Source organism: Aquarana catesbeiana, linkage group LG13 (genome assembly GCF_042186555.1).
Source record: "Aquarana catesbeiana isolate 2022-GZ linkage group LG13, ASM4218655v1, whole genome shotgun sequence".
Classification (NCBI taxonomy): Eukaryota; Metazoa; Chordata; class Amphibia; order Anura; family Ranidae; genus Aquarana; species Aquarana catesbeiana.
Genome location: NC_133336.1, coordinates 188,717,501 through 188,789,589, shown reverse-complemented (window position 1 = coordinate 188,789,589; position 72,089 = coordinate 188,717,501). Strand labels below are relative to the sequence as shown.

General features: G+C 46.3%; 1 protein-coding gene across 2 annotated transcripts; it reads left to right on the top strand.

Moving 5' to 3' along the window:
- Nucleotides 1-28,005: 28,005 nt before the first annotated feature.
- On the top strand, nucleotides 28,006-66,656 carry ANP32E (acidic nuclear phosphoprotein 32 family member E). 2 transcript variants are annotated; one of them, XM_073610583.1, is made up of 8 exons: nucleotides 28,006-28,136; nucleotides 28,238-28,379; nucleotides 42,750-42,899; nucleotides 45,408-45,530; nucleotides 55,887-56,052; nucleotides 56,721-56,869; nucleotides 60,230-60,293; nucleotides 62,650-66,656. In XM_073610583.1, the coding sequence occupies exons 2-8, from the start codon at nucleotides 28,326-28,328 to the stop codon at nucleotides 62,721-62,723; spliced, it is 780 nt and encodes a 259-aa protein (XP_073466684.1). In that variant the 5' UTR covers nucleotides 28,006-28,136; nucleotides 28,238-28,325; the 3' UTR covers nucleotides 62,724-66,656. The 2 variants fall into 2 exon arrangements, with proteins under 2 accessions (XP_073466684.1, XP_073466682.1); XM_073610581.1 differs by having other exon boundaries at nucleotides 28,072-28,379.
- Nucleotides 66,657-72,089: the final 5,433 nt, after the last annotated feature.

Sequence of the window (72,089 nt, the reverse complement as noted above, 5' to 3'; positions counted from 1 at the left end):
AACTGATCCACCATACTACACTAACCAACCACATACTACACTAACTGACCACCATACTACACTAACTGACCACATACTACACTAACTGACCACATACTACACTAACTGACCACCATACTACACTAACTGACCGCCATACTACACTAACTGACCGCCATACTACACTAACTGAACACCATACTACACTATCCGACCACATACTACACTAACTGACCACCATACTACACTAACTGACACCATACTACACTAACTGACTACCATACTACACTAACTGACCGCCATACTACACTAACTGACCACCATACTACACTGACTGACCGCCATACTACACTGACTGACCGCCATACTACACTAACTGACCACCATACTACACTAACTACCCACCATACTACACTAACTGACCACATACTACACTAAATGACCCACCATACTACACTAACTGACCGCCATACTACACTAACTGATGCCATACAACACTAACTGACGCCATACTACACTAACTGACCGCCATACTACACTAACTGACCGCCATACTACACTAACTGACCCACCATACTACACTAACTGACCCACCATACTACACTAACTGACCGCCATACTACACTAACTGACTAACCATACTACACTAACTGACCGCCATACTACACTAATTGACCCACCATACTACACTAACTGACCACCATACTATACTAACTGACCCACCATACTACTCTAACTGACCCACCATACTACACTAACTGACCACCATACTACACTAACTGATCACCATACTACACTAACTGACCCGCCATACTACACTAACTGACCGTCATACTACACTAACTGACCCTCCATACTACACTAACTGACCACCATACTACACTAACTGACCACATACTACACTAACTGACCACATACTACAGTAACTGACCCACCATACTACACTAACTACCCACCATACTACACTAACTGACCACCATACTACACTAGCTGACCACCATACTACACTAACTGTCCACATACTACACTAACTGACTTTCTCTCTCTCTCTCTCCCCTCCTCCCCGGGGCCAGTAACACGACTCTCAAGAGGGAGTCTCACTTACCTTTGTGTCTGGCTGGCCTGCATCAGTCCGGAGGAGGAGGAGGAGGAGAAGACAGCGGCGGCTCGGCGGCTCACATTGCTTCTCTCCCCCGCGTTGTAGCTGCCATATTCAGTGTCCGGCGCAGTGCACTGTGATTGGGCGTTATGGGGGTCATGTGCGGAGGTGGGACTTCAGGAGTGATCGAGGACAGGCCAGCTCTACACCTCACATGACCCCCATACGCCCAATCACAGGGCACCGGACACTGAACATGGCGGCCGGAGCCCGGGGACACAGGAATTTAATATTAGGAGGAGGCAGCCAGTGACACATACTGGCGCCCCTCTAAATGTCGCGCCCGGGGCCACGGCACCCCCTGCACCCCCCACGCTACGCCACTGCCTACAGGTAAGCCTTATTATAGGCTTACCTGTGGGTAAAAATCACCAAGTGGGCAATACAATTGTTTTAAGAGGAGCTCACTATATGCGGAAGCAGTGTGCGCATGGGCGCCATTTTGTGTAGTCCTCGATGTGTCTGACAAGCCAGTATTCAACCCAACCAGCACCTGAAAACATTGTAGCCAGTTGGTTGGGATAACAGATTGGACCATTTGAGTTTTGTCAAATGTATTTGTTTCTTGATCTACTAGATACAGTAAATCTTTTTTTAGTTGCATATTGGAAATGACAGAACACTTCTATTTTTGCAGGCCATAAAGCCACATTTATTAAGTATATACATTTTACAGGGAATATTAAAAAATAATTGAATAACCCCATAAAACATTATTTAAGCTATTTAGTTAGGATGCATTTTGAACAGGAGGGACCACAGTCAGCTTTTTTTCACAAAATAAACTTAAGAGTGTATTTTTCTCGGGGGGAAAAAAAAGCTAAATATTTTACTGATTCACTATACACTGTAAATTAGTTCAATAAAAAATGAATTATCTACATTTTCAACAGAAGAGACAGAAGGCAGATTAAAAATCAAAGCATCCACATTGGACAGTTCACAGTTTATTGTTGAGATACCAGGCAAGTTTTAAATCCAAAATAATTATTAGACTACACTGTTCAGAGAGACAAAAGTAAAAAATACAAAACAGATTACAGCGCACACATACAAAAATGACATTTCTTTCTCGAACATCACGGGACACAGAGCCACAGTAATTACTGATGGGTTATATAGGTATCACTGGTGATTGGACACTGGCACACCCTATCAGGAAGTTCAACCCCCTATATAATCCCTCCCCCTTGCAGGGATACCTCAGTTTTTACGCCAGTGTCTTAGGTGATGGACGTGTAAAGATGTCCTGTGCTGAACTCCAAAGGGAATATCCTAAGATCCTATACTGGGGCAAGCCAGGCGAACCGGATCCATTCAAAGTGTCTTTTCATGGCCGAATTGAATGGTACCCGGGCCTCGTGTCCGAAGAAACGAGGTTTTACCCGTAATGCTTCTCTTTTTAGAGAGCTGGACCCCGCAGATCAGAAAATGGCTTTAAACTTCCTAATTTCTGGCGAGGTGCTTTACGGTCCCAGAACTGTTGGATCCCCCTACTGATGGGGGCCCCAGTCTCTGACGGTTTTTTCAAACGGAGCCCACCGTGAGAGGTGAAGATTGGGTCTGTGTAAACAGCACCCTGCGGCTGGATAAGGTAAGAGGAGATTCCACAGAATTTTTGAGTTCTAGTGGCTTTTCTCCTTTAAGGTAAATGCAAGCTATGCCTATTGTGACCACCGGGGGCTGCCAAGAGCACAAACCTACACATGCTGAATGTCTGTCTCAGGTGTTGTAATCGCTGTGTATGTCCCAGCGTATCAAGCAGGCTGCAAGCAGGTAAGGTGGATGGGGGGATTTCTCATGTTTGAATGTTCCCCCCCAGGCTAGAGAGGGGCCACAGGGGTCTAGAAAGTGGTTATACCACCCGGGCTCTGTGGCCTAATGGCCACCATCTCTGAAGATAGCCGTTCAGGCAAATCTTGTTTCCAGTCTCCCTCCTTCCCCCCCCCCCCCATCCCCAGCCTTTTCTCCAGAGCATGACAGGAGAGTCGGCAGTGCGGGAAGCGCTCGTTTTTTTCAAAACTCGAGGGGGGGGGGGCGGTAGAGGAGGGGGCGGGATGTCAGCACAGAGTGTTTAGACTCCCACTCAGGCCAGCTGCAGGCTATTAAAGGCACTCTGTACAGGTGCACTCAGCCTTCTGAGAGACACAGAGCTGACGGTCGCATGTAAGGTGGGACACAGGCATTCTCCTAGGCAGCATTTACTGAAGTAACACCAGACTGAGCATTTGGTAGCAAGGCTTTTAGCCAGACTACATCGCTCAGCGGACAGTGTTCATTTGTATACCTCACACCTTGTTGCTTTGCACTATGGGTAGAAGAGGTTCAAGCACCCCAGGAACCAGAGACACTAGGGGATCTCGTTCAGGTTCTGAGGGCCCCCTGTCGGCAGCATCCTTCCCCCCTAAAGATGGGCCAGGGACGGCTAGCCAGGGAGAGCCATCGGGGTCAGGGGCTACACCTGCTTCTGGCACTTCAGCCCCTGTATATATTACACAAGAGGTTTTTTCCTCAACCATTAATGGCCGTGATTACGTCTTCACTCAGTGGAAGAAAACGCACTAGGCTTTCCTCTGTTCCCCAAGACCCTCAGACAGAGGAGCTCTGGGATAAAGGAGATGAATCCCTTTCAGAGGATCGGGATGGGATGGATGATTCCTCTTCGGAGGATTCAGGTGGAGAGGGACCCTCTGCGACTTCCCAAGAGGAGAAAGTCTTAGTGCAGATCCTCACTGGATTGGTCCGCTCCACATTTAAGTTGCCCATACCTGAAACTGCTAAAGAATCCTCTTCTGCTTTGGGGTCACTGAAACCTTTCCAAGCAGCACATGCTTTTCCTGTTCATACTTTACTTGAAAAGCTTATTTATTCTGAGTGGGATCACCCAGACAAACGTTTTTTTCCGCCGAGAAAGTTTTCAACACTTTATCCGATGGAAGAAAAGTTTATTAAAATGTGGGGAATTCCGGCTATTGATGCCGCCATTTCCTCAATAAATAATAGCCTGACTTGTCCTGTAGACAATGCTCAGATGCTCAGGGATCCTGTAGATAAAAGGATGGAATCCCTATTGAAGGATGTTTTCTCCTTAGCAGGATCAGTGGCCCAACCTGCAATAGCAGCGATTGGAGTCTGTCAATACTTAAGAGACCATGTTAAGCAGGTCATCAAAGTATTACCTGAACAGCAGGCCCAGGGGTTTGCTAACCTTCCAGCGGCCTTATGCTTTGTGGTTGACGCCATTAGAGATTCTATCGTGCAAACCTCCCGTCTTTCACTGGGGTTGGTGCATATACGTAGAATCCTATGGTTGAAAAATTGGTCAGCCGAAGCACCATGTAAGAAGCTACTGGCTGGGTTTCCATTTCGTGGTGCAAGGTTGTTTGGAGAGGACTTGGATAACTATATCAAGAGAATCTCTTGTGGGAAAAGCACTCTCTTACCTGTCAAGAAGAAGAGTAAGCGTCCCTCTTTCAAACGGACTCTTTCCCCAGCGCCGGGGGCTTCAGCCTCCAGGCAGTCTCGACGGCCGCCTCCATCGGGGTCCAGAGACAAGAGTCAACCCCAGGGACAAAAGAAGTCCTGGGGAAAGAAGCCTACTAGGCAAAACACTAAGACCTCTGCATGAGGGGGCGCCCCCGCTCACTCGAGTGGGGGGAAGACTGCGACAATTCTCAGAGCTCTGGCAGGAGGACTTCCAGGACAGATGGGTAGTCTCCACGGTAACCTTAGGGTACAAGCTGGAGTTTCAGGAATTCCCTTCTCCTCGGTTCCTCAGATCAAATGTTCCCAGAGACCCAGAGAAGAAGCAGTCGCTCCTTCTAGCGTTAGAGCGACTTTTGTCGCAGGAGGTCATTATGATAGTTCCCGCAAAGGACCAGGGATTGGGCTTCTATTCCAACCTTTTTACGGTCCAAAAGCCAAATGGGGATGTCAGGCCCATTTTGGACTTAAGGGATCTGAACCGATTCCTAAGGATTCAATCCTTCCGCATGGAATCAATTCGAACAGTAGTTCCCACCCTGCAGGGAGGAGAATTTCTGGCATCAATAGACATCAGAGATGCATATCTGCATGTGCCCATTTTTCCTGCTCATCAGAAGTTTCTGCGCTTCGAGGTAGGAGGGCGCCATTTCCAGTTTATGGCTCTGCCCTTTGGGATAGCCACTGCACCTCGAGTGTTCACAAAGATCTTGGCTCCTCCTCTGGCCAGATTAAGGGCTCAGGGTATAGCTGTCATAGCATACCTAGACGACCTGCTCTTGATAGACCGGTCGGTAGCCTCTTTGAATGGAAACTTGAGGACCACGGTCAGGTATCTAGAACACCTGGGTTGGATCCTCAACTTAGAAAAGTCTTTCCTAAAACCAGTAAGAAGACTGGAATATTTAGGTCTGATCATACATACAAGCCAGGAGAAAATATTTCTACCCCAGGCAAAGATCACTGCTTTGAGAGAGCTGATTCTGACAGTAAGGACCAAGAAGGGTCCCTCAGTCCGCCTTTGTATGAGGCTACTAGGGAAGATGGTGTCTTCATTCGAAGCAGTTCCCTATGCTCAGTTTCACTCAAGAATGCTGCAACACAGTATTCTGTCGACCTGGAACAAGAAGGTTCAGGCATTAGACTTTCCGATGCACCTGTCGCATGCGGTGCGTCAGAGCCTCAATTGGTGGCTCATACCCGAAAACCTGCAGAAGGGGAAATCCTTTCTACCGGTTACCTGGACGGTGGTAACAACAGATGCCAGTCTGTCAGGTTGGGGAGCAGTTCTGGAACAGGCTGCGGTCCAAGGAGTATGGTCCAAGACAGAGAGGACCTTACCCATCAACATTCTGGAGATCCGGGCGATACATCTAGCTCTAAAAGCCTGGACTATCAGGCTACAGGGTTGTCCGGTCAGGATCCAGTCCGACAATGCCACAGCAGTGGCTTATGTCAATCATCAGGGAGGCACCCGGAGCCGAGCTGCTCAAAAAGAGGTGAACCAGATCTTAGTCTGGGCAGAGATGCATGTGCCATGCATATCGGCAGTTTTCATCCCGGGAATAGAGAATTGGCAGGCGGACTATCTAAGTCGCCAGCAGTTACTTCCAGGGGAATGGTCTCTGCATCCCGACGTCTTTTGGGCCATATGCCAAAGATGGGGGTTCCAGATGTAGATCTCTTTGCATCCCGATTCAACAAAAAGATAGACAGATTTGTGGCAAGGACAAAAGATCCCCTTGCATGCGGGACGGATGCGTTGGTGATTCCGTGGCATCGGTTCTCACTGATTTACGCATTCCCGCCTATTCTGCTACTACCACGACTCCTTCGCAGGATCAGGCAGGAAAGGAAGTCGGTACTTCTGGTGGCCCCCGCTTGGCCCAGAAGGACTTGGTATGCAGAAATAGTAAGGATGACGGTAGGTTCCCCGTGGACACTACCGGAACGCCCAGACCTGTTATTTCAAGGTCCAGTGTTCCATCCTGCCTTACAAACGATAAATTTGACGGTTTGGCTATTGAGACCCACGTTCTGAAGAGTCGTGGGCTCTCAGGTCCTGTCATATCTACCTTGATTAATGCAAGGAAGCCAGCTTCCAGGATGATTTATCATAGAGTCTGGAAAGCTTATATAACCTGGTGTGAATCCAGAGGTTGGCATCCCAGGAAATATGTCATAGGTAGAATCCTTGATTTTCTACAGATGGGATTAGAGATGAAGCTGGCCTTGAGTACTATCAAGGGCCAGGTCTCTGCTTTATCAGTATTATTTCAGCGGCCACTTGCTTCGCATTCTTTGGTCCGAAACTTTATGCAGGGGGTGATGCGTCTTAATCCTCCGGTTAAAGCGCCCCTAAACCCCTGGGACTTGAATTTGGTCCTGGCTGTGTTACAGAAACGGCCTTTTGAACCAATAAGTCAGATTCCTTTGGTCTTGTTGACAAGGAAATTAATTTTTCTGGTGGCCATCTCTTCTGCTAGAAGAGTATCAGAATTAGCAGCTCTTTCCTGTAAGGAGCCTTATTTGATTATACACAAGGATAGAGTGGTACTACGCCCTCATCCTAGTTTTTTACCGAAGGTGGTTTCTGATTTTCATTTAAACCAAGACATTGTTCTACCTTCCTTTTTTCCAGATCCCTGTTCTCCGGAAGAGAGATCTCTACATTCGTTGGATGTAGTAAGAGCAGTTAAGGCCTATCTAGGGGCAACTACTCAGATCCGCAAGACGGATGTTTTGTTTGTGCTGCCAGAGGGTCCCAATAGAGGACAGGCAGCGTCAAAAGCTACCATTTCTAAATGGATTCGACAGTTGATCATTCAAGCTTACGGTTTGAAACAGAAGATTCCTCCGTTTCAGATCAGGGCACATTCCACAAGGGCTATTGGTGCTTCTTGGGCAGTGCATCACCGGGCCTCTATGGCTCAAATCTGCAAGGCCGCAACCTGGTCTTCAGTTCATACATTCACCAGATTCTATCAGGTGGATGTGAGAAGGCATGAGGATATCGCCTTTGGGCGTAGTGTGCTGCAGGCAGCAGTACAGGGTCCTCAGGTCTGATTGCACCCTACTTGGTCGTGGTTCCCCCCCCCCTCAGGTAGCATTGCTCTGGGACATCCCATCAGTAATTACTGTGGCTCTGTGTCCCGTGATGTTCCAGAAAGAAAATAGGATTTTTTAAAACAGCTTACCTGTAAAATCCTTTTCTTTCGAAGGACATCACGGGACACAGAGGTCCCGCCCCTCTTCTAATACACTATATTGCTTGGCTACAAAACTGAGGTATCCCTGCAAGGGGGAGGGATTATATAGGGGGTTGAACTTCCTGATAGGGTGTGCCAGTGTCCAATCACCAGTGATACCTATATAACCCATCAGTAATTACTGTGGCTCTGTGTCCCGTGATGTCCTTCGAAAGAAAAGGATTTTACAGGTAAGCTGTTTTAAAAAATCCTATTTTATCCTCCAAGGCTAGTTAAAAACACCTGAACATATTCAAAAATACAGGGGGTTTGGTCACACTATATGGTCATATAGTGCTAAGCATTTAGGGGGCGCCAGTATGTGTCACTGACTGCCTCCTCCTAATTTTAAATTCCTGTGTCCCCCGCGCTCCGGTTGCCATGTTCAGTGTCCAGCGCCCTGTGATTGGGCATATGGGGGTCATGTGAGGCGTAGGGTTGGCCTGTCCGTGATCGCTCCTGAAGTCCCGCCTCTGCACATGACCCCCATAGCCCTATCACAGTGCGCTGCACCGGACACTGAACATGGCAGCTACAGCGCGGGGGAGAGAAGCAATGTGAGCCGCTGCTGTCTTCTCCTCCTATCCTCCGGACTGATGCAGGCCAGTCAGACACGAAGGTTAGTGAGACCCCCTCGTGACAGTCGTGTTACTGGCCCCGGGGGGGGATAGAGAGAGAGAGAGAAGGTCAGTTAGTGTAGTATGGTGGTCAGTTAGTGTAGTATGGTGATCAGTTAGTGTAGTATGGCGGTCAGTTAGTGTAGTATGGCAGTCAGTTAGTGTAGTATGGTGGTTAGTGTAGTGTAGTATGGCGGTCAGTGTAGTGTAGTATGGCGGTCAGTTAGTGTAGTATGGTGGTCAGTGTAGTATGGTGGTCAGTGTAGTGTAGTATGGTGGTCAGTGTAGTGTAGTATATTGGTCAGTGTAGTGTAGTATGGTGGTCAGTGTAGTGTAGTATGGTGATCAGTTAGTGTAGTATGGCGGTCAGTTAGTGTAGTATGGCAGTCAGTTAGTGTAGTATGGTGGTTAGTGTAGTGTAGTATGGCGGTCAGTGTAGTGTAGTATGGCGGTCAGTTAGTGTAGTATGGTGGTCAGTGTAGTATGGTGGTCAGTGTAGTGTAGTATGGTGGTCAGTGTAGTGTAGTATATTGGTCAGTGTAGTGTAGTATGGTGGTCAGTGTAGTGTAGTATGGTGGTCAGTGTAGTGTAGTATGGTGGTCAGTATAGTGTAGTATGGTGGTCAGTGTAGTGGACAGTGTAGTATAGTGGTCAGTGTAGTGTAGTGGATAGTATAGTGGTCAGTGTAGTGGTCAGTATAGTGTAGTGGACAGTATAGTGTAGTGTACAGTATAGTATAGTGGTCAGTGTAGTGTGTAATGGTCAGTAAAGGAATCAGGTTGGTCAGTGTTGAAATCAAGTAGGTTAGTGTAGTGGTCAATATAGGAATCAGGTAGGTCAGTACTATTGTATTTGAAGGGACTCGAGGAGTGCTAAAAGTCCGCAGATTAGGGGGCGCAAATTACTTGCCTTGCCCCGGGTGCTGACAACCCACGCTACGCCACTGGTGCTAAGCCCACTTACTGCAACAAAGTACCCCAAATTAGTGGGTGAGACACAAGTTCTTTCATTCTATTACTAATGTACGACCCACTAATTCAGGGTACTTTGTTGCAGTAAGTTGGCTTAGCACTATATGACCATATAGTGTGACCAAACCCCTGTATTTTTGAATATGTTCAGGTGTTTTTAACTAGCCTTGCAGGATAAATTTCATTTTTGTATGTGTGCGCTGTAATCTGTTTTGTACTGTTTTTGGTCTTATAGCAGCAACATCTTGAATGTAAAGCATTTTAGGGTGTGCCCCCCAAGTATGTTTTCGTATATTGTATGGACCCTGACCAGGTCTCTTGGCCTGGAGCACCCCTCCCCCTCTTCATTACCTCTTATTAGTGGCCACCAGTGCATAGGAGGAATACCTTTAATTCTCCCACATAGAGGAGTTTATCTCACATGGTTGAGACACAAGTTCTTCCATTCTATTACTAGGGTAGGACCTACTAATTTGGGGTACTTTGTTGCAGTAAGTGGGCTTAGCACTATATGACCATATAGTGTGACCAACCCCCTGTATTTTTGAATATGTTCAGGTGTTTTTAACTAGCCTTACAGGATAAATGTCATTTTTGTATGTGTGCGCTGTAATCTGTTTTGTACTGTTTTTGGTCTTACAGCAGCACCAACTTGGATGTAAACCAGTTTAGGGTGTGCCCCAGAAGTATGTTTTTGTAAAAAGTAAAAAATAGTCTGTATTTCTGAAGCACAGGAATAAGCTAAACATGGCAAAAAAAAAAAATTAGCCTGCATTAGGCATTATAAATTTTACAATTGAAGAGCAGCTGCATAAACATTACTGTAGGTATGATGTGACCTTGACATTGCTTGAGCAGCATAATGCACCTGCATGAAAAAAAATCCCAAAATGTCCACACTGACAGTGCTGAAGAACCAGGCTATTGCTGGCAGGCCTACAGCAGGAGCATGAGATGGTATTGGTGGCAAGAGATGTTAATAAATAGGAGGCTAGCAGTGGTGGCAGGAGATGGTAATGGTGGCAGGAGATAGTAATGGTGACAGGCACACAGCTGTGGCAGGAGATGGTATTGGTGGCAGGCCTACAGCTGCGGCAGGGGATGGTATTGGTGGTAAGAGATGCTATTGGTGGCAGGCCAGCAGCTGTGACTTTGCTGTGATAAGGAAAACCTCTGATGTAAAGAGGGACTCTGGTGTGATGAGGGGCTTCTGATGTGATGGGAAGACCAATAATGTGATGAGAAGAGGATGTGAAGAGGAACCTCTGAGTTGATGGTGGCACCTATGATATGATGGGGCGCCTCTGATGTGATGGGAGAACCCTTCATGTGAATTGAGCTCTGATGTGATAGGGGACCTCTTATGTGAAGAGGGACCTCTAATGTAATGGAGGACCTCTGATGTGATGAAAGACTTTGATGTGATGGGGGCCTCTGGTGTGATGTGGGGCTTCTTATGTGATGTGGCACCTCTGATGTAGTAGAAGGCCTCTTAAGTAAAGGGGGGCTTCTGATGCAAAGAGGGACCTCTGATTTGATGGGGGACCTATGATGTATTGGGGCGCCTCTGTGTGATGGGAGAACCTTTGATGTGAATGGAACTCTGATGTGATGGTGAACCTCTGATGTGAAGGAGGAACTTCTAATGTAAAAAAGGGACTCTTGATGTTATGGGGGAGCCTCTGATGTGGAAGGGAGGCTCTGATGTGATAGGGACCTCTGATGCCACGTGGGACCTCTGATAGGATGGAGAACCTCTGATGTGATGGGGGGAATTCTGATTTGATGGGGGACCTCTGATGTGATGGTGGGTTCTGATATTTTGGGAAAACCGCTAATTTGTAGGGAGCTTTGATGTGATGGGGGCACATCTCATGTGATGGGGGGACACTTCTGATGTGATGGAGGACCTATGATGTGAAGGGAGACTCTGATGTGATAGGGAGACCTCTGATGTGAAAGTAGACTTCTTACTCCTTGAGGATGCACAGACATTACTTCATTCTGATGTTGGTTCTGAGGTTGAGGAAGGGAGGAAGGTAGGAACATGAGACTACAGAGAGGGGAGAACACGGATAAACAACAAATTGGCAGTCATGCTCCCCCAGCCGCAGCACATTGCCAAGTTGGCTCCAGTGATGATGAGGATGGTGGGGATGCTGATGATGGGCTCACTGATGTGACTTGGGAGACAGATAGAGCAAAGGGGGAAAGTGAGGGGGAGAAACGGCAGCTATCTTGGAAGAGTAGAGAGCAGTCACCCTATTCCATCAGATTGTGGATTTGTTATCTCGCAGCCCACCTCCCACAGCTCAGCTGTGTGGGCCTTTTTTAGCACATGTGCAGTCGACTTGCAACCTTTGCTGAAAGCAAATCAAGCGTGTCAAAAACAGCAGCCATTTGGGTACCACATGCTTGACAAGACATTTAACCTCCCACCATTCAGCCTGTTGGCAAGATCACCTGAATGCCACACACAAGTGACACAATTCTCCTCCTCACTCCTCACCTCTTATGTCTACACCCGCTATATCTCATGACCTCTCAGCAGCCTCCACTGACAGAAATGATGGTATAGCAAAGGGTGTCACAGGTCCTTTTAACACATATTCCAGCAGCACACCACCAGCTGTAGACTACAGCAGGCAAATTTATCTGCTCCAGCTGCTGCATCGAAGAAGAAAAAAAAACATTCCCTGCCACCCACATGCCCAGCGTCTAAATTCCAGCCTGTCCAAATTGCTGGCTTTACAACTCCTGCCTTTCCATCTGGTGGATTTTGCCCTCTTCTGTGAATTTGCAGAATGTGCTGTACCACAATGGCAGGTTCCCAGTCGCTATTTCTTTGCACGTAAAGCCATTTCAGCTCTGTACCATCACATGGAAGGCAATTTTTTGGCATCGTTGGCAAGGCAGTAAACAGCAGCAAGGTCCACATTACTGCTGACATGTGGTGCAGCAAGCATGGTCCGGGACAGTACATTTCATTCACAGCACACTGGGTAACTGCTTGCAACTAGGAAGAATGCAGGGCAGGGTTTAGTGCTGGACCTTGTTTTGCCACCACATCTCCATATAGCTGGTGGTGATGATGCAAGATCTGTCAGCTCCACCCCCTCCTCCATGCCCTCTTCTACTGAATTGTCCTAAGAACCACCAGTACCCCACTAAGCGTTCAAGGGGCCATTCAACGAGTCAGGCTAAAAGATGCCATGCAGTGCTTCAGCTGGTCTGCTTAGGGGACAGTAGCCACACCAGAGCAGGCATTCTTTCAGCTCTGCAGGTGCAGGCCCAGAGATGGTTCATGCCATGGAAGCTTGAGCCAGGAATGGTGGTGTACGATAATGGCACCAACCTTCTGTCCGTCCTTTGACAGGGAAAGTTGACACATGTGCCATGCCTGGCACATGTCCTCAATTTGGTGGTGCAGCGTTTCTTAAACAGATACCCAGGTTTGCAAGATCTTCTAAGGCAGGCCAGAAGAGTCTGTAGCCATTTCAGGCGGTCATACACAGCCAGTGTTCGGTTGAGTACCTGTGTGAGTATGGCACAAGGAGAGGCTGAGGGCAGCTCGGCTTTTTTTCTTCACACCAATGGCTGCTGATAAAGGATGCATGCACTCTACTGTCAACATTTGAGGAGGCAACGAGGATGGTGACACAATCCCTTTTGTGTTCCTGCTGGAGCATACTCTGTGCGGCATTTAGGACAGGGCACTCGAGGCAGAGCAGCGGGAGGAAGAGGAGGACTTCCTTTCCACTCAAGGCCCACTTTATGCAGACACTATTTTTGTAACGCCACAGAACGGGAAGAGGGAGGAGGAGGATTCTGGCAGTTTTGGAGGCATCGAAGCAGAGGAAGACATATATCAAACCTTAGGAGATGGTTCTCAGTCCCCAGAAATCTTGAGAGTATTACGTGGCTGGGAGGAGGCAGTTCCAGATACTGTAATCCTCAGTGACCCCAAGGACTCTGCTTCTCATGCCTCCTCAAACTTGTGTTACATGTGCTTCCTTATTCATCAAAGCCTGCGAAAAGGACCCGAAAATTTGAGGCATCAATAAGAAGAATCATTATTGGTTGGCAACACTCCTTGACCACCTTTACAAGGGGAAAGTCTCAGAACTCATCCAGCCCTCGCAGAGGGAGCACAGGATGAAATGTCTTAAGGACACCTTGAAGAGGAGTTTATGTCATGCCTTTCCAGACTCTGGTAGGTTACAGTCTTATGGAAAAGCTAGTTTTGAGGATTCTGTTGGTCAAAGGAGGAGCGGTGGAGAAGGGGGCCACCTCAGTGATGAATTTCAAAATTTTCTTTGTCCTCAGCGCCCAGGGCTGTCAGCTTCAAGATCCCTTTAGCAGCATCTGCATCATATGGTGGAAGATTATCTATGGGTGAATACAGACATGGAGGGCTTTCCAGTAGAAGATCCACTGGGTTTCTGGGTCATGAGAATAGACCACAGGCTAGAACTAGCCCAGTATGCAGTTGAGCTGCTGGGCTGCCCTGCATCCAACGTGCTTTCCGAATAGGCATTTAGTGCTGCCGGAGATTTTGTGACAGAGAAAAGAGCGCGTCTGTCCACAGACTCCGTTGACCAGCTGACATTTGTCAGAATGAATCAGTCCTGGATTAGAAGCAGCTATCAAGCCCCAATGTCACTAATTAAGTGTTGTTGGGATGTCAAATCTCTGCAAGACTGTCTAGGCTGCCTAGCTTTGTGGGTATTAATTTTTTCTTGAAGTAATTTTTTAGCTTAGGTTTCATGGGCACGATTAACACCCAAGGACTAATTTTCCCGCACCTGTTTGACAGATGCATCAAATTTAGATTTTTACACTCTAGTAGGTTACGGGGTGAAGGCACCACCAACACCCAGAGACCAATTTTTCCACAACTATTTGAACAGGGCATCAAAATTACATTTTTTACAGCAAAGCCAATTCTTGCTTTCATCAAGAGTATCTCTAGAAGTTTATGGGGTGAAGGCACCACCAACACCCAAAGACCAATTTTTCCACAACTGTGTGACTGGGGCGTCAAATTTCAATTTTTTACAGCAAGGCCAATTCTTGCTTTCATCAAGAGTACCACTAGAAGGTTACGATGTGAAAGCACCACCAACACCCAAAGACCTGTTACTTCTATCCAAAGTCTGTGAAAGAGACACCAGACTAAAAAAAATTGTTAATCTTGGGCTTAGTGTACTATAATTTGGCTTCTTCACATAAGGCTTGCTCACTGTGGTGCAAAACATTGTTATTTTCATCAAAGGTCTGCCAAAGAGACACCAGAATTTATCCAAAAAATCTCTAATCTTGTTCAGAGTGCACCAGAGTGGACCTCTGATGTGATGGAGGAGCTCTGATGTGATGGGGGGACCCCTGATGTGATGGGGGGAGCTCTGATGTGATAAAGGAGCTCTGTTGTGATAGGGGACCTCTCATGTGAAGGATGACCTCTGATGTGATGGGAGAACCTCCGATGTGACGGGGAGCTCTGATGTGATGGGGACCTCTGATGTGATGGAGGACCTCTGATGTGATGGGGGACCTCTAATGTGATGGGGGGTCTCTGAAGTGATGGGGGACCTCTGATGTGAGGTGGGGCCTCTGATTTGAAGGAGGACCTCTGATGTTATGTGGAATCTCTGATGTGATGGGGGGCACTGATGTGAAGAGGGACCTCTGATATGATAGAGGACCTTTGATGTGAAGGGGGACCTCTGATGTGATGGGGGACCTCTGATGTGATGGAGAAGCTCTGATGTGAAGTGGGACCTCTGATGTGATGGAGAACCTCTGATGTGATGGGGGACCTTTGATTTGAAGGGGGACCTCTGAGGAGAGGGAGAAGTTCTGATGTGATTGGGAACCTCTGATGTGATGGGGGGCACTGATGTGAAGACGGACCTATGATGTGATAGAGGAGCTCTGATGTAAAGGGGGTCCTCTGATGTGATGGGGGGCACTGATGTGAAGACGGACCTCTGATGTAATAGAGGAGCTCTGATGTAAAGGGGGTCCCCTGATGTGATGGGGGGAACTGATGTGAAGATGGACCTCTGATGTGATAGAAGAGCTCTGAGGTAAAGAGGGACCTCTGATGTGATGGGGGACCTCTGATGTGATGGAGAAGCTCTAATGTGAAGGGGAACCTCTGATGTGATGGAGGAGCTCCGATGTGATGGAGAACCTCTAAAGTGATGGAGGAGCTCTGATGTGGAGGGGGACCACAGATGTGATGTAGAACCTCTGATGTGATGGAGGAGCTATAATGCGAAGAGGGACCTCTGATGTGATAGAGGAGCTCTGATGTAAAGGGGGGCCTCTGATGTGATGGGGGACCTCTGATGTGATTGAGGAGCTCTTATGTGATGGGGGACCTCTGATGTTATGGAGGAGCTCTGATGTGATGGGGGGACCTCTGATGTGATGGGGGGACCTCTGATGTGATGGAGGAGCTCTGATGTGATGGGGGGACCTCTGATGTGATGGGGGGACCTCTGATGTGATGGAGGAGCTCTGGTGTGATGGGGGGACCTCTGATGTGATGGGGGGACCTCTGATGTGATGGAGGAGCTCTGATGTGCTGGGGGGACCTCTCATGTGATGGAGGAGTTCTGATGTGATGGGGGGTCCTCTGATGTGATGGGGGTCACTGATGTGAAGACGGACCTCTGATGTAATAGAGGAGCTCTGATATAAAGGGGGTCCTCTGATGTGATGGGGGGAACTGATGTGAAGATGGACCTCTGATGTGATAGAAGAGCTCTGAGGTAAAGAGGGACCTCTGATGTGATGGGGGACTGATGTGATGGAGAAGCTCTAATGTGAAGGGGAACCTCTGATGTGATAGAGAACCTCTGATGTGATGGAGGAGCTCTGATGTGATGGAAAACCTCTAAAGTGATGGAGGAGCTCTGATGTGAAGGGGGACCACAGATGTGATGTAGAACCTCTGATGTGATTTAGGAGCTATGATGCGAAGAGGGGCCTCTGATGTGATAGAGGAGCTCTGATGTGAAGGGGGGCCTCTGATTTGATGGGGGACCTCTGATGTGATTGAGCTCTTATGTGATGGAGGACCTCTGATGTGATGGAGGAGCTCTGATGTGATGGGGGGACCTCTGATGTGATAGAGGAGCTCTGATGTGATGGGGGGACCTCTGATGTAAAGGAGGAGCTCTGATGTGATGGGGGGACCTCTCATGTGATGGAGGAGCTCTGATGTGATGGGGGGACCTCTGATGTGATGGATGGGATTTTACCCTGGACTATGTAGTGCTGGTAGATTTGCGATCTACCATCTGTTAGGTAAATTCAGTAACTTGATCGTTAGGAAGGTTAGATTTGCCTCTGTTTCAGCTTGGCTGACGTTGCGTGTGTTTCCATACTGAGCCGTGGGTGTCACTGTTACCGCTGGCTAGTGTTGGAAGGGCAACGTGTCTAAGCGTATGGATGCTCTTCTGTCCCGGAGACAACTCGGTGGAGGTGGTCCTCCCAGTTGCATTCTAGGTGAGGGTATTTATGGGACAGACGCCATATTTTGGGGTTCGATTTTACAGCCACCTGATGGCCCTCCTGGCCGACAGGTATGCGTTAGAGAGCGATCTCGTGGTCCTCCGTTCTGGAGGCCCACGTTGCTGCTGTGCAGGGGTGGGCCCAGAAGCTTGTCTGGGGCCTACCACAGCAGCCGAGGAATGGTCCTGAGCTGTCTATCCAAAGGGAGGAAACTGGACAACCGAGAAGATCCCAGGGGAGGATCCATCATGGAAGAATCATGCAACGTGCTGGTCTGGAGAGGGGCCTGGTGACTCGTTTGGAGGACGTATCCTAAAGTAATTATACAGCATAGTGTTGCCGGGTTGGCTTAAAGGTTCAAGCACTGTGACTGACATTCACCACAAGAAAACCAATTCATCCTGTGGCAGAGGATTGTACGGGTTTATCCCAAATAAGTCTGTGTCAGAGACTTTTGTTTGTGCTACGTACTGGCTGCTAGGCTAGTGAGAGAGGCCTATCCAGGCGTGCAAGGAGTGTGTTCCACCAAGGGAGTGAATTCTTTTGAAATATTCAACCCCAAGGACATTTGTCAAGAATCTTACTAAAAAGGTATTTGAGTTTTCCTCTGCGGTTCTCCTTCTGCCTCTTTCCTGCTACTTCCTTCGTTGATGGTTTAATAAAGCATTGAAAACATACTCAAGTGTTGGTGCGTGTGTCATCCAGAGGTAAACTCAACGGAACCCTAGACCCGGTGCCAGTGAAACAGAGGGAAGGAGAGTGAAGGTAACAAGCCAAACCAGCAGCTCCACCGAGAGTTATTGCTACATGTGGGGGCTCGTCCGGGATTTGTTGACCGTCAATTCTTGCAACCCAGAGAAGTGTTTCATCGGAAGTTTATGGTGAGAACTGGACTTTGAAAAAAAATCTTACAGGAAGAGAAGGGGTTAAACTGCAGGACTTTATTTCTGAGTGTGTAGACAGCGGGCGCCAGTGAAGGCCCGGGAACTACGTGATCAGATGAACAAGTGGGAGGAGCCTACCCTGCTTGATACCGCGTGGGACGCGTGTATGTGTTTGGCGCCAGAGGAAGAGAGAGGCCTCGTGATCGTGCTGAGAGGATCAGAGTGTGGCCATGTCTTTTCCGGCGATGCAGCCAATTATGGGACCGAGAATGTTCCCTGCAAGCACCGTGTTGAATACTGTGTTGACCGGAGCCCTGCTTACGGATACTGGAGTTCGGTTAAAGCCGCAGGGGAGGTTTGTTCTGTACACCTCAGGAGATATTGAGGGACTGGGCATGATCTGCCACCGATGTGAAGGACTGGCCGTGCATCTTCATCGATTTGGCCGATGTCCGCAATGTGGAGAGTACTTGTTTGTGGTGGAGCAACTTACCACGTTGCCCCGTGCTTATCGAATGGATTGGGCAACAGGTATCACCACAGTAGAAGCTGCTACTACTACTACAGAGAGAGAACGGCAGGCCGTCACTTTGCCTGTTGTTACTGACAATGTTCCGGAGAGAGACACTGCTGCTGTTGTCTCATCAGGGGACATTACTGTGATTTCTGTGTCCACTACACCTGCTCCTGTTGTACCTTCTCAAAGGACGGTGGGATATGTGAAGGCTTCCCGCGGCCGTGGTCCAGGCCTACCACAGAGGTTACCTGGACAGGAGCTACCAAAGTTCACGTCAGGAACGGGTAAGTGTCAGGTACTCACCAAGGCCGAGTTGCTGAGAGAGGCTCCCCCTGCAGCTGGGCGCACGATACCCTCTGGAAGTGGCACAGCGGGTATTGGGCACGAAGAAGCACGGGTCGCCAGCAGGTATTAGAGGAGCTGGGCGATTCTTCAGGCAGGGAAGAGATCTGTGCTGGGTAGCTGAGCCGGGTACTGAGGGTCAACCACAAGGCAGACGTCTGGAAGTAGGCCGAGGGTCAAACACCGGTATGCAAGTAGGCAAAAGTCCAACACTGGATAAGGTTGAGACAAAGTCCAAGAACAGGCCGGGGGTCAAACACAGGTGGCCAGGCAGGCAGATAATCCACAGTAGGGTGAGGCAGAAGCAAGTCCAGGAACAGGCCGAGGGTCAAACACAGGTAATCAGGCAGGCAGATAATCCACAGTGGGGTAAGGCAGAAGCAAGTCCAGGAGCAGGCCGAGGGTCAAACACAGGTAATCAGGCAGGCAGATAATCCACAGTAGGGTAAGGCCGAAGCAAGTCCAGGAGCAGGCCGAGGGTCAAACACAGGTAGTCAGGCAGGTAGCGAAGTCCAGAAGGCAGCCGAGGGTCAAGCACAAGAGAGGTTCAAGCAGAGACGGGGTTGGTCCAGGTCACAACGGGTAGGCACAGGTACACGGATTCAGGAGCAGGTTACAGGAGCTGAAAAGACAAACCAGCAACAAAACACAGGCCATGGCCGTCTTTATATAGGCCCGCCAGGGGAACGTCCCGATGTGCGTGCACGCGTTCGTAACGATGCGCTGCGTTGTGCACCCACGTGAGCGGATCCGATCGGAACACGCGCTCGTACCCGCCGACTGTGAAATGGTACATGCCGATGTGCAATTCTACCACGCAGGCGCATGGGGAAATGCCTATATTGACAGGCCCTGATTCTGGCATTTCCCTGACAGTGCCCCCCCCCCAAGGGGCAACCTCCGGGTGCCCAACCTAGCTCGGATCCCAGGATGTCTTCTGTGAAACTCTCGCACAAGACGAGGGGCATGAATATTGCTGGCGGGCTCCCAGGAATTGTCCTCCGGGGGGTACCCTTTCCATTTAACTAGATACTGTTCCTGCCCCCCCCTCCATTTGTGATCTACTATTGCCTCCACTTCGAATTCTTCCTCCCCTTCAATCCGGATTGGTGGAGGAGGTAGTTCTTCCCGTCCTGGAAAAGAGTTAGGAGTGACCGGTTTTAGCAAGGAGGCATGGAACACCGGATGTATCCGATAAGAACCAGGTAAGGTCAGTTCAAAAGCCACGGGGTTTACAACTCTCTTAATTTCAAAAGGACCAATGAATTTTGGCCCTAATTTGCGTGATGGGCAAGGCAATTTGAGGTTGATGGCTGATAGCCAAACTTTATCTCCAACCTTGAAACTTGGGTTACTTCTTCTTCCCCTGTTATAGAATTTTTCATAACTTTCTTGAGCTTTCTTCATCGTTTCCTGAATTTGCAGAAAATTTGTTTGAATGGCACGTATACGGTCTTGTACTGCGGGAGTAGTGATTTCGGGAATAGAATCCGGGAGAAAGGAAGGGTGAAAACCATAGTTTGCCCAGAAAGGTGTTTGGTTGATGGAGGAATGTACCGAATTGTTGTAGGCGAACTCTGCGCACGGTAAGAGGGAAGACCAGTTGTCCTGGGACCAGGAGCAGAAACATCGAAGGTATTGCTCTAAGGATTGATTTGTTCTTTCTGTCTGGCCATTACTTTGTGGGTGATAGGCGGAAGAAAGGGATGTCTTGATTTCTAAAGACTTGCACATATCCTTCCAGAATCTTGACGTGAACTGAATCCCCCTATCTGATACAATGTTGTGGGGGACGCCATGGAGTCTCACTACTTCTTTTATAAAAACCTCTGCGGTTGTGGAAGCAGAGGGGGTACCTACTAATGGCAGGAAGTGGGCCATCTTTGAAAGGCGGTCAACAACCACTAAGATGGTAGTAAACTTCTCGGAAGGAGGCAGATCGACAATAAAGTCCATAGAGACCTCTGTCCAGGGACGTTCTGGTATAGATAAAGATTTTAAAAGTCCCCACGACTTGGCATTAGATCCCTTATTGCGTTGGCAAGTGATGCAAGATTGTATATATCTTCTGCAGTCTTGTCTCCACCCCGGCCACCAGAACGAGCGATTAATTAGTTCGGAGGTTTTTTGTATACCAAAATGTCCTGCCAACTTGTGATCGTGGAAGGTTTGAAGAATCTGAAGTCTTACTGGTAGTGGCACAAATACCTTGTCCTGGGCCCAAAGTAGACCATCCTTCTTTTCTAGGGCGGATACTTCAGGTTCTGTACATTGACTGGAAGCCTGTATGATAATTGACCTAAGGTTGGGCTGAACCAGGCTGAGAAAGTGGTGAGGAGCTAGGATGGTTCCGGGTTCTTCCGGTCCACTGGTTTCTGGGAACATACGGGAAAGTGCGTCCGCCTTCCCGTTCTTGGAGCCAGGTCGAAAGGTAATATGGAAGTTAAACCTGGAGAAGACTAAGGCCCAACGGGCCTGACGAGGTCGGAGGCGTTTAGCTGTTCGAAGATATTCTAGGTTACGGTGGTCAGTGAAGATCATGATGGGTTGGGAAGCCCCTTCCAGCAGATATCTCCACTCTTCTAAGGCAAACTTTATAGCAAGTAATTCCCGATCCCCGACATCATAATTCTTCTCAGGAGGGGTGAGCTTGCGAGAGGCAAAGGCCACCGGATGGAGCAAGGCTTTTTGGCCACTTCTCTGAGACAGGATTGCCCCTATTGCTGACTCCGAAGCATCCACTTCAAGCACATAGGGTAGGACTGGGTTGGGATGTTGGAGGATGGGAGCCGATGTAAACAGTCTCTTTAGTTCATCGAAGGCTTCTTGAGCATCTGGGGACCATTGGAACCTAGTCTGCTGGCGAGTTAGTTGAGTAATAGGGGAGATGATAGAGGAGAAACCTTTAATAAATCTGCGATAGAAATTGGCGAAGCCAACGAATCGCTGAATTCCCTTTTTATCTATGGGAGCTGGCCATTCCTGGATGGCCCTAACTTTCTGCGGATCCATTGCGACCCCTCCTACTGAAATAATGAATCCAAGGAACTGGATGGTGGTTTTCTCGAAGTCACATTTTTCCCCCTTTAAGTATAGGCCATGTCTTCTGAGGACCGAGAGTACTTTCTTCACATGGGTACGATGTGCTTCTAAAGTGGTGGAAAAGATCAGGATGTCATCGAGATAAACAATTACAAAGTTATCTAGATACTCACGGAAGATGTCATTGACTAGATGTTGAAATGTAGCCGGGGCATTGCAGAGACCAAAAGGCATCACCAAATATTCGAAATGCCCGAATCTGGACCGGAAAGCTGTCTTCCATTCATCTCCTTCTCGTATCCGAACCAAATTGTACGCCCCCCGGAGATCTAATTTAGTAAAGATCTGGGCGGTTCGGAGACGCTGGAACAGTTCAGGAATAAGAGGGAGCGGGTACCTGTTCTTGATGGTAACTTTGTTAAGCTCCCTATAGTCCACACAAGGCCTCAAGGATCCATCCTTTTTCTCCACAAAAAAGATTCCCGCTCCAGCTGGAGAAGAAGAAGCCCGGATGAATCCCTTTTCAAGATTTTCATCGATGTAGGAGCGAAGAGCTTCTAGCTCGATCTCTGATAGAGGGAAAATGCGGCCGAAGGGGATCTCGGAACCGGGTAGGAGGTCGATGGGGCAATCATAGGGTCGGTGTGGAGGTAGACTGTCAGCTTTCTTCTTATCAAAGATGTCCAGGAATTCATGGTATGCTGCTGGGACATGTTGGAGATTATCCGGTACTGGTTGTAACGTCAGACATGGAACCGTTCTGTCGTATTTTGGTGAAAAGCAGTGTTGAGAGCAGTATATGGAAGAGAAGAGGACTTCTTTCTTGCTCCAGTTTATCTGAGGATCATGGGCCTGCAACCATGGAAACCCCAAAATGATGGGAAACATCGGTGAACTTATAATGTCAAAGCAAAGAAATTCGGAGTGATCTGAGTCTATATGAGTGAGGATAGGCTTCGTTTCCTGTGTGACAGGGCCAGAACAAGGTAGGGATCCATCTGCCAGATGGATTTGTAGCTGTTGCTCCTTAACTCGGAGAGGGATGTGCAGATTTTGGGCCAAAGATGCATCCAAGAAGCAACTGCAGGCTCCTGAGTCAACGATGGCTGGCAACCGGACCTTCTCTTCCGCCACCTGTAATGAGATCATGAGGACAAGATGAGACTGGCTTGAATTAGCGACTTGAAAGTTGGTGGCAGACCGAGTGCGGTACTTACTGGGTCTCACAGGGCAGTTGTTTAGGAAGTGACCGGCTCCTCCACAATAAAGACAAAGGTTGGCCTGGCGCCGGCGGAGCTTTTCATCAGGAGAGAGTGGGGGTCGAACTAGACCCAGTTGCATGGGCTCACCATGAGAGGATGATGAAGAAGTTGTAGGGGGTGCAGGAACAGGTGGTACCCGTGGCATCATCCAAGTGGGCCTTGGAGACTGGAAACGCTCACTGCGACGTTCCCGGAGGCGTCTGTCCAGTTTAATAGCGAGCTGGATCAGGTCTTCTAGAGAGGCCGGGGTGTCCACTCGAGCCAGTTCATCCTTTAGGATCTCAGAGAGTCCCTGGCGATACTGATATTTTAATGCAGCCTCGTTCCAGCTGGTGTCCCCTGACCATTTTCGAAATTCCACAGTGTAATCTTCCACTGGTCTCTTTCCCTGGGTCAGGGTATGCAGGACGGACTCAGCCGTGGCAGTACGCTGAGGATCGTCGTATAGCTGGGCCATGGAAACAAAAAATGCATCTGCAGAGTCAAGGAGGGGACTCTTCTGCTCAAGGAGGTTGTGAGCCCAGGATTGCGGTTCGTCAGAAAGCAAAGAGATAATGAACCCCACTTTCACAGTCTCAGAATAAAAAGTCCTGGGTTGAAGGGCAAAGTATAGTAGACAAGCGTTTCTAAATGCCCTGTACTTCTTCCGGTTACCGGAGAATCGTTCCGGAATGGGAACCCTGGGTTCAGGTAAGGCCATTACTGCTGCAGAAGCCGGGTTGGCTTGATCCCGAGAGGGAGATGTTCCACTAGCAGATGCTGATGCGGCGTCCGAGGGGTTAGGAAATGTGGTTAGATGTTGCAGACGACCCTCAATCTGAAAGTAGCCGTCTTGGAGTCTCTGGACAGCCTGGGTGAGGGCTGTGACTTGCTGGCAGAGTGCCTCAAGGGGAGAGCCAGCTCTGTCGGCCTCGCTCATGGCTGGTTTGTACTGTCAGGTACTCACCAAGGCCGAGTTGCTGAGAGAGGCTCCCCCTGCAGCTGGGCGCACGATACCCTCTGGAAGTGGCACAGCGGGTATTGGGCACGAAGAAGCATGGGTCGCCAGCAGGTATTAGAGGAGCTGGGCGATTCTTCAGGCAGGGAAGAGATCTGTGCTGGGTAGCTGAGCCGGGTACTGAGGGTCAACCACAAGGCAGACGTCTGGAAGTAGGCCGAGGGTCAAACACCGGTATGCAAGTAGGCAAAAGTCCAACACTGGATAAGGTTGAGACAAAGTCCAAGAACAGGCCGGGGGTCAAACACAGGTGGCCAGGCAGGCAGATAATCCACAGTAGGGTGAGGCAGAAGCAAGTCCAGGAACAGGCCGAGGGTCAAACACAGGTAATCAGGCAGGCAGATAATCCACAGTGGGGTAAGGCAGAAGCAAGTCCAGGAGCAGGCCGAGGGTCAAACACAGGTAATCAGGCAGGCAGATAATCCACAGTAGGGTAAGGCCGAAGCAAGTCCAGGAGCAGGCCGAGGGTCAAACACAGGTAGTCAGGCAGGTAGCGAAGTCCAGAAGGCAGCCGAGGGTCAAGCACAAGAGAGGTTCAAGCAGAGTCGGGGTTGGTCCGGGTCACAACAGGTAGGCACAGGTACACGGATTCAGGAGCAGGTTACAGGAGCTGAAAAGACAAACCAGCAACAAAACACAGGCCATGGCCGTCTTTATATAGGCCCGCCAGGGGAACGTCCCGATGTGCGTGCACGCGTTCGTAACGATGCGCTGCGTTGTGCACCCACGTGAGCGGATCCGATCGGAACACGCGCTCGTACCCGCCGACTGTGAAATGGTACGTGCCGATGTGCAATTCTACCACGCAGGCGCATGGGGAAATGCCTATATTGACAGGCCCTGATTCTGGCATTTCCCTGACAGTAAGCCACTGATGGGGAATGTATCTGGGACTGTAAATAAATATCTGCCAGCGGAAGAGTTGGGAGATTCGGAAATAGAATCCATGTCGGATCTTTCCGGTGATGATGACTTATTTGAGACAATGTCACAAGGTGAAGATGTCGCCTCTGCTATGACTTTCCCTGAATGGACAGCCCTGAGTTCTGGGAAGACGTCACCCTGTGTGGAGCCGCACAGTACTGCTACCGAGACTTTATTGAAAGTTGCTAGTTCACTACAGACAGCGGCTGGGTCTATGGTGAGCAAATCATTGGATTCCTGTGTGCTGCCTGGTATGGGGAAGGACAGATCTTTGCCCAAACTTGCACATTTGCAGAGAATGTTAAACAAGCGTGTAGCTGCAGAGTATGGTTTGGAGTTCCCTTATGTGCCTCAGGATATAATGCAAGTGATTAAACTTAATCGGGAACTTTGGTACAGTGAAGCTGTTTGGGACTATTTGTCTGTGCCTAAGCCTTTCCGAAAGACTGGATGTTCTGTTAAAATGGGTGAACGTTTTAGTGGGTGTTTTATGCACTGGAACTTCGGTCGGCACATCTATGCTGACAAAGTGGTCATCTGCAGGCCCGGAAAAGATGACCTTGTCTATTTCATTACCACAGTGGATAAAACAGGAAAAACACTGACATTGCCAGATCCCTGGTTTTATTGGTGACTCTGGACAAAAGAACTTTGGGTTAGTTAGTATCAGTGTGTAGAGATCTTCGTGATCAAAATATAGTGTTCATCTTGACGTCTTCAAATTCAAAGACTCTTCGCTAGCTGGACTTTTCCATTTAAAGAGAGTATACAGGGATGGACTCCTTAAGATTTTTCTTTTTTTTAATAATAGATGATGGGAAGAGAGGCTAATTTCCTCTAAAAATGAGGCTTTGCTCCTGATATTGTACAGTATGTGTGTGCGTTTAATAAGTTTTCCTTTTCAGGAATTATTGGATCTCCTATCAAGCTGGGAGGCTTTTCAGCTAGATAGATAGTGAGGTTATGTACAGTCATAGGATGGTTTTGTTTGCGGATGTGAACATAATGTTTTATAGATGTAAGTTTTATAATATTTTTTCCACTGTCTTTCTTTCTCTCTTTGCCTATTCAAGTTATTAAAAGCTCAAATACCTACTCCCAGGCTTGGGAGTTACTGTCATTGTGTTTTGGACAGACGGGGACAACGTCTACTGTAGTGGGGGGGAGTATGTAGCGCTGGTAGATTTGCGATCTACCATCTGTTAGGTAAATTTAGTAACTTGTTCATTAGGAAGGTTAGATTTGCCTCTGTTTCAGCTTGGCTGACGTTGCGTGTGTTTCCATACTGAGCCGTGGGTGTCGCTGTTACCGCTGGCTAGTGTTGGAAGGGCAACATGTCTAAGCGTATGGATGCTCTTCTGTCCCGGAGACAACTCGGTGGAGGTGGTCCTCCGAGTTGCATTCTGGGTGAGGGTATTTATGGGACAGACGCCATATTTTGGGGTTCGTTTTTACAGCCACCTGCTGGCCCTCCTGGCTGACAGGTATGCGTTAGAGAGCTATCTCGTGGTCCTCTGTTCCGGAGGCCCACGTTGCTGCGGCGCAGGGGTGGGCCCAGAAGCTTGTCTGGGGCCTACCACAGCGGCCGAGGAATGGTCCTGAGCTGTCAATCCAAAGGGAGGAAGCTGGACAACTGAGAAGATACCAGGGGAGGACCCGTCATGGAAGGATCATGCAATGTGCTGGTCTAGAGAGGGGCCTGGTGACTCGGTTGGAGGACGTATCCCAAAGTAATTATACAGCATAGTGTTGCCAGGTTGGCTTAAAGGTTCAAGCACTGTGACTGACATTCACCACAAGAAAAACAATACATCCTGTGGCAGAGGATTGTACGGGTTTATCCCAAATAAGTCTGTGTCAGAGACTTTTGTTTGTGCTACGTACTGGCTGCTAGGCTAGTGAGAGAGGCCTATCCAGGCGTGCAAGGAGTGTGTTCCACCAAGGGAGTGCATTCTTTTGAAATATTCAACCCCAAGGACATTTGTCAAGAATCTTACTAAAAAGGTATTTGAGTTTTCCTCTGCGGTTCTCCTTCTGCCTCTTTCCTGCTACTTTCTTCGTTGATGGTTTAATAAAGCATTGAAAACGTACTCAAGTGTTGGTGCGTGTGTCGTCCAGAGGTAAACTCAACGGAACCCTAGACCCGGTGTCGGTGAAACAGAGGGAAGGAGAGTGAAGGTAACAAGCCCGCTTAAACCAGCAGCTCCACCTAGTCCTAGAGTTATTGCTACATAATGTGGATCGTGACTAAAGAAAGGTTGAGAAACTCTGCTCTACAACAAAAGGTTGGGTGCAGCATTTAAAAGTACGTATTTTGAATCTTCTGAGGGCGCGTTCTACCAATCCTGCCAGAGGACGGGCCTAGGCCTTCTACATCAGCCTTGTGTTGTGTAGGTAGTTGTGTTTCCTGACTCCATCCATCTCTATGTGTTCCAGGAAGTATACATTTCTGTGTACGTTCCGAAGACAACGTGCATAGTGCTTGTGGTGCAATTGCTCATGGTAACCAAAGCACGGCCAGCAAATGTATGTTTTCTTGCCTGGCCAAAGACGCAGTGAATAAAAATGCATTCAACCCTGGAAAAGGTTTGGGAGCTTCTTTTGGTGTGTTTGTTGTGCATAGGGAAGCGAATGGACGGCCTCGTGTGCAAAAACACACAAAAAAAGTGCGAAAAAACACCCATTTGTGTGGTGCACGGATGAGAACTGCACCTTATTGTAACACTTTTGGATTTTATTGCATATTTTATGATTTTTTTTTATTAACTTCCACCATTTTCTTTGATCACCACGATCTTGAATTTCACCTCAGCCACAACAAAAGCCCTCCTACCCCCTTCCCGCCTCTTTCTATGGTTCCCTGACCTAAAATAGGGCGCGAAAGCGCCGAAAGAAAAAAAAAAAAAAAAAAAAACAAAGCCGTGACGCCCGACTGAGACGACGACGACGGACGCTCCCTCCCCTCCCTCATCCCTGACGGACAGCTACCGCGGCCAATGGCAATTAACTGCGCTCGCTCCCACAGCCAATGACCGCCACGGAACCTAGAACCTCCCGCCGAGGGTCCGACTGACGCTCCTTCGGGCCAATGGCTGCGCGGGCGGCGCAATCGAGCGCCAATGCAACGAGAGAAGGGGCGTCGCCGTTTCTGAGGGGATGTGTGTGCCGTGTAATGGAGTCTCAGTCGGTGAGCGGCCATTGAGAGAGAAGGGAGCTGTGTGGTGAGGGCGGTCAGTCGGCGGGGATTGTTCGGTACGGATCGTTCTTATCGTTTTTTATACACTTTAGCCGCTGTCTTCGGTCCGGTGAAGCCCGCTTTGCGCCCGTCGGGTGTGCAGCTGTCCGGTGTGACCCCTCGGAAGGTTGGCCCGGGAAGATGGAGATGAAGAAGCGCATCGCCCTGGAGCTGAGGAACAGATCCCCGGCTGAGGTGAGACAATTACCGCCCCCCATACTTACACATTACCCCCCCCGACTATCTCCACCACCGGGGGGGGGACACAACACTAAGGGGCCCCGCATAGAACCTCCGGGGAGAAGAGTTCATCTCCGAGCACGAGGGCGAAACTTTCCATGTGTGGAGGAGGAGGAGGAGGGGGCCTCTTCATATCACCTGGGGGGGGGGCCTCATATCACCCCCAACATCACCCCCAACATCACATGGGGGGCCCTCATATCACCCCCAACATCACATGGGGGCCTCTTCATATCACCTGGGGGGGGGCCTCATATCACCCCCAACATCACCTGGGGGGGCCCTCACCTTCCCCCCCCCACATCACATGGGGGGGCCCTCACCTTCCCCCCCCCCACATCACATGGGGGGGCCCTCACCTTCCCCCCCCACATCACATGGGCCCTCACCTTCCCCCCCCACATCACATGGGGGGGCCCTCACCTTCCCCCCCCCACATCACCTGGGGGGGCCCTCACCTTCCCCCCCCCCACATCACATGGGGGGGCCCTCACCTTCCCCCCCCCCACATCACATGGGGGGGCCCTCACCTTCCCCCCCCACATCACATGGGGGGCCCTCACCTTCCCCCCCCACATCACATGGGGGGGCCCTCACCTTCCCCCCCCCCACATCACCTGGGGGGGCCCTCACCTTCCCCCCCCCACATCACCTGGGGGGGCCCTCACCTTCCCCCCCCCACATCACATGGGGGGCCCTCACCTTCCCCCCCCACATCACATGGGGGGGCCCTCACCTTCCCCCCCCCACATCACATGGGGGGGCCCTCACCTTCCCCCCCCACATCACATGGGGGGGCCCTCACCTTCCCCCCCCCACATCACATGGGGGGGCCCTCACCTTCCCCCCCCACATCACATGGGGGGGGCCCTCACCTTCCCCCCCCACATCACATGGGGGGGGGCCCTCACCTTCCCCCCCCACATCACATGGGGGGGGGCCCTCACCTTCCCCCCCCACATCACATGGGGGGGGGCCCTCACCTTCCCCCCCCACATCACATGGGGGGGGCCCTCACCTTCCCCCCCCACATCACATGGGGGGGCCCTCACCTTCCCCCCCCCCACATCACATGGGGGGGCCCTCACCTTCCCCCCCCCCACATCACATGGGGGGGCCCTCACCTTCCCCCCCCCCACATCACATGGGGGGGCCCTCACCTTCCCCCCCCCCACATCACATGGGGGGGCCCTCACCTTCCCCCCCCCCACATCACATGGGGGGGCCCTCACCTTCCCCCCCCCCACATCACATGGGGGGGGCCCTCACCTTCCCCCCCCCACATCACATGGGGGGGCCCTCACCTTCCCCCCCCCCCACATCACATGGGGGGGCCCTCACCTTCCCCCCCCCCCACATCACATGGGGGGGCCCTCACCTTCCCCCCCCCCCCACATCACATGGGGGGGCCCTCACCTTCCCCCCCCCCACATCACATGGGGGGGCCCTCACCTTCCCCCCCCCCCCCACATCACATGGGGGGGCCCTCACCTTCCCCCCCCCCCCACATCACATGGGGGGGGCCCTCACCTTCCCCCCCCCCCACATCACATGGGGGGGCCCTCACCTTCCCCCCCCCCCCACATCACATGGGGGGGCCCTCACCTTCCCCCCCCACATCACATGGGGGGGCCCTCACCTTCCCCCCCCCACATCACATGGGGGGGCCCTCACCTTCCCCCCCCCACATCACATGGGGGGGCCCTCACCTTCCCCCCCCCCACATCACATGGGGGGGGGCCCTCACCTTCCCCCCCCCCCCACATCACATGGGGGGGCCCTCACCTTCCCCCCCCCCATCACATGGGGGGGCCCTCACCTTCCCCCCCCCACATCACATGGGGGGGCCCTCACCTTCCCCCCCCCACATCACATGGGGGGGCCCTCACCTCCCCCCCCACATCACATGGGGGGGCCCTCACCTCCCCCCCCCCACATCACATGGGGAGGGCCCTCACCTCCCCCCCATCACATGGCGTCCGTCACGGGGGGGGGGGGCCTCTCGTCCGTCACGGGGGGGGGGCCCCTCTCGTCCGTCACGGGGGGGGGGGGCCCCTCTCGTCCGTCACGGGGGGGGGGCCCCTCTCGTCCGTCACGGGGGGGGGGGCCCCTCTCGTCCGTCACGGGGGGGGGGCCCCTCTCGTCCGTCACGGGGGGGGCGGCCCCTCTCGTCCGTCACGGGGGGGGGGCCCCTCTCGTCCGTCACGTGTGGGGGGAGGCCCCTCTCGTCTGTTGTGGGGGACCCACATCACACCCCCATATATATTAAACAAAACTAAAGTGATTTTTTTTTTTCCTAAAGTTTAGGATGTAGTGGGAAATGGTTAAAACACCTGACCATTTCTTTTGTTTTGCTGTGTCCAGCTGGAGAGTTTTTTTTTTTCACTTCCTATCTTGGCAAAACATGGAAGTGAGATCAGTGGCGGCTGGTGCTCAATTTTTTGGGGGGGTGAAAACTGAAAAATTCTGAAACCTACTAAATGCAGCCTCTGTGCCCACTGACCCCACACACACACCCCCACACACACCCCCACACACACCCCCACTCTCTCTCGTGTGGCTCGCGGCTCCCCCCCCCCCCCCCGCGCTGTGGTGACGACCTCCGCTCCAGCGTGTGTCTCCTCCGCTCCTCTTCCTAAGCACCAGGCATCCAATAGGGTGGCCTGGTGCTTTGGCCAATCAGGAAACAAGTCTGATGCCCTGTCTTCTGATTGGCGGGGAGAAAGGTTAGTGTGAAAATAATGAAAATTAATTCGCTGTCAGGGTGCACTTTCTGCGCCCCAATCCCACCCTATTTTGAAGCCTATTTCTCTAATCAGGTGCTTCAAAAAGTACCACCCCCTCCATGGGGAATCCATGTGTCCGGTGTCCTGAAAGGGGCCAGGCGAATGGATGGGGGGCGGTGCCCACAATGTACGGGCCGCCACTTTGAGAGATAATCGGTAACAAGTTAGGAGAATTGCACTGAGAGCGATGCCATGAAAACAATTGACCTCCATTGGAAGATCTCCCCTCTATTGTGCTGACCTCTGTAAATCTCTGGATTCTCTCTCCTCCCCTTTCAGTACCAGAGAGAGGGAATGGTCACCAAGAAGAGAAGGAATGTCCCTTGGCACTGGACAATAAAACTTGACTGGGACTCCAACCCTACTACGCTCTATCAAAAATGAAGTTTTTATAGAAGTTTTTGTTTGAATCCACAGCTACTTTAGACTTTCCCTTGTATCCTGCTAGTGTGTGTAGTGTTTCCCTTTCATATTTATTTTCTAAATGTGTTTTGGTCCGAAGGGTAGCATTGTGATGTTCGGTGTGTCTCTCTCTATTGCATATAGGACCCCGGCCTTCATTAATAGTGAGCACAGCATCCTGCTGGTTCTGGCCATTGGCTGTGAATATGTGCTTCTCTAATGGGTTATTCATCCTTATCTGTTTACATAGCCGGCCTCTAATACAGTAGTCTGTGAGTCATCCTTTTATTAAAGTGATAGTATAGCAAATCAGAGGAGGTGGCTAGACACACACAACTCATTTTCCGTCTGACATTCGCTCTTTGGGTGGCCCTATCGGCACCCTCCTGCCTGACATTCCTCCATTGACATATCTAAGGAGGCTTAACAATTGTTGGATGAACACGACATCCAATCGGATTCATGCGCTGATCAGTTACTTTGATAGCTATAAGCCGGAGTTTTGTCCATCTGTGCTGTTTAGTGTGGATGGAGGAATCCGATTCCTCTCTAGAGCTGTGTATGGCCAGCTTGTTCTTTCCAGGATATGCTGATTATAGTTGGTTTCGGTTTGCGATAACGGCAGATTACACATTTGGCCGTGATCACGTGATGTTGCCATTGCAGGGCTGATTGTATGTATAGCACATTCCTGCAGTACCCATAAAATCTGCCCTCTGCTAGTCACACCTTACATAGTAGGTGAGGTTGAAAAAAAGACACAAGTCCAACCTTAGTAAGAGGAATTCTGATTTGTTGCTTTTCTTTGGACCTGACACTGTTTATAAAAAGGCTGCTGTAGGTCTGTTTTTACCACACACAGTTGGGCCTGAAAGTGGAAATTGACCCATAAGAGCTTGATAGAGAATATTCTTTAGCAAGGAACATGCATTCCATATTATGCTACCAAAATTAGTGTGTGCTGTAAATTGCCTCCATAATTGCTCCTGTTTCTCCTTGCTGGAGGCTGCCATTTTGCTAAAGCTCAGAGCAGCAGTAAATCTTTAGGCTATCCATCCGCAGATCAGCCTCTACATTTTAGGCACAGTGTCAATAATGGAGAACAACTGAGCATGTGCAGAGTGAGACAGCATATTGCCTGAGGTTAAACAGTATAGGCAACTTCGACCCTCCAGCTGTGGTGAAACGAGAAGTCCCATGAGACATTGCAAGACCCTGACAATCACTGGTATGACTCCTAGAAGCAGAGGCATGATGGAATTTGTAGTTTTACCACAGCTAGTGCCCAGGTTGCCTACCCCTGGTATAGGCACTTATTTCTAATGATTACATACATAGCTATACTTGCATAAGGGGCCAACCTGAAGTGATCTATCAGGACTTAATTTTCTGAGTAAAGTTCCACTTTAAATTTGGCGGCTGAGCCACGGAGTGTCATTTCTATAATCTCCTCTATTACAATAACTGATGTGCACAGTGTATGTTGTCTTGTTAAAATAAGCCGTTCTATACCTCCATTTTATAGTCCTGCTGGGCGCTCACGTGACCGGCCGCCTCTCTCCTCTACCAGTCTGACAGCTACAGCGCGAGGGGCCAAGAAAACCCAGCTGACATCAGCGAGGAGGAGAGACAGCCGGTGAGCGGCACTCGGAAATACAGTATAGAACGGCTTATTTTTAGAAAACCACGTACACTTTTACGTAAACCACGGCACATCGGTTAATGTAATAGAGGGGATTGTAGAAATGATGGCGGCAGTCGGTGCTGACAGGCAGGGAGAGGACGGAGGAGAGCTGCGTAAGACGGAGACATGTAAACTGACCAGTGTCAGGGCTCAGCAGGCATGATAAACCGTGGTCCCTTTACAGAGGAGAGCGCAGAACCAGGCAGGATCAGCCAGGTATTTCAGGTGATACAAAGGGCCAAATTACACAGTACAAGCACTGTTCATTTTTTTTTTTTTTTTTTGGGGGGGGGGGGGGGGGTTACAAATGCTTTAATGTGGGATGGGGTAAAAACCCTGTACAATTTTTACCTCTGATAGCGGAAAACAAACACTCCTGCGCACAAGTGAATTACCAGATGGACTAGATTTCTTAATGGATAATGCCTCCGGCCTTGCTGCCCCCAGGGATAGGTGTATCCTAGCAGTTGAAAAAAGCAGAAAACAAGGGAGCACCAATCTTGTGCATTATCCTTAGATATATCTTATTAAAAAATGCTGGTCTCCGAGGAAGGTAATTCTTTGAAACGCGTCAGCCGGCAGTGGCCCCTGTATTCTCCTCTGTTACCGTTTGGAGTCTGTTGCCACTTTGACCAATTGCTATAATTTGGAGACTATTATATATTACCAATTTTTACTTCCTGTCTGGTGCTCTGTTGGAGAGGTTTAGTCCTCCTAGTCTTGCTTACTATGTTTTTTACCAGACAGGGAATTGTAGGGAACTCTGACAGCAACTCAGACAAATCAAGTTGGAGCCCCTGATAGACTGTCTTCTTGTTGTAGTCACCTTCACTTTGTGTTTGGAACTGTTGTCAGCAGGACAGGTAGTAAGGGGAAATCTCTGGGCTTGTAAATCCAAGAAAGTACATTGCCCCAACACTCCATACACTCCCTTCATATGTTGGAGTCCTTCACTTCTCCACACACAATTCAGTATGATGCAATGGAAAAGCGGCACACTGATGATGTCATCTTAGGCAAAACTTTTATGAGCCGACCACTCCTGACATGTTTTACCCTATGGGCGTGAAACATATCAGAGGGGTGGTCCTGGGGGCTGGACCTTGTGCTAATGCTCATCAGCTGATTAAAGCTTTGCCTGTGACGATATCCTTGTGCAACATTTCTGTCGTAGCTCCTGAACCTCTTTGGGTCATTTTTAGGCCTACCCATAATCCTTGCACACAATGGTCAGTTGTTTAAAGCTGAGTTCCACCCAAAAATGGAACTTCTGCTTTTCAGAATCCAAACCCTCACCTGGTGTCACACTTGGCCCCTTTCAGGGGGGAGTAGATACCTGTATAATCCAGGTATTTTGCTCCCACTTCCAGGCATAGGTAGAGATAGCCGCAGTATCCGTGGATATCTATGCTATGTCCGGAGCCTCCTCCGTCCCCCCCAGCGCGACTTGCACAGTAGGGAACCAGGCTGTGATGCCGCAAGGCTTCACTTCCTGATTCCCTTAACGAAGATGGCGGCGCCTCCACTCGAGAGCCATGGGACAGATTAGCTTCAGGTGAGGACATCGCGCGCCCTGGACAGGCGAGTGTCCATATTTTAAAAGTCAGCAGCTGCTGTATTTGTAGCTTTTGAAAAAAAACGAAAAAAATTGGCAGAACTCCACTTTAAACTTCTCATGTCTAGCAAAAGGTATATTGTTTTTTGATGCGAGCTGCAATCCAACTAGATATTTGGCTGTCCTTGGATCATCTGTTAGAATGTCTTGGGCCCCTTTCACACTGGGGCGGTGGGGGCGTCGGCGGTACAACAGCACTATTTTTAGCGCTGCTGTACCGTCGTTCTTGCAGCTGTATTCAGCCGCTAGCGGTGCGGTTTTAACCACCGCTGGCGGCCGAAAAAGGGTTAAAATCACTCGTACAGCGCGGCTATAGCCGCGGTATTGCCGCGGTATAGCCGCGCTGTCCCATTGATTTCAATGGGCAGGAGCGGTGAATACACCGCTCCTTCACCGCTCCAAAGAAGCGGTTTGCAGGACTTTTTTCACCGTCCTGCCAGCGCACCGCTTCAGTGTGAAAGCCCTCGGGCTTTCACACTGAACAAACAGCGGAGGCTGTTTAGGGGCGGTTTGCAGGCGTTATTTTTAGCGCAATAACACCTGCAAACCACCCCAGTGTGAAAGGGGCCTTAGATAAGTTTAGACCTTTTGTTATTTAGTCTTTGGGTACTTTTGTAATACGCCGATAACTAATGTTGCAAGTATCTGAAAATAGAAGCGCACACCGGGGGAAAATGCCTGGTTCAGAGTAACAGGCTTCCACGTGGCCTCCACCCGAGCCACGTCCCTCTAACACGTCCCTCTAACACATTTAGGCCTCTTGCACACGATACTCCTCCTGTTTTGAGCATCTACTTTTTCAGACTTTTATTTTTTTTTATGTATTTTCACGCATGGGCGGAAGCTTGTTCCCAGAATGTCAATGGACAAATCTGTGTGTGTGAATTCGTGCATTACTGACCAAAAATGCAGATTTTTCTTTCATTTATTTATTTTTTTTTTTTTCTTCAATATCTTTGATAATGGGGAGATTTACTAAAACTGGTTACTATGCACAGCTGCACTGTACCTGCCAATCAGCTTCCAGGTTTTAGCGCAAGGTGTTGCTTTTGCTTTTCTTTTTCAATGTTTTTGTGAACATTGAAGTTTTATTTTTACCGCTTGTATTAGAATGTTAAGGTCAGCATGACAGGCCTATGTATTTAACTGGCTGCCAGCAACCTCCTGTTTTTCTGAGGGGGTGGCCATGCTTTTGCACACTTGTTGAATAGTTGGAGGCTGTTACTAGACCAGAATAAACAGGCGTTTTATTCAGCTTGCCAGGGTTATAAAGATTTAGATTCCAGTTGAGCAGCTGATGCAAACACAAGTGTGCTGGAGGTGTAAATTGTGCGATGAAAACTCTTTTATGGAGAGGGAAGGCTGCTAGCTGCAGTCACTAGTTGAACTGGCACAGATAGATAAGGCGATTGAGCTCTTATCCATCAACTGAACTGGCTGCTAACATAATACACGCCCTGAAGGTGGGGTCACATGTGTAAGGTCACACAGTTCCTCCAATCGCTTCCCCTTTTTTTCTTTTTTTTTTTGCGCCAAACTACTTCACTTTTTAATCTACGAGCAACTAAAAGCTGCCGGTTTATGTCTTGTACCTAAACACATTGCCATGCATTTATTTTCTTGGGTATATGTAATTGCTTTTAATTCACTCTTGCATTCTTTGCTGTATGTCTGTGTCTATTCACGGTTTTGAAATGTACAGGTTTGACAATTGCTGTATGTAAAACTCATCTGTGTGCAGACATTATAATTGACACATCACAATAACCTAATTGTGACTGCCAGAGTACAACTCACAGCAGCCTTGATAAAGATATACTGTATTCAATTATTCTGTCTGCCCTTGTAAAGCGCTGTGTACAGTATTTCACAAGTGTACACCCCTCACATTTTTGTAAATATTTTATTCTATCTTTTCATGTGACAACACTGAAGAAATGACACTTTGCTACAATATAAAGTAGTGAGTGTACAGCTTGTATAACAGTGTAAATTTGCTGTGTACACCCCTCACATTTTTGTAAATATTTTATTCTATCTTTTCATGTGCCATGGTCCACCAAGAAAGTTGAGTGCGCGTCCTCAGCATCATATCCAGAGGTTGTCTTTGGGAAATAGACATGAGTGCTGCCAGCATTGCTCTGGCAACCTGTGAAGCTCTGGTGAACTCCATGCCCAAGAGGGTTAAGGCAGTGCTGGAAAATAATGGTGGCCACACAAAATATTGACACTTTGGGCCCAGTTTGGACATTTTCACTTAGGGGTGTACTCACTTTTGTTGCCAGCAGTTTAGACATTAATGGCTGTGTGTTGAGTTATTTTGAGAGGACAGCAAATTTACACTGTTATACAAGCTGTACACTCACTACTTTACATTGCAGCAAAGTGTCATTTCTTCAGTGTTGTCACATGAAAAGATAGAATAAAATATTTACAAAAATGTGAGTGATGTACTCACTTTTGTAAGATACAGTGTGTGTGTGTATTTTTCCCCGAGTCTCGTGTTTTTTAATAGTCAACAGTCACGGCTTTTTCCATCTTCATAGATTCCTTTTAAGGGCCAGTTCACACTACATGCAGTCCAGTGCATTTTTTTTTTTTCTTTTTTTCTGCATCAAAAACGCATGGGAAGTAGGTTATATGGTTTTCAATGGCATAGTTTACACCAGTGCTTGCTGTTCCAGTTTCAGAAAAAAGGTAGAACATGCTGCATTTTTTTTCAGGACTGTACTGGAACACTGTAAAACGTATCAAAAACGCACAAGTTCACCAAAAACACACTGCAACACACTTGTCCTTATTTAAGGTTAAGAAAAGGGGGGGGGGAGCATTGGAACGCATCAAAAACACGCATGTAGAAAAGCACCTGGGATGCAGCCGGACTGCGTTTCTATGGTGTGAACTGGCCCTAAAGGTTTGTGTGCAGTTCAGCTGTCATTGTTTATAAAGTTAAAGGCTATACTGATCTCCACAGCCTTGCTTTACTCATTGATGGTTTTTGTGTGTGTGGCTTGAGGTACGGTAATCTTTTTAATAATGCCCCAGTTTGCTTTGACAGCTGCTGTTGAAGCGATCATCTTGCGGCCCCCGTGTGCCGGCTGTCGGCTTCTACCAGTGACTTGTTACTCTCAGCAGATGTTTCAGCATGTAGGTCACTTGATACAAAAGCCCTGTGACTCCTTCATTTACTGTAGATGTGTTTGAGATCATGGAAGGGAAGCTGCCTCAGAAATGCTCTATATTAGGAATAGTAGCAATTTTACATGGCATAGGTGTGTGGACTTGGTTTTTTTTTTGTTTTTTTTTGTTTTTTTTTTAATTGTAGAGTGCAGATTTGACACATAAAATGCATATATTGTTTGAGGCAGGGAAGCTAAAACAAGGGTGCTTTCAGTGTATTGCACAGGGTGTGTATTGCTAGAAGACAATGTTATGATTTCTTTTGTTCTCTGGAACTGACAATGTATGTGACTTTGTCCTCTGGTTGCCTTAAGGCTCACCATACATGTTGCAATCTGACTGTACAATCAACTTTAGATTTACCAAAGCTATGCAATATGAATACCAAACTTAACCAGTGTATAGACACTGGGGGACACTCGTACAATCCCCCAGGAACAGACCTGAGCAGCCAGTCACTTGGGGTACAGTCAAAACCCTTATAAACTGCCTGTGTACTGCCAGGTGTGGTCACCTATGTGAACTTAGCCTTATAGCTGTTACTGTAAAAAGAAGGGAAAAAATGGACACTAACCAGTGCTTTTAAACACTCTTCAGATGCAATACATTACTTTATGGCTGTACAACTATTTTCATAATCTATTGGTCAGCAGAGTAGTGGTCCTGCATACAAAATGCATTGTTTTCATTTCTTTCAAAAACAGAGCAGCACACATACAGCTCAGTACACCATCCATACATTGCCATATATATCAGTACACCATCCATACTTTGTCATATACCATCCATACATTGTCTGTATATACAGTGCAGCACACAGCTCAGTACACCACCCATACATGTCAGTAAGTGCCTGAGAACTTATGAATGTGAGGAGCAATGCCTCATGGGACATGTAATCCTGGACAGGAGACGGAAGTGAGTGATTCTGAAGGCAGAAGTGTTTTTTTTTTTTTTTTTTTTTTTTTTGCGCGCCTTGCAGTAGGGACACTCTCTATACTAATACTTTGAAGGCAGGAAGGAGGATCCAGAGACGATGGTGGTGGACACCAGAAGAGGAGAACCGGGACTGCTCTGTGCAAAACCATTACACAGAGCAGTTAAGTATGACAGGTTTGATTCATTTGGATTAAGGGGTTAATCAACAAACTATTCGATAATGAAAATTGTTCGTTGCAGCCCTACACTACTTTATCTATTCTGCATTTGTTCTTGTTTCAAAGAAATAAGCTTTGGTCTGCACATCATGTCAGTAAGCCCTGGTTCACACCCCTGTGACTTGACAATTTTTTGCACTATTTGTGTGAATTCATTGCGACTTCCTTTGACATCTTTTAATTGAAGTTGCAGTGTCAGCAAGCCTCCATTAACACCTTGCTGACCATCCCATAGTAAAAATACGTCATTATTTTGATTAATACCGGTGTTTTGGCAGCCATAACCCCAATATAATTTTTTTTTACTGTGGCCGAATCTGCGTCAAAGTGGTCCCGCAGGAGGAATGTGCCCACCCACCGCATCCCGGTCATTCTCGGGCTTGTGTAATGGATCAGTAAAGCCCGGGAGTGATCCAATGCTGCCGTTTGCTGGGCAGAAAGTTGAGTGAAGCCAAGATGGCCGCCACTCATCTCTATGCCCTTGAAGGACTGGAGCCGGGTCTGATGTCTCAGTTCTTGGGCCAGAACTTTTTTTTTTTTTTGTTCTTTTTCTTTTATAGGTAAAAGATCTGAGGTCTTTTTGACCCCAGATCTGAGGGCTTGTCATCCATATCTATTACAAGGGATGTTTGCATTCCTTGTAATAGGAATAAAAGTGATTAAAAAAAATAAAGGGATGGTGTAAAAAATAGGTTTGGATTTTACATGTGCAGGACGCGCCTTCTTTAAAAAAAAAAAAAAGTTGCTATCGGCGGTTACAATTGCCAATTTCTGCACCAGATCAGCTGTGCTCTTTCCGCTTTGGACCCTATATCAAGCGTGGTGCTCGACATCAAACCCCACCCCCACCCAGGGTATGTAAACTTATGAGCATGATTGTATATGTTTAATCAGAAGGGGGCGTATGGAGATTGAACTGTATGTATGGCTTCTGTTTGTGGCAGAAGGAGTAGCATGGGGGTTAAGAGGGAGGGGTTACATTTATATGGTTATTTTATTCCCTTCCCTACACTGGTGCAAGCTCTGTGTTCTTTTGTATCCTCCGATCCACTATGAAAATGGATATATTTTTACCAGATTCTCACCACTACCAATGGTGAAATGCACAGACACTGCTCATACACTGGACCTGTTGCTGGAAGTGGTCTCTTCATTCCAAGCAGAGGCAAAACGGCAGCATACTTGGCGGTTTGTCGGGATTGCTGCAGGTGGCCATTCAGAAACACAAACCGCCTGCACTGTGGTCACAGAAGGTGGTACTTAATGCATAAAGATGTGCACTTGGCAAAGGTTTGCTTTAAGATGTGAACGTTGTGGTTGTAGATTCTAACCACATAACTTTGTTGCTCCGTTAAACCAATTCCACATCTTTATAAACCAGATAACATGCCCAACGTTGTTTTAACTCCCCCTGTGACGGTTTAAAATAAGGGTTTCTCAATCACTGCTCTGTTATAGTGATAAGGTGGCCACAGCATCAATAGTTGCTCAAGGCAGCAGAGTCTACACACAGTGCTGTAGAAATGTTTATTAGTTACAGGTGTGAGGTCACGGTATTGCTGCATCACATTGTGTCACTGTAGAGACAGACCACTTGTTATAGATTCCAAACATTTCTATTAATTATATAGCGCTGTCAATTTATGCAGCACTTTCCATATATATTCACATTGGTCCCTACCCTCAAGGATCTTACAATCTAAGGTCCCTATTGGATTGTAAGCTCCCAGGAGCACCGTCCCTTAACCCTCATGCATTGTATTTTTTGCTGTATTGTGTTTTTTGTTTTTTTTTTTGTTTTTGTTTTTGTTTTTTTGCTTTGAATTGTAAATGTGAGTGTGTGTCTTTTTGACCCTCAGATCTCACAATAAAGAGGACTTTCATGCTTATTTCTATTACAAGGGATGTTTACATTCCTTGTAAAGGGAATAGGTGATCAAAAAAAAAAAAACTCCTTGTCCCTCCTAGCTTGCACGCAGAAACGAACGCATACGCAAGTTGCGCCCACATATGTAAACTGTGTTCAAACCACACGTGAGGTAACGCCGCGAGAGCAAAAATTTTAATGCAAGACCTCTAACACTAAACAGGTAACCTGTGTAAAATTTAAAGTGTCGCCTATGGCGCTTTTTAAGTACCATTCCACAAGCGTGCGCAGTTTTGAAGAATGACATATTGGATATCTATTTACTCGGCGTAACATCTTTCACATTATACAATTTTTTTTTTAATATATATATATTTTCTTTATATTCATTATATTTTTTCATATTCTTTTTTTAAAAAAAAAAGTGTTTGAAAAGACCGCTGCGCAAATAGTGTGAATATAAAAATTGCAACAACCGCCATTTTATTCTCTAGGGGTCTCTGCTAAAGTGTGTGTGTGTGTTCCTGCGTATTCCTGTAAGCAGCATCTTTGGGGTGGTGAGGGAGTGGTGTATGCACTGCCCGCACCACCCCAGTGTGAAATTAATTTTCTAGCGAATAATACGAATTTAACTTGTAGATGTCAGAAAAGGGCCTGGTCTTTAACCACTTCCCGCCGTATAGCAAAATAATGACCGGAAAATGGTTGTTATTCTGACTAGGCGTCATATGAAGTCCATGATCGCACGCCCCATGGATCGGTTGTTTCGGTCTGACACACCGCATGTCCAATTGAGGTAAAGAGCCTATGACGTGGGCTCTTTACCACGTGATCAGCTGTGTCTAAGTGCTGTGTAAATAGGAAAAGCTGTGTTTTGGCTTTTCCTCTATACTCACTGACAGTCACGAGTAGAGGAAAGCCAATCGGCTGCGCTGATTATCAGTGCAGACCCATCGAGGATGACCACCAAGTAAGCCCATTAGGGATGGCACTATGTGCCCATCAGTGCCACTTATGAGTTCCCTTCAGTGAAGGAGAACTTATTTATAACATTTTGTAACAAACAAAAACTTTATTTTTTTTTTTTTTTTTTCAAAATTTTGTCTTTGTAGCATAAAAAAAAAACCCAGTGGTGATGAAATACCACCAAAACAAGGCTTTGTGGGGGGAAAAGTTTTTTATACTTTTTTTTTTTTTTTTTATTGTGCAGAGTAGCATGACTGCGCAATTGTCATTGTCAATTTGTCTGGGCAGGAAGGTGTAGAAGTGTCCTGTATTGAAGTGGTTACCTGTCACAAACATGGGAAATTCAGATGTATGTGAAAAAGTACACAAGTCAACGTGTGTGTATTAAAATAAAAAAAAATCAAACTAGTAGATCAAATGCAAATCTTGACTTCACCTGTTAAACCTGACACACAGGCTAACATGCAGGGGCGTTTAGAGGCAGAAAGAAAATTGCTAGGCGCCCCTATGATCTATGTTACAAACATCCAGTGTGCATAGGACTGAACTCTTCACAAATATAAATATTTGCTTCATTTTCTTTCAGTTAGTGGACTGTGATTACATTGTATTTTCTGCCTTCCACCTGTTGGCAGTAACAGTATTTACCCTTCTGTTTTTCTGAACAGGTGACGGAGTTGGTTTTAGACAATTGCCGGTCTAGTAATGGAGAGATTGAGGGTTTGAGTGATGGATTGAAAGAGCTGGAATTCCTCAGCATGGCCAACGTAGAACTTTCTTCTCTGGCAAAGCTTCCGCAGCTGTCAAAACTCAGAAAAGTAAGTGGTTTGTTTTCTTTTTTTTTTTTTTTTTTCCCTAAATTGTGTAGCCAGGTGCAACTTGCTAACCCTACATTTAGTGATATTGGCAGTGACTGATGTCTTGTACTTGTAATGTTGATTTAAGCGCCACGACAGCTGCTGAGTGATGCGATCTATTAGAGGTTATAATGGACATTATAGGGCATTGTGTAGCTTAACCAGTTGTCCATTAATGGGAGTGGGGGCTGGGTGACTTGTAGCAGTCAGTGGTAAATTGTGTAAAGTAGGTGATGGGCTTTCAGATGGAATTGACCATGTCTACAGTCTGCCAAAGGTACCCCTATTGTCCCTCTTTCAGGGTTAGGGAACTTTGGCACTCCTGCTGTGTTGAAACTACAAATCCCATCATGCTTGTGGCTCTGCCTTGCCTCATGAGACTTGTAGTTTAAAAACAGCTGTGCCCCAATGCTGTGATGGCAATAAACTTAAGGTGGTCCTAAAGGCTGAAGGTTTTTACCTTTTTATGCATTAAGGTTAAAAAAAAGTGTTTAAGGAGGGATTGTCATTTAATTGTTCCATTGTGGGGATGCCAGGAGAAGACACTGGGATGGACATGTGCTCCAGTGTTTTGAGCAGCAGAAGAAGCCTTTGGATACTCTGTAAGATCAGGCCCTCATTGGTCCTCCCTGTGAAAGCTGATCCCTGCTAACTTTTAAAATGTAGTATAGCTTTTTTGGATTTTGGTTCTTAGATGCAGTGTAGTTCCAAAGTGGACCTGGAAGAGTCTTTGGCCACACCTGATGAAGCCGACTCCAGTGAGGACAATCCTATTGCAGTAGGAGTGGCTGTCTGTTCCTTTTGGGGGAACACAAGGCAAGGGGCCCCCAGAACGATTAGGGAAGCATGTTCTGAGATCACCTGTGGTGGTAGGCAGTGCAAAGACATGTTACAATCATAGAAGTAATGCAGCTAGGCCCAATGTGAGGCAAGGCCTTGAGTATTCACAAATGCAAGTAGTTGGTGCCACGGGTTTCAGGTGGGGGAAGTGACCAAGGGTACAGTAGGCAAGCAGCAGAAGACTGGAGTTTTTTTTTTTTTTTTTTTTTTTTTTTTTTTTTTTTTTTGCTGCTTCCTTTAAGGGCCCTTTCACACTGAGGCGGTGGCGGTAAAACGCCGCTATTGTAAGCGGCGCTTTACCGTTGGTATTCGGCTGCTAGCGGGGCGGTTTTACCCCCACTAGCAGCCGAGAAAGGGTTAAAAACCATCGCAAAGCGCTTCTGCAGAGGCGCTTTGCTGGCGGTATTGCCGCGCTGTCCCATTGATTTCAATGGGCAGGAGCGGTGAAGGAGTGGTATACACTCTGCTCCTTCACTGCTCCGAAGATGCTGCTAGCAGGACTTTTTTTTCCCCGTCCTGCTAGCGCACCGCTCCAGTGTGAAAGCCCTCAGGGCTTTCACACTAGAGACACAGCAGCGCCTGTTTCGGGTCGGTTTGCAGGCGCTATGAGCGCAATAGTGCCTGCAAACCGCCTCAGTGTGAAAGAGCCCTAAGTCAGGGACGACAAATTGATATTTAGAAGCCAGTCCAGGAGCCAGTTTTGTGTGTTTTTTTTTGGGGGGGGCGGGGTTTGCTCCATTGACAAAGAACCTCTAGAGTTAGGTGCTAGCGTGCTGTAGGCTGAATGGTGAGAAAGGGAGAGCACGCAGCAATACACTGGTTGACATTGGCATGTGATCCCTTGGCCTTAACGGCAGGAAATTTGAAAAGGCCCCCAATAATGCAAACTGTTAGGTAGCTTCCTATGAGACACTGTCACACCTGAGGCTGTCTGTAGACCTGGAAAATGCTCTGCAACTAAAGACAAACTTCAGGTCTGGAAAGTGCCACAATGTCAAACCCAGCATCCAAGTACAACCGTATTCCAGGCTGGCCCTGCACTTCTAGTCCAGCTGGGTTTGGGTACAGCCTCTGAAGTGAGTTCTGGGGAGCTACCTGAGATTTGTGTGGAGACCAGTCAATGTAGCAAGACGTTTTGGTTGAAGTTGCCTTCTAAGGCCTTTAAAAGTGATGGGTCAGCTGTAAAGCCACTGGGATCACTTTTTACCAGAAAGGCCATCACTGCTGCTAAAAAAAAAATACCAGGATCAGGGCTGCAGCCCCAACCCAGGTATAGCCACTTGTTCCAGAGGCCTAGGAACAGTAAGTGATTTTAGAGGTGGTTTTTATTTTATTTTATTTTTTTTTTCCCCTCCTGCCTTATGCCAATCCTGTCATAGACCCAAATTGCATCTTTGTTTCTTACCAGCAGGGGATGGGTGCAGGCAAGTGTTGTGTAAGCTGGTAAGTTAGGCTTGCTGTACATTTTAGAAAAATCCTACTTTTCTGCCCTTCTACAAATGGCTAGGCACAAGCTCATGTGTTGCATTCTGGTTTGTAAAATTGTGTAATCCATGCTTTACATGATGGAGCTGCCTCTAGAGGCCCAAACACTAACATAAGATAACAAGTGTGTGTTCTGTCTTTTAGTTGGAGCTCAGTGACAACAGTATCTCAGGAGGCCTGGAGGTGTTAGCAGAAAGGTGTTCTAACCTCACTTATCTCAACTTAAGTGGTAACAAGATTAAGGATCTGAGCACAGTGGAAGCTCTTGTAAGTACATCATGTCTTATTTTCCTCCATTCATGTGTTTATTGTTAGACTTTTTTTTTTTTTTTTTTTTCTTTATCCCCACATAAGTGATAATTTAATTTTTGTGCTGAGACTTTTCATATCTGTCAGCGTTTGTTCTTTAAAGTACAACTGGCATTGTCATTTTAAATACCTTGCCATTACAAAGATACAGGTTAATGTGCAAGAAATACACTCCTAATTACTTGCTGTAGGCTGACAACACAGCTTTTTGTGAAAACCGATGAAAAAGGAGCAAATAAGTTAATTGGTTGGGTTTGTATACACCAAAATTACCAAGTTGTACTTGATGTTGATCTGTCATAACCAGTGTGGCCATGTTGTGGGGTCACCACATATAGTAGATATAAAGTCTACACACCCCTGTTTAAAATGTCAGGTTTCTGTGATGTAAAAGACAAAACTTTTTCCACCTTTTTAATGTGACCTATAACTGTAAAACTCAGTTGAACAACAAAATGAAATCTTTTAGGTGGGGGGAAGTAAAAATTAAAAACTAAAATATGGTTGAATAAGATTGCACACCCTTAAAGAGGAAGTAAACCCTGGGGGGTTTTACTTTTTATTTCTCTGCAAAGGTAAATCTTAATGGGCTACTATGCTTCACATGCTAGCCCATTATGTGTCACTTACCTGAAACCGAAGCCTGCAATGTCTCCGTTGTCCCCCACTAGCCGGGATCGTCCATCTTCACCCCTCTTCCTTCCGTGGCTGCGAACTCCGGCTCTGTGACTGTGGAGCTGGCAATCACGGCATGACCCCTACTAGAAACTGCACAATGTGCCCTTTCAAAAGGGTGCATGCGCCAATGTCGTCGGTGCTCGGCTTTTTAGTAAATATCTCCTAAACCATGGAGGTTTAGGAGATATTTCAAGCACCTACATGTAAGCCCTGCATATAGGCTTACCTGAAGGTAAAAGTGGTTGTACAGGGTGTACAACCACTTTAAGCTAATACTTTGTTAAAGCACCTTTTTAATTTTATTACAGCACTCAGTCTTTTTGGGTATGAGTCTATCAGTATGGCACATCTTGACTTGGCAATATTTGCCCACTGTTTGCAAAAACACTGTCAGTTTGTAAGGGCATCTCCTGTTGCACAGCCTTCTTCAGATCACCCCACAGATTTTCAATCTGATTCAGGTCTGGCCTCTGGCTGGGCCATTCCAAAACATCTTCTGGTGAAGCCATTCCTTTGTTGATTTGGATGTATGCTTTGGGTCGTTGTCATGCTGAAAGATGAAGTTCCTCATGCTCAGCTTTGCAGCAGATGCCTGAAGGTTTTGTTCCAATATTGACTGACTGATATTTGAAACACTTCATAATTCCCTCTACCTTGACTAAGGCCCCTGTTCCAGCTAAAGAAAAATGATGTCAGAGCATAATGCTGCCACCAACATGCTTCACAGTGGGTATGGTAGGGTTTTTGTGCAAAACATATATTTTGGAATTATGGCCAAAAAGTTCAACCTTGGTTTCATCAGACCATAACACATTTTTCCACATGCTTTTGGGAAACTTCATATGTGTCTTTGCTTCCGTCTTGCCACTCTACCCCATAGCCTAGACATAGGAAGAATATGGGAGATTGTTGTCACATGTACCACACAACCAGTACTTGGCAGATATCCTGGCAGCCCTTTTTTTAATGTTGCTGGAAGCCTCTTGGCAGCCTTTTTGACCAGTTTTTTTTTTCTTGTCTCCATCAATTTTGGAGGGACGTCCAGTTCTTGTTAATGTCTCTGTTGTGCCATATTTTCTCCACTTGATGATGACTCTTCCCTGTGTTACATGGTATATCTAATGCCTTGGAAATTCTTTTTTTACCCTTCTCCTGACTGATACCTTTTAACAATGAGATCCCTCTGATGCTTTAAAAGCTCTCTGAGGACCATGGCTTTCGCTGTAAGATGTGACTAAGAAAATGTCAGGAAAGACCTACTAGAACAGCTGAACTTTATTTGGAGTTAATCGGAGGCACTTTAACCACTTGACGACCGCCTCACGCCGATGTACGTCGGCAAGGTGGCACGGACAGGCAAAATCACGTACATGTACGTGATTTGCCTTCCGCGGGTGGGGGGTCCGATCGGTCCCCCCCCCCCGGTGCCCGAGGCGGTTGCCATTTGTTCCCGGGCGATGAGAGGTGAGGGGGCGGCCATCCATTGTTGGCCACCCCCTCCCGATCGCTCCCGGCGAATGAAAATGCTTCCTTTCCCTCTGTAATGTAAACAGAGGGAAAGGAAGTGATGTAATCTCGAGTCGGTCTTTTTGATCCGACGCTGAGGAGAGAAGACATCCAAGTAAGTCTGCACAACACTACACATTCAGTAGAACACGCCAGGCACACTTGTCACCCCCCGATCACCCCCCTGTACCCCCTGTCACTCTGACACCAATAGCATTTTTTTTTTTTTTTTGCATTGGTGTCAGTTAGAAGTGTTAGGGCAGTTAGGTTAGCCCCCTTTAGGTCTAGGGTACCCCCCCTTAGGTCCAGGGTACCCCCCTAACCCCCCCTAATAAAAGTTAACCCCTTGATTACCCCCCGTCACCAGTGTCGCTAAGCGATCGTTTTTCTGATCGCTGTATTAGTGACACAGGTGACGCTAGTTAGGGAGGTAAGTATATAGGTTCGCTGTCAGTGTTTTATAGCGACAGGGACCCCCATATACTACCTGCTAAAGGTTTTAACCCCCTGATTGCCCCCTAGTTAACCCTTTCACCAGCGATCACCGTATAACTGTTACGGGTGACGCTGGTTAGCTAGTTTGTTTTTTGTAGTTTATTACAGTTTATTATAGTTTATTATAGTTTTAGGGCACCCGCCGTTTATTACCCTATAAAGGTTTAACCCCCTAATTGCCCGGCGGTGATAGAAGTTAAGTTTTTAGGATCAGATAAGGTCTGCGTCGCCCCAGGCAGCGTCAGGTTAGCGCCAGTACCGCTAAAACCCACGCACGCAGCATACACCTCCCTTAGTGCTATAGTATCTGAACGGATCGATATCTGATCCGATCCGATCTATACTCCCCAGCAGTTTAGGGTTCCCTGAAACGCAGTGTTAGCGGGATCAGCCCAGATACCTGCTAGCACCTGCGTTTTGCTCCTTGGCCCAGCCCACCCAAGTGCAGTATCGATCGATAACTGACACTTACAAAACACTAAGCACACATAACTGCAGCGTTCACAGAGTCAGGCCTGATCCCTGCGATCGCTAACAGTTTTTTGGTAGCGTTTTTATACAGTCGCCAACAGTCAGGAGCTTTTTTGCCTGTGAGTCTCACTAGTGTACCCCTAAATTTAGAGGCCAAAATGGCAAATCGAAGGTACACTAGTGAAGAGGCCTACACGTTTCTGAGTATGACAGATAGTGAAGAGGAAGTCACTCATCTGTCAAGTTCAGGCTCAGAATACGAACCTGTAGAGGACAGCGGCTCCATGACAGATAGCTCTGACGACAGAGTTGTGGTCCCTGCTAGAGTCAGGCGTACCAGACCCCATTCTTCTTCTTCTGTCCTTGAAGTGCAAGAACCGCAGGGCTCTCGTATGGAGCAGAGAAGTACTAGCGCCGCTATTCCTTCTGGTGAACTGGCAAGCACCAGCGGCCTAGTACACCCTGGTCGTACATCCAGCACTGCAGTAACACTTGGTGACGTGGCGAGTCCCATAAGTGCAGTTCAAGCTGGCGAGGTGGCAAGCACTAGTAGTGTCCCGCTGCCACCAAGAAGACAAAGACAGGCCCGTCGTGCCCATAGTGCCCCTCCTGCTGCATTGGCCAATCCGAATTGGGAACCTTCCACTTCTGCAGCACCCGTACTTCCCCCTTTCACTGGCCAACCCGGAATTCAGGTGGAAACAGTTGACTTTACGCCACTGGATTTTTATTCACTGTTTTTCACCGAAGATCTCTATAGATCTATTGTGGACCAAAGCAATTTATACGCTGGTCAACACATCGCCGCTAATCCCCAGTCCTCCCTTGCCAGAGATTGGAGACCAATTACGGTCTCCGAATTTAAGACCTTTCTGGGCCTTTCCCTCCTCATGGGGTTGAATAAAAAGAGTAAGTTGCGGTCATATTGGTCCACTGACCCAATTTACCATTCACCCTTGTTCTCTGCTTCCATGGCCAGGGCACGATACGAGCAGATTTTGCGGTTCATGCACTTCAACGACAATGAACTCTGTCGTCCTCGTGGAGACCCTGCATACGATCGGCTCTACAAAATTCGGCCCCTCGTAAACCACTTCAACCAACGTTTTGCAGACTTGTTTACCCCCCATCAAGTTGTCTGCGTTGATGAGTCCCTGATTAAGTTTTCTGGCCGCTTGTCATTCAAACAGTACCTTCCCAGCAAGCGTGCCAGATACGGGGTCAAGATGTATAAGCTCTGTGACAGGGCCACAGGCTATACATGTAGATTTATGGTTTACGAGGGCAAAGATAGTCACGTAGAGCCGACAAACTGCCCTGACTACATAGGAAGCGCTGGCAAGATAGTGTGGGACTTGGTGTCACCCTTATTCGGAAAGGGGTACCACTTGTACGTGGACAATTATTATACGAGCGTGCCACTTTTTAGTCACTTGTTTGATCAGCAGATTGGAGCATGTGGCACCGTGCGACCTAATCGCCGGGGCTTTCCCCAGCGGCTTGTAGATTCCCGTCTTAGGCTGGGGGAGAGAGCCTGCTTGAAGTATAATAATTTGCTCGCTATGAAGTGGAGGGATAAGAAGAATGTTTTCGTTCTCACCTCCCTTCATGCAGACACGACGACCCAAATTTCTACGGCGACTGGTGTTGTGGAGAAACCCCTCCTGTGTCCACGAATACAACCTTAATATGGGAGGGGTGGACCTCAACGACCAGTTGTTGGCGCCGTACTTAGTTGCCCGTAAGGCCAGACGCTGGTACAAAAAAGTGTCTGTATACTTATTTCAATTGGCTTTGCTGAATGCTCATGTGCTATACAGAGCTTCAGGACAGACTGGATCCTTCCTTAAATTCCAGGAAGAGATCGTCAGAGCCCTTCTGTTTCCAGACGGTGCTCTACCTCACCTTCCCCAACCAAATGCAGTAAGCCGGCTGCATGAGCGGCATTTTCTTTATGCCATCCCGAGTACCCCTACCCAACGAGCCCCCCAAAAAAGATGTCGTGTCTGTAGCAAGCGCGGATTTAGGCGTGACACCCGGTCTTATTGTCCCTCCTGTCCTGGCAATCCTGGTCTTTGCATGGGTGAATGCTTTGAACGCTACCATACATTAGTTGAGTATTAGCGTAGGGTTCAGCACTGCACAGACTAGGCACACTAACACAGGGTCTCCCAAGATGCCATTGCATTTTGAGAGACCCAAACCTGGAACGAGTTACAAAAGTTAAAAGTTACTAAAAAAAAGTGTAAAAAAAAAAATTAAAAAAAAATTTAAAAAAATAAAAACAAAAAAAAATATAAAATAAAACAAAAATAGTTGTTGTTTTATTCTCTCTCTCTATTCTCTCTCTATTGTTCTTCTCTTTTTTACTCTATTCTATTCTGCAATGTTTTATTATTATGTTTTACCATGTTTCCTTTTCAGATTTTTCATACTTTACCGTTTACTTTGTTTTGTTGGTAACCATTTTATTGTTTTCAGGTACACCATTCAGTTGCAGCGCGGATTTATTTATCTTGACAGCAACAGCGTTTGCTCCCACGATATCTAAAGCTGTGACTCCAGCGCTGTCGGAGGTGATTTCACCACCACAGTTACATACTTCAGCATATATGCCGAAGCGTGGGGGCAGCAGTGGGTGGAGGAGCAATTTGCTCCTGCCTTTTGTGGGAGGATGCCCCCATGCTTCGGCATATATATATATTTTAGGCACAGGTTGCGTTAAATGTTTTATTTTTTACTATGTTTTTTTTTTTTGTATTTGCTTTGCAGGTATGGTAAGTCTTACTGTTATACTGTAATGTTACTTTGTTTTATTGTTAACCATCATTTGCTTAGCAGGTACGCCATTCAGTTGCAGCGCGGATTTATTTATCTTGACAGCAACAGCGTTTGCTCACACGATATATAAAGCCGTGACTCCAGCGCTGTCGGAGGTGATTTCACCACCACAGTTACATACTTCAGCATATATGCCGAAGCGTGGGGGCAGCAGTGGGTGGAGGAGCAATTTGCTCCTGCCTTTTGCGGGAGGATGCCCCCATGCTTCGGCATATATAAATGGTGCATGTATGCCCATCATTAGAAGTGGGTGGATGAAGGGAGGTATTCTAATGGTGGGCATACCCACCGATCAATATCTTTTTTTCGTTCAGCCCACAGGCTGCATGAAAAAAAAGTTTACAATATATGCCTAACAAGGACCAGCAACGTACTGGTATGTTGCTGGACTTTGAGTGGTTATACCAGAATGATGCCTGCAGGTTTAGGTATCATCTTGGTATCATTCTTTTCAGCCAGCGGTCGGCTTTCATGTAAAAGCAATCCTAGCGGCTAATTAGCCTCTAGACTGCTTTTGCAAGCAGTGGGAGGGAATGCCCCCCCCTCCCCCACCGTCTTCCATGTTTTTCTCTGGCTTTCCTGTCCCAACAGGGAACCTGAAAATGCAGCCGGTCATTCAGCCAGCTGACCATAGAGCTGATCAGAGACCAGAATGGCTCCAAACATCTCTATGGCCTAAGAAACCGGAAGCTACGAGCATTTCATGACTTAGATTTCGCCGAATGTAAACAGCGCCATTGGGAAATTGGGAAAGCATTTTTATCACACCGATCTTGGTGTGATCAGATGCTTTGAGGGCAGAGGAGAGATCTAGGGTCTAATAGACCCCAATTTTTTAAAAAAAGAGTACCTGTCACTACCTATTGCTATCATAGGGGATATTTACATTCCCTGAGATAACAATAAAATTAATTAAAAAAAAATAAAAATGAAAGGAACAGTTTAAAAATAAGATAAAAAAGCAAAAAAATAATAAAGAAAAAAAAAAAAAGCACCCCTGTCCCCCCCTGCTCTCGCGCAAAGGCGAACGCAATCGGCGGTCTGTCGTCAAACGTAAACAGCAATTGCACCATGCATGTGAGGTATCACCGCGAAGGACAGAACGAGGGCAGTAATTTTAGCAGTAGACCTCCTCTGTAAATCTAAAGTGGTAACCTGTAAAGGCTTTTAAAAATGTATTTATTTTGTCGCCGCTGCGCGTTTGTGCGCAATTTTAAAGCATGTCATGTTTGGTATCCATGTACTCGGCCTAAGATCATCTTTTTTATTTCATCAAACATTTGGGCAATATAGTGTGTTTTAGTGCATTAAAATTTAAAAAAGTGTGTTTTTTTTTCCCCAAAAAATGCGTTTGAAAAATCGCTGCGCAAATACTGTGTGAAAAAAAAATATGAAACACCCACCATTTTAATCTGTAGGGCATTTGCTTTAAAAAAAATATATAATGTTTGGGGGTTCAAAGTAATTTTCTTGCAAAAAAAAATTATTGTTTCATGTAATCAAAAAGTGTCAGAAAGGGCTTTGTCTTCAAGTGGTTAGAAGAGTGTGTGATGTGTGACATAAGCTTCTAGATGTTGTGCATAAAATGCCAGGACAGTTCAAACCCCCCCAAATGACCCCATTTTGGAAAGTAGACACCCCAAGCTATTTGCTGAGAGGCATGTCGAGTCCATGGAATATTTTATATTGTGACACAAGCTGCGGGAAAGAGACAAATCTTTTTTTTTTTTTTTTTTTTTTTTTTTTTTTTTTTTTTTTTTTTTTTTTTTTGCACAAAGATGTCACTAAATGATATATTGCTCAAACATGCCATGGGAATATGTGAAATTACACCCCAAAATACATTCTGTTGCTTCTCCTGAGTATGGGGATACCACATGTGTGGGACTTTTTGGGAGCCTAGCCGCGTACGGGACCCCGAAAAACAAGCCCCGCCTTCAGGCTTTCTAAGGGCGTAAATTTTTGATTTCACTCTTCACTGCCTAGCACAGTTTCGGAGGCCATGGAATGCCCAGATAGCACAACCCCCCCCCCCCCCCCCCCCCAAATGACCCCATTTTGGAAAATAGACACCCCAAGCTATTTGCTGAGAGGTATAGTGAGTATTTTGCAGACCTCACTTTTTGTCACAAACTTTCGAAAATTGAAAAAAGAAAAAAAAAATACATTTTTTTTGTCTTTCTTCATTTTCAAAAACAAATGAGAGCTGCAAAATACTCACCATGCCTCTCAGCAAATAGCTTGGGGTGTCTACTTTCCAAAATGGGGTCATTTGGGGGGGTTTTGTGCCATCTTGGCATTTTATGGCCTTCAAAACTGTTATAGGAAGTGAGGAGTGAAATCAAAAATTTATGCCCTTAGAAATCCTGAAGGCGGTGCTTGGTTTTCGGGGCCCCGTACGCGGCTAGGCTCCCAAAAAGTCCTAAACATGTGGTATCCCTGTACTCAGGAGAAGCAGCAGAATGTATTTTGGGGTGTAATTCCACATATGCCCATGGCATGTTTGAGCAATATATCATTTAGTGACAACTTTGTGCAAAAAAAAAAAAGTGTTACTTTCCCGCAACTTGTGTCAAAATATAAAATATTCCATGGACTCAACATGCCTCTCAGCAAATAGTTTGGGGTGTCTACTTTCCAAAATGGGGTCATTTGTGGGGGTTTTGTGCCATCTTGGCATTTTATGGCCTTCAAAACTGTGATAGGAAGTGAGGAGTGAAATCAAAAATTTATGCCCTTAGAAATCCTGAAGGCGGTGCTTGGTTTTCGGGGCCCCGTACGCGGCTAGGCTCCCAAAAAGTCCCACACATGTGGTATCCCCATACTCAGGAGAAGCAGCTAAATGTATTTTGGGGTGCAATTCCACATATGCCCATGTCCTGTGTGAGAAATATATCATTTAGTGACAACTTTGTGCAAAAAAAAAAAAAATTGTCACTTTCCCGCAACTTGTGTCAAAAAAGAAAGTATTCCATGGACTCAACATGCCTCTCAGCAAATAGCTTGGGGTGTCTACTTTCCAAAATGGGGTCATTTGGGGGGGTTTTGTGCCATCTGGGCATTTTATGGCCTTCAAAACTGTGATAGGTAGTGAGGAATGAAATCAAAAATTTATGCCCTTAGAAATCCTGAAGGCGGTGATTGGTTTTCGGGGCCCCGTACGCGGCTAGGCTCCCAAAAAGTCTCACACATGTGGTATCCCCATACTCAGGAGAAGCAGCTGAATGTATTTTGGGGTGCAATTCCACATAGGCCCATGGCCTGTGTGAGCAATATATCATTTAGTGACAACTTTTTGTAAATATTTTTTTTTTTTTTTTTTTTGTCATTATTCAATCACTTGGGACAAAAAAAATAAATATTCAATGGGTTCAACATGCCTCTCAGCAATTTCCTTGGGGTGTCTACTTTCCAAAATGGGGTCATTTGTGGGGGTTTTGTACTGCCCTTCCATTTTAGCACCTCATGAAATGACATAGGCAGTCATAAACTAAAAGCTGTGTAAATTCCAGAAAATGTACCCTAGTTTGTAGACGCTATAACTTTTGCGCAAACCAATGAATATACGCTTATTAACTTTTTTTTACCAAAGACATGTGGCCGAATAAATTTTGGCCTAAATGTATGACTAAAATTGAGTTTATTGGATTTTTTTTATAACAAAAAGTAGAAAATATCATTTTTTTTCAAAATTTTCGGTCTTTTTCCATTTATAGCGCAAAAAATAAAAACGGCAGAGGTGATCAAATGCCATCAAAAGAAAGCTCTATTTGTGGGAAGAAAAGGACGCAAATTTCGTTTGGGTACAGCATTGCATGACCGCGCAATTAAAAGTTAAAGTGATGCAGTGCCAAATTGGAAAAAGACCTCTGGTCCTTAGGCAGCATAATGGTCCGGGGCTCAAGTGGTTAAATGATAGGTGTGTACTGACTCTTATTAAACATGAGTTTGAATGTGATTGCTTAATTCTGAACACACCTACATCCCCAGTTATAAGAGGGTGTGCACACTTGTGCAACCACATTATTTTTATTTTTTTCAACTGAGTTGTACAGTTTACAGGTCACATTAAAGGTGGGAAAAGTTCTGATTTTATTTTATTTTTTTTACATCACAGAAAACTGACATTTTAAATAGGGGTGTGTAGACTTTATATCCACTGTATGTACTTTTTGAGTTTAAACTCATTTTAACAGATGTTATGAGGAAAAACAAGTAAATCCACTAGTAAAGCACTAGTTGGGTTAATATAGCATTTTATTGGATTTATTGCAATTGTAAATGTTTCCTTTTCTGATCAAGGCTTTTTTTTTTTTTTTCCAGACAAATTTAAAAAATCTGAAGAGTTTGGACCTCTTTAATTGTGAGCTCACCAACCTAGAAGATTACAGAGACAAAATATTTTGTAAACTTCCACAAATCACATACTTAGATGGCTTCGACCAGGAAGACAATGAGGCCCCAGACTCTGAAGAGGAGGAAGATGACGGTATGTTTGCCACTCGTAGTCTGGAATACCATGGACAGGCTTTATTACCACAGGCTTCAGAAGTGTGATGGGTTTCACACAACGCATAAGGGAAACACAGGTTTGTCCCTGTGCTATAACTGCCAGGCCGGACTGCTTTTTTGTGAAGTGAAGGTTCTGATTTAGTTGCTGCAGGTGGGAGCCAAAGCTGACGTTGAAAGCCTTATGGACTGGTATCAATATGAGGGTCACAAACAGGGGTCCTCTAGATATAGGCATGCTAGCTCATATGGCCTGTCCTCCTGGACTGGTATTGTCTGCAGGGGCATGAATTTTAGAATTTCACATTGTAACAAATTAATCATTTTTATTTAACCCTAAACATGTATGTAAATCCTTACTAGGCTTTACTGTGTAGTAATCTTGTAACATGATGCATGGCAGAATATAAACAGTCCTATTTTTACTTTTGTGTTCTGTAAGTGTGAGATTCCGGATTAGGAATGTATAGCGCTGCCCATCCCCTAATCATTAAGTTACACAAGTACAAAGTGCATTCTAATGCATCCTGGTAATGTCCCATACATGCATACTGTATGACATAAGTTGGGATGAATCAGGAAATGAGACTGTTCAGCAATGCATTGTTTAGGAGGAGAACTTTAATACTTTGTCCTTTTGTTCTGCAGAGTCTGAAGAAGACGAATATCCTGAAGATGAAGAGGATGAGGCCGGCCCTCCAGGAGAGGATGAGGAGGAAGACGAGGAGGAGGGTGAATCAGACTTGGGGGAGGATGAGGAAGTTGGGCTATCGTATTTATTGAAAGAAGAGATACATGTAAGTTCAGTTTGTCCCATCTATATACAGCACCAATCCTCTGCTTTTTATACATAAGACAGTCTGTGATCTGTTAGCATCATTATGATTTGCCAGGAACCATTTTTGTTTAAGTTTTTTTTCTAGGAAACCTAAAATTTAACTGCTTGCCCACCTCCCTATAGCGGTTTTACTGCTACAGGGTGGCAGCTGTGCGCTGCATCACACGTGTGTGTGTGTGTGTGTGTGTATGGGCTGAAACGATTAATCGATAATGAAAATCGATTAGTTGGTCTAACGGAACGCACCTTCCTCCCTGCCAATCCCGCCTCCATCCTAGTGTTAGAATCCTGTGTACAAGGCGGCAAATTTTTTTTTATTTTTTCCAAACGTAAACACGGCTAAACGGAAGTTTTAAACATGGGTTACTATCAACTTAAATTGTTCAGGAGAGGTTTTAAAAATGTCTCGTGTACACTAAGCCTAACAGTGTAAATTTGCTGTCCCCTTAAAATAACTCAACACCGCCATTAATGTCTAAACCGCTGGCAACAAAAGTGAGTACACCCCTAAGTGAAAATATCCAAATTGGGCCCACAGTGTCAATATTGTGTGGCCACAATTATTTTCCAGCACTGCCTTAACCCTCCCGTCTTGGAGGTGTGTTTGGGGTTGTTATGTTGGAATACTGCCCTGCAGCCCAGTCTCTGAAGGGAGGGGATCATGCTCTGCTTCAGTATGTCACAGTACATGTTGGCATTCATGGTTCACTCAATGAACTGTAGCTCCCTAGTGGTGGCAGCACTCATGCAGCCCCAGACCATGACACTCCCACCACCATGCTTGACTGTAGGCAAGACACACTTGTCTTTGTACTCCTCACCTGGTTGCCGCCACACACGCTTGACACCATCTGAACCAAATAAGTTTATCTTGATCTCATCAGACCACAGGACATGGTTCCAGTAATCCATGTCCTTAGTCTGCTTGTCTTCGGCAAACTGTTTGTGAACTTTCTTGTGCATCATCTTTAGACAGCCATGCAGACCAATTTGATGCAGTGTACGGGGTATGGTCTGAGCACTGACAGGCTGCCGCCCACCCCTTCAACCTCTGCAGCAATGCTGGCAGATGCCTCATACGTCTATTTCCCAAACACAACCTCTGGAATATGAACCTGAGCACGTGCACTCAAATTCTTCGGTAGACCAGGCGAGGCCTGTTCTGAGTGGAACCTGTCCTGTTAAACTGCTGTATGGTCTTTGCCATGGTGCTGCAGCTCAGTTTCAGGGTCTTGGCGATCTTCTTATAGCCTAGGCCATCTTTATGTAGAGCAACAATTTCTTTTTTTCAGATCCTCAGAGTTCTTTGCCATGAGGTGCCATGTTGAACTTCCAGTGACCAGTATGAGAGAGTGAGAGCGATAACACCAAATTTAACACACCTGAGACCTTGTAACACTAATGAGTCACGTGACACCTGGGAGGGAAACACAAATTTACACTGTTATACAAGCTGTACACTCACTACTTTACATTGTAGCAAAGTGTCATTTCTTCAGTGTTGTCACATGAAAAGATAGAATAAAATATTTACAAAAAATGTGAGGGGTGTACTCACTTTTGTATGTGTGTGTGTGTGTGTGTATATATATATATATATATATATATATATATATATATATATCTATATATATATATATATATATATATATATATATATATATATATATATCTATATATCTATATATCTCTATCTATCATACACAAGTGAGTACACTTAAGTATATATATTTTCCAGCACCCGCCGATCATCAGCAATACTCAGATGCCTAAACAAGGCCTTTCTCAGTTTTGACCTGGGGAGGAATGGATTCTGTGTTCCTGCAAAGCAGGTACTAGAATCCATTACTTCTAGTAAAAGCAGCACAGGTAACACCTAGAGGGTTTAATGCATTCCCGCTAGTGACAGTGCATATTTTTAGCACTGATCACTGTATTAGTGTCACTGGTTAAAGTGTCCGCCGCAGTAGCACAGCCCCTCTAAGTTGCTGATCACTGCCATTACTAGTGTAAAAAAAAGTAAACAAATTACATAAATGCATCCCATAGCTTGTAGACGCTATTATGTTTGTACAAACTAATCAATATACGCTTATTAGGATTTTTTTCTTTACCAAAACCATGTAGCAGAATACATATTAGCCTAAATTTAAGAATACATTTTGTTTTTGATTTCTTATTGGATAGGTTTTATTATGGAGATAGATTCTTTCTTTTTCTTTTTCAAAATAGTGTTTTTTTGTTTATAGCGCAAAAAATAAACACCGCAGAGGTGATCAATACACCAAAAAGCTATTTGTGGGGGAAAACTGACCTATTTTATTTGTGTAGTGTCACACGACCGTGCAATTGTGTAAGTAACGCAGTGTCGTATCGCAAAAAAAGGCTTGGCCATTAAGGGGCGGGGGTTTAAATCTTCCAGAGGTTACGTGGTTCAATTGCCTTAATGATGGTACATAGTTTGAAAAGTCACTTGGTCCCGTAGAAGAAGAAAAATGCATGGTGCTTCATTCTGGGTGTCTGTGAATGCATGTCTCTTCTAAGTTCTGTGCCTGATCTGACAGGCTAGCTATTTTCATAAAGCATTTAGACTTGCACTGCTCGGACAAATCGGCCATACAGCTCTCCACGTTCCAGGTCTTCCTTGCACATCGTCTGTGGTCCAGCAGTGTTCCTCTTTCTGGTTGACTGATGCTGAACTTCTTGTGAGCCCAGGTTGTCAAGGACCTCAAGCATTCCAGATCCGTGTTGGGTGGGTGTGAATTGTAAAATGGGAATTTGGGCTTTAAAATAGTTTTTTTTTTTTTTTTTTTTTTTTTCTCTCTTGGAGACAACCTGTACAACATCATCTTGTGAATAAGATTCATGTTTCTCATACTATTTTGGTGGGTGTAAAACAACATTTTATATTGAGTGTACCATTGTCAAACATGTTATACTTGTACTTTTTGAAAAAACAAAGTTTGTAAAAAATGTAAAAGTTTAAAATAACCCTTGAGCTAGTTGAGTTTTTTTGCTTAGTAGTTTGGCCAGGAAAATGAAATGTGAAAACTTCTATGTGGGTGAAGGCAGCTCACGATGTTTAGTGAATAGCAGGAAGGCTTCTCAAACTCTGCTGGCATGGGGCTGCACAGTCCAAGGTGGGCGGAGCTTGGGTTGCCTGCAGGTACCCGTGTACACCTGTCCCATGACAGACGTGCTGCTTGCAGTGAGACGATCTGTTCTAATAAGACTATTCTGTAAAAGGAAGTTGGGAAACTTGTAGTTTTGGAGACTCGTAAAGCCAGTTCTCTTAAACCATATTTTTTATTTTCCTTAGGATGAAGAGGATGACGATGATTATGTTGAAGATGGTGGTGAGGGGGAAGAGGAAGAGGATGAAGGTATGTGGATAGGAAATTAAACCTTTTTACATTTCCTACTTTAACTAGTGGTAGGAAACTCGCCAGTCTTGTATAGGGTAATCTATTTCAGCAGGGTATGATGTTATGGAGGAGGGGGAGATTTAGCAGCTCAAAATCATGGAGACAGCTGGACTATGGTAGGATGCAGCAGCATTTTTTACAGCTAGTGTTGAATTAATACGAACAACATTAACAGGCCAAACCTAGTCACAGCAATAAATTTATAATGTAGGTACACTGGATTACAGCTTTGATGGGATCTTTATCTGGTAGAGTTAAAATGTGCAGTTATTTTAAAATGCCTGACTTTCTAACAAAGGAAAGGGGCAGTCTTTTGGAGCACCATGATGGCTTTATTATAGCTGAGCTCCAGATAGATTTAAGACACAAATTAATGCAACTCTGTAATCATTAAGGCCCCTTTCACACTGGGGCATCAAGGCCGTCGGTGGTAAAGTGCTGCTATTTTTAGTGGTGCTTTACCTTAGTTTTGCAGGTGTTTTCAGCTGCTAGCCGGGCGCATTTAACCCCCGCTAGTGGCTGAAAAAGGGTTAAACTGACTCGCAAACAGTGGTTTGGCAATGGTGCCCATTAATTTCAATGGGCAGGAGCGGTGTATACACAGCTCGAAAAATGCTTGCAGGAGTTTTGTTTTTTTTGTTTTTTTTTTTCGTCCTGCCAGCGCATCGCCTCAGTGTGAAAGCCCTCTGGGGCTGCCTCATCAGCGCAAGTCCATGAAGGAGAAAAATTACCTGTTTGCAAAATTTTATAACATACTATGAATGTGTGGTGTGTTTGTGGGGGAAAAAAAAGTTTGGTCTTTGGGTTATTTTTTTTGCTAAACGAAAGTGTTGATTAAATTACCACCAAAAGAAAAATGATACAAATGTCGTTTGGGTACAGTGTTGCATGACAGCGCAATTGTCATTCAAAGTGTGACAGCGCTAAAAATTGGCCTGGGCAGGAAGGGGGTAGAAGTGCCCGGTAGGCAAGCTGTTAGATAAGTTGGGTTTTTATTTGCATGTAAAAAACTAGTTGAAAGCTGTATTTCTGGATAGTTTCAGTCTGTTTCCCACATTGAGCCCACACTTATGGATATCTGTTCCAGTTCAGATGCGTTCAAGAACACAAAGATTCACATGTCGAGTGAAAACTTTTTTGAAGACTGTTCACATCTCTGCGGTGCAATTTTGATGCAGTTTAAAAAAGGGGGGGGCTGTGTTTTGTCTGGTTTTAAGTTCCATAGACTATTATGACATTAGAATTGCACTCCAAACCGCATGAAAATCACAACGCACCCAATGTGAACCTAGGCTTAAAAATTAGCATTTTTTTTCCCCACATTTGTATAGTTTGATAGATTTGCCTTTTTCAACATATTTGTGACGTCTGTGTATGACACAAGCCAGCTATTTCCCGGGCAGTATTGGAGGGGGGGGAGAATCAAGAAAGCACCATCACATCTGTTAATGGTTGCCGGCACTATTTGAGACCATTTCCACCATGCGTTGGGAATTATGCATCCAATGGTGGTCCGTGTAGGCAGTTTGTGGCTGCAGGATGTAATAATGGGTGACCCAGACCCAAAGTCTCCTGGCCTGTCTCCATCAAATCCATGCATTCTGTGGGTAGAACTGACTGGGAGTCTGAGATGCCCCGCTCTTACCCACTGAAGAAAGTGGCAACTTTGCGAGAAGCTGTGGCCACTAGTCTTACAGGATGTAATCTAAGATGAGCCCTGGAAATGCTGCATTTCAGTAAGCATTTTATCGGTCGCTGCGGCTTTGCAAAAAAGCAGGATGAGAAAAAACAAATTGAATAATTGAAGGTGTACGACTTTGTGCTGCAGGGACATATGTTGCATGGTATGGCGTTGCTGCACCATTCCTAATGTCACCAGCGCACCTTGACATTTCTTGTGCTTTTTATTGCATGGTAATGCACTGCCTTTAAATTACATAGACTTGTGTTAGTGCTCTATGAAGCCCATTTAAATTAGGTTTTACATAGTTGGGTTGAAAAGACACAAGTCCATCTAGTTCAACCAAAAAAAAAAAATACACAACCCTATACCGAGGATTATATAAGCAAAAACCCCAGCAAAGCAAAGTTTTCCTAACACTACACACTTGAACACATCACAAAGGTTTGAGTATAGTTTAAACATTTCTGGTCTGAGTTTAGCTTCAAGGTAAAACTTTACAGCAGGTGCTGAAAATGCACCAAAAATTCCCTCCGAAGACACAAGGCAGATTTCCTCACTTTGTGTAAATCATACGTGCGATTTGACTGTCTTCTGAAATGTATTTCTAATACTTTTGGTTTCTTCCCCCAGAAGAGGAAGCCGTAGAACGCGGTGAGAAGAGAAAGCGGGAAGCAGAAGATGAAGGCGATGAAGACGAAGATTGAAGCGCCATATGTGGAACGCTAGGACCAGTCTTTCTGAGCCCCTGGGGTTGATAGAGCGATAATGCAGATGTGTATGTCTGTACCTGTAAAATAGATGTCCCTACAGAATTTAACATGTAACTTTTTATAGGAAAAAAAAAGGTGTGGTTTTACAATTTTTGTGCCCTTTTTATCATTCCAGTCAAGACAATTGAGATCCTTTTTATTAGTTATCCTCCATAGAATAAATTATCCTTCTGAATTTCCTTTTTTGCATTGCCTTTCCAGTCCCAGAGGCGTAGCAGACTCCTTGGGGAATGAAGAGGTTAATCAGTATGACTATTAAACACAAATCGTGGATTTTTAAAAGACGAACATGGCTTCCTGTGCAAAGTTTGTTCTTAATACAAGGTAGAGAAAACGATGACATTTAGCAAGCTTGTACCATCAATTGCTTTGTGATTTAAAATTAAACTGGTCAAATGCTACAACAAAGTTAACATAGTGGATTAGGGTAATGAATCGCAAGTCCTGTTTATCTCGAAGACCCTTTTCATGCTGAGGCAGTTTTCAGGTGCTTTAGCACTGGAAATAGCGCCTGAGAACTGCCTGCCATTCATTGTAATGGGTGCTCTCACATTGGGGCGGTGTGTTTGCGGAACGTTAGAAAGTCCTGCAAGCAGCATCTTTGGGCCGGTTTGGGAGTGCTGTATACAGTGCTTCCAAAACGCCTCTGCCCATTGCAATGAAAGGGCAGCGCTTCAGAAGCGCTGCAACATGGGAGTTTTTAACCCCTTCTTTGGGGTTAAAAGTGCACCGCCTAAACAGCAGTAAAGCGCAGATAAAACGAGCTGCGCTTTACCGCTAACGCACAGGCGGCCCCAGTGTGAAAGGGGTCTTGCATAGATGGATTTTGTAAAGTTGGCACTTGTGGGCTGTGATGCTTGGACTGTGCTATGATTTTATGACTTTGTATGAGCACCTTCCCAAAGGGTGGTGTTCGAAGGGTGATTACCGATGGCAGCCAGTTGCATTTCACTTTTCTATGATCAGTGATGGGTAATTCCTGGCTGTAAGTAATAGCACTTGTAAGTTGATAATGCCCGTGTATGTTACAGTATGCCCTTGCCAGCAGCTGCACAACAGGTCTGTGTTCCTCAATAGCTCAAGCTTCTAAAGGGTTTTTCCTTAGCGTTCAGTCATGTGCCGCCATGCTATCTCTTTGCTGTAGAAGACTGCCACCTATATTTATTTATGTTGCAATGCAGTGTGGGGTCTTCAGGTATTTACACCATATACTGTAGCTTCAGGAATACTCTGAATTGAGAACTGGTTTAGACAATCTCTGCAATATTTTTGTGCATTGACGCTAGCCATTTATATATGGGATCGATCATTCTTGTCCAAGCCTTTCTGTACTCTTAAAGCGGAACGTCACCCAAAAGAAGTTCCACTTTAAGGCCTCCTCCCTCCCAACAGTCCCTGGCATGCCCCCCTTGGGTGAGCACAACCCTGGATCCTGGGGCAGGCAAGTGTCTGTTATAAATCAGCAGCTACAGTTTTTGTAGCTGGCTTGACTGGAGCTCCTCTTTTTTTTTTTTTTTTTAAGTCCTTTCCCCTGCATCAGAGTAGTGCGTACATCAATATGTTACAAAGCGATTTCAAAGCATTTAGCCAGTTGCCTAAAGCTTTGTTAAAGGCGCAAACACCCGTTTTGCTGCAAAAGCTTTTTTTTTTTTTTTTTTTTTTTTTTTTTATATTGCACATGCGTAAGAAAAACAATTTGGGTCTGAAGTTTAATTAAAACCCCAAACATATTTTCTGAAGCGGATAATAAAATGGTGGTCGTTCCAAATGTATGATATTTTAGATTTTGTGTAAAACATACATTTTTCTGTTTAAAAAAAAAAATTACACCCCTGTTGGGTTTGTTGAAGCGATTGGTCAACTGTCAAATTGATTTCAGCTGAAAGACAGTTGACTTGTCAGATTTTCTCACTCCTGGCTGCTGTAGAATCCAGGACAGTCAACAATGTTTTACAGCAAATGGGTTACAGCAGCCCCTTTAGCACAAGTATGGGGGGCGTTGCACGTGGATCTTAATGGAAGTGTTGGCTGTCAGTTTAAAGGACATGTTCACCTTTTTAGAAAACTATAATAAATGCACCTCCAATATTATGACTCCCTCCCGCACCACTATTGTGTTCAGCCCTTGGATCATTTCTCGGCCAGCAGAGCGCAATGATCATTGCTGGCGGCTGTAGCCACTGACAGTAATCGCATGCAAAAATAAAAAATAAGACAGGCTGTTAGTACTGGTCCATCAATCAACTTTAATGCAATCAGCCTTGCCCATTCGTGGATCGATTCTCAGCCAGTCCCTGTTGAAACAACTGAGATCCAGTGTTAATTTAGTTGACTAAAACACGAATAAAACAATTGAGATGACTATAAACAACTAAAACTAAAATGCCATTTTAGTCCTAAGACTAGGACTAAAACTAAATTGCAATTACTGAAATGTCCTACGTTTTAGTCGATTAAAATGTACTGGAGATTTAGTCGACTAAATACGACTAAAACAATTGCAGAAGACTAAAAATGGGACTAAAAACACCATTTTAGTCTTAAGACTAAAACTAACACTACTGAGATCTGATCCTTCTATGGCTGGCTTTAGGAAGACGAGTCCAAGACTGACCCTGTGCATAGTAACATTGACGCATATTCGGTTCGTAATTGGCTGTACAATTGCTAACTGAATTGTATTAAATTAATTTGCAGTTTGCTACATACTTTCCAGGGAAAGCACAATATCTCAAGGCTTAGCTTGCAAGCCGTAGACTTAAGCCCCATACACACGATCCGAAAATCATACGAAAAGTGCCGCATTTGAATCGATCGTACGATAATCGGATCGTTAGTACAGAGCTTTCGAGAGCCAATCAGGACAGTTCATCCGATATTATTCTATCGGACGTGCACGGAAATTTTTTTTCGTACGATGCCAGATCGTACAATTTTCGTTTAATCAGTATAGCTGTTTGAAAACGCAATACAAACGCATTACAACACATGACATCGCTTCCGAATTTTTATTCTGTCGTACGGGAATTTTCGTGGCGATAGTAAACTCATCAGATTCAACATGAGATTAGCATGTAAAAAAAAAATAAAACTGATGGTCATTCGTCCGATAATCTGATCGTGTGCACGGGATTTAAGGTATGATTTAGATTTGTTTACAAAGTTTTCATCGTTTTTGTCTAAATTATCCCTGGATGATACTCGTATAAACCCCCCCTTCCTTCAATATAAATAATTTGAGTCTTGAATCCCTATCATGTTATAAGCCAATGCTATACTACAGAATGACCACTGGGTGGCAGAGCTAGACTTAGCACAGTCATTGCTTGTCTCTGTGTTTCTGAAGATCACGGTAATGCAGTCCTTTTGTTGACTCATAAATCATCAGATTACCCCTTTCGTATTAGTGTGTTTTGTTTTTTTGGTGGGGGCGGGGGGTGGTTTTGTACTAAAGGCCAGGGCAAACTTCTACTGGTGTTAGCACACAGATGCATGGCTGCCGTATGCTTATTTAAATCCAATTTAGGGCCTGATGTGAGATCTAGCTATATATACATATATAAATATATACATATACCAAAAAAAAAAAAATCTATAACTTATGTTGTAACATGTAAGCCATTTTAATGCATCTTGGAAGGAAAAAATGTTTTAGACTCATTATGCCGGCCTTCAGATTCAATGTTTAATTTTCTTTTTTCTTTTTGGAAATCTATAAGGGTGGGGTTTTTATATTTGCAGAGGGGGATTTGTCCTATTTGAGATACTCTTTTATGGCAGTATGTATATAGTGTGATCAGTTACTTTTGAATTCTTTTAAATGTGCAACTTTTGTTTTTGAAATAAAGCCATAACAGTGTTACCTGGTCCCAGCTGTAGTTCTTTGTCATCATACTTTTTTTTTTTTTTTGTTTATGGTTTGTAGTCTAACATTGCAAATGTCGGCTATGCATTGCACGCTCCAATCCAGGCTGAGATAGAAAGACAATGTGTTACAGAAATGTTCAAGATTAACTCCCCTTTTGTTCAGAACAGATGTTCTCCTGGGTGGTCTATGTACAGTGGAACCTTGGATTACGAGCATAATCCGTTCCAGGAGAATGCTTGTAATCCAAAGCACTCGCATATCAAAGCAAGTTTCCCGATAGAAGTCAATGGAAACTTAATTTATTCTGCATTGACTTCTATTGAATGCAATACCACATGTGGCCAGAGGTGGGGGGGGGGCGCCAAAGAGCCTCAGACAGCTCGGCTGAACTCGGAAAGGCTCGAACGGGTTATTTCTGAACTGTTCCGAGTGTCACCAGTGCCCTCGCACCTCTGGCCGAATGCGGTACTGCACACCCCATGAGCCTGAATTCTGCTCGTTTTGCAAGACAACACTCGCGCGTTATTTTAACTGACAATTGTGCGGTCGTGGGACACTATCTAAATTTTATGTCCCCTTTTTTTTTTTCCCCACAAATAGAGATTTCTTTTGGTGGTATTTGATCACCCGTCTTTGAAAAAATAACATTTTGAAAAAATAACATTTTTGAAAAAACAGGTTTTACAGAAGTAAATTATCCAATAAAAATCTAATTTCTTCAAAAAATTTAGACCAAAATGTATTCTCCATATTTTTTGGTAAAAAAAAACCCAATAAGCTTATATTGATTGGTTTGCGTGAAAGTTATTACATATACAAATTATGGGATGTGTTTATTTGTAGTAGTAATGGCAGCGATCGACTTATAGTGGGACTGCGATATTGCGGTGGACATTCTGACCCTTTTATTTTTGCTAAAAAGTATGCATGTAACTGTACTAATGACACTTGCTGGGAAGGGGTTATACATCAGGGGCAATCAAAAGTAGAACTGTATGCCTAGCTAATTATCTTGTGTACTATATGGGGGAGGTGCTCTTACTAGAGGAATGCTTAGATCTGGTTCCCTGCTTTGCAGGAACTAATTGGTCAGTGCTTTCCCTACTGACAGAACGGCGATCTGCCTTGTTTACATGTGCACTGAACAATCGGCGTGCCCTAACGGACAGCGAGTCTGCGGTACCGTGCTTGACTGCGCTCTACCCAGAAGAGCCGGATCACGTACATATACATGTGATCGGCGCACAGGTGCCACCTTGTAGCAGTAAAACTGCTATGGGGTAGACCTCTTCAAACTTTGTTGCAGATTCCTACCTTTTTGTTCTGAAGGAATAGCTGTCTGTGTCCATGTGCAGAATTGGTCTGTATTAGGGTTGTCCTGATACCCATACTAGTATCGGAACCGATACCGAGCATTTGCTCGAGTAATTGTACTTGCACAAATGCTCCCGATGCCAGATCCGATACCTGTGAGAGATTAGGCGACCCAGCGGAACGACGGAAATGACATTCCGTGTCGACGTCAGTAGTTGGACATCCCGACACCCACCATGGTACACCATGCACTCGCCTGCAGTAAGCAAGCAGAGAACATCTTGTTACACCCAGCCCGAACTATATGGGATGGGTGTAACAAGATGGCTGCTGCTTTCATGCGGCCGAGTGCAAGGAGTACCAAGATGGGCGTTGCAGGCAGCCTTTTCCCCATGGCATTTTTAGTGCCTGCCTATCAGTGCCCATAAATGCCACCTGTCAGTGCCACATAATCCTATCGGTGCCACCTAATCTGTATTGTGCTTTGAAAACAGTCACACGACATTAAAAAAAAAGTATCGGTATCGGCAAGTACTTGGTAAAAAAAAGTTTGGTACTTTGTACTCGGTCTTAAAGGGGTTGTAAAGCTTCGTGTTTTTTCACCTTAAGGCCCCTTTCACACTGGGGCGGTGGGGGCGTCGGCGGTACAACAGCACTATTTTTAGCGCTGCTGTACTGTCGTTCTTGCAGCGGTATTCGGCCGCTAGCGGTGCGGTTTTAACCCCCGCTGACGGCCGAAAAAGGGTTAAAATCCCTCGTACAGTGCGGGTATAGCCGCGCTGTCCCATTGATTTCAATGGGCAGGAGCGGTGAATACACCGCTCTAAAAAAGCGGTTTGCAGGACTTTTTTCACCGTCCTGCCTGCGCACCGCTTCAGTGTGAAAGCCCTCGGGCTTTCACACTGAACAAACAGCGGAGGCTGTTTAGGGGCAGTTTGCAGGCGGTATTTTTAGCGCAATACCGCCTGCAAACCGCCCCAGTGTGAAAGGGGTCTAATGCATCCTATGCATTAAGGTGAAAAAACACCTTGCACTCTCCGAGCCCCCCGTTTTACTTACCTGAGCCCCAAATCTCCGCGGGCGCAATCCCGCGTTTCTTTCCCCCAGCTCTTGTGGGCTCTTCATTGGATGATAGCAGCGCAGCCATTGGCTCCCGCTGCTATCAATCAAATCAATGATGCGGGCCGAGTGATACACTCAACAGCTATGGCTGCCGACTGCATCACACGGGAGCGCGCCCGCAAGCTAACCCCCTTGGGAGAACGCTTCCTGGGGGGGGGGTTAGCTCTTGCAGGGAGAAGCTGAGACAGCTGCTGAGGGACCCCAGAAGAGGATCGGGGCCACTCTGTGCAAAACTAACTGTACAGTGGAGGTAAGTATGACATGTATGTTTTTAAAAATAAAAAAAAATGAAACCTTTACAACCCCTTTAAAGTGGTATCGGTATAGCCCTAGTCTGTATGGAAGTGGTTTTATAATTATGAACCACTTGCAGGGCTCTGAGGAAAGTGGCAAGGGCTGCTTTTTTTTTTTTTTTTTTAAACATGATTTCCCTTTTTGAGACTATTTCGCCAAAAATGATATTTTTGCTACAGGGGATGTCAAAAATTCTGACCTTGTATCTTCGTGTAGACTTCTGGAAAAATCAGCCAATCGCACATGCAGGAAATGACATTTTCAGAGGATGTATAGAATGCCTCCAGGTTGGCAATTTTGCATTGTATGGAAAAATAGTGTTGCAGATTTGAAAGGTCATTTTTAATGACTTTCAATTACAAGATGACTTGAGTCACGATTGTATTAAAAAAAAAAAAATTATATAATTTTAGTTTTTTTTTTTTTTTTTTTTTTTTCCCCAAGCATAGCTATTTTTTTCTGGTCCCACGAAAGTGGAGTTGCCCTTTTTTTTTTTTTTTTTTTTTATATGTATTTTTACTTCTATGTACTTGAATTATAGATGCTGTGACAAAAAAAGGTTAAGAGAACACCAGTATTGCCTGTAGTCTCTCTACAACTGATCTCCTCTTCCCCAGTACAGGCATTCTATGGATACAGTCCAAAGACGGCCCCAAACAAACATCCAGCAATACAAGGTAATTTAATGACACTAATTCATAGCAGAATAAAGCCATTGTGTCTCAGGGTGTCACATTTGGCACCTTTCCGGGGGAGCAGATACTTGTCCAATACAGGTATTTTGCTCCCACTTCTGGGCATAGATGCCCGAGCCACCCGCAGGTATCTACGACACTTCCTGTCCATCCCCCCCCCCGGTATTCTGGGAGACACACGGGTCCCAGAAAACAGTAGGGACCAGTGAGCCGCAGTAGGGAACCAGGAAGTGAAGCCGCAGGATGGCGACGGCAGCACCTGACAGCCGAGGGATAGATGGGCTGCGGGCGCCCTGGACAGGTAAGTGTCCTTATTTTAAAAGTCAGCAGCTGCAGTATTTGTAGCTGCTGACTTTTAAAAATAAAAAATTAGGCAGAACTCTGCTTTATAGCTGATCTCCATGTTTCCTGTCACTTTAAATAGTTTTGGTCCAATTTCCTTCTGTATGAACTGTATGTAGCTTCCTCTGCTTTCCCGCTGGGAGAGAGACTTCCCGTCTTGCACTCAAAACAAAATAGTCGGTCTAAGCGGCGCTCAGCCTTTTATAGGAAGCTTTGCATTCTATGAATACAATGACAATACGGGTCATTGATCTTGGCATAAAGGATGTCTGTTTTATGACCGAATGATTAATGATCACACAATTCCATAACCCTAAGGGCTTGTCCTGCTGTTTGGTAGCCTTTGCTGCTCCTCTGAAAAGCAGTCTGTGGTGGATTGCTATTCAGAGGGCTTTTGACAGGCAGGGAGGAGGCGATTAAAGCATCTTCTCACCACCACTTTTATGCATTGCATGCGGTGCAGCCCCGTACACGTAAATAGTTCACATTTGGCAGCACTATACGGTTAAAGTATTCCAAGCATCAGAGCTGTGTACAGTCCTAAAGTGGCTGCATACTCTTTAGGTGAGCAATAGAACTGCCTCAACTGTATGCTTCTGCACAAGCCCCAAAACTCGCCACACACGTTACAATCTGGTAATACACGCTTAGTATATATGTAATATGAAGACCTACCTAATCTATCCAATCAGGGAGGCCCGTGCATTGCATGCAGGGGGGGGTCTTTAAAATTTTCAATAGGAGAACTAAATCGGGGAGAGTCCTTTCCCCGCCCCACATCCAGACTACCTATCGGAGTCCACCTTACACATACAGGAGGGTAACCACCAGAGCCTGTCCGTCCCCCTCCCCTCTACATCCAGGAGTACCTATCGGAGCTCCCCATGTACATCCAGGCGTGCCCATCAGAGCCCCCCCCCCCTTACATCCAGGCATGCCCATCAGAGCCCCCCCCCCCCCCTTACATCCAGGCATGCCCATCAGAGCCGCCCCCCCCCCCCCCTTACATCCAGGCATGCCCATCAGCGCTCCCCTTACATCCCCAGAAGCACTTATCAGAGTCTGACCCCTGTCGTCCCCCCTTACATCCAGGAGTGCACATCACAGCCCCCCCCCCTTACATCCAGGAGTACACATCACAGCCCCCCCCCTTACATCCAGGAGTGCACATCAGAGCCCCCCCCTTTACATCCAGGAGTGCACATCAGAGCCCCCTTACATCCAGGAGCGCACATGGGAGCCCCCCCCCTTACATCCAGGAGTGCACATCAGAGCCCCCCTTACATCCAGGAGCGCACATCAGACCCCCCCCTTACATCCAGGAGCGCACATCAGACCCCCCCCCCCCTTACATCCAGGAGCGCACATCAGAGCCCCCCCCTTACATCCAGGAGCGCACATCAGAGCCCCCCCTTACATCCAGGAGGGCACATCACAGCCCCCCCTTACATCCAGGAGTGCACATCAGAGCCCCCCTTACATCCAGGAGCGCACATCAGAGACCCCCCCTTACATCCAGGAGCGCACATCAGAGCCCCCCCTTACATCCAGGAGCGCACATCAGAGCCCCCCCCCCCTTACATCCAGGAGTACACATCACAGCCCCCCCCCTTACATCCAGGAGTGCACATCAGAGCCCCCCTTACATCCATGAGTGCACATCAG

What these genes read in the sequence shown, in the direction of transcription:
- ANP32E (XM_073610583.1), top strand. Translation starts at nt 28,326, where the DNA reads ATGGAGATGAAGAAGCGCATCGCCCTGGAGCTGAGGAACAGATCCCCG. An exon ending in TGAAGAGGAGGAAGATGACG is followed by an intron (nt 56,053 to 56,720) that starts GTATGTTTGCCA and finishes TTTGTTCTGCAG; the next exon opens with AGTCTGAAGAAGACGAATAT. An exon ending in GGAAGAGGAAGAGGATGAAG is followed by an intron (nt 60,294 to 62,649) that starts GTATGTGGATAG and finishes TTCTTCCCCCAG; the next exon opens with AAGAGGAAGCCGTAGAACGC.